A 62,632-nucleotide genomic window follows, 5' to 3' on the forward strand; every position below is an offset into this window, starting at 1 on the left:
CCCTGATGCACTGTACCATAAAATTTTTATTGAATGAATTTATTTTATATATATGTTTTATGAAATTATTTTATTAATGATTTTGACAGCATGAGCATAATTTTATTGAATAGAAAATTTATTGTGAAATTAATCAAGCGTCTGCCTTTTCCTATTCTGTTGTGTGCTATAATTATCATTCACTGAGCATCTAGCTCAAACCACGTTTTCTCTCATATCCTGCTTTGGATCGTGAGAATTCTGCAGCTGATTCAAATATTCAGTCCATTTTCTGAAGAGGGACAACTTTGAATTGTTCTTATGGTATGCCTGAATTCATGTTTTCTCGGGCTAATAATTAGTTTAGTTATTGAACAGTTTAAGTTTTTTTTTTTATTATTATTGAAATCTGTAGAGACTCCGCAGTTTACCTATGGGATATTTATGATGTTTATTCAGTATTTTATTTATTTATATTTTGTCTATTTTTGGGATTAGTAATTGACAATATATTCGTTCAAGATACTCTGATAAGGCTTGCATGATTTAAGAATACTTAAATTATGCGCCGGTCACGGTTCTAAATTTTGGGTCGTGACAATTAATTAATTTTTCATTAATTAAATTCATATTTAAACACTTTAAATATAAATTTAACTTATACTATACATCCAATAATCTAGATTTGGTTTCAAGTCATGCTAGAGACTTTGCAATCTAATTGCAAACCAAACATATTTCATTAATCAATTAAACTCTTTAATTAATTAATTAAATCATATTTAATTTGGTGATTACTTGTGTATGTGTGTGACTTACTAGGCTCATCACTAATTGGCAATGAGACATGATATCAACTCTTAATATCATCAGAATTCTTTCTTACCATAAATGATTTCTCTAAATCATTTTATGCACCTCATAGACCATGGTTAATACCTAGCATAGCATGCCATGACCACCCAATTAGTAATAAGGTTTACCTTAAATGAACCTATAATCATATGTTACCATGCACTAGAATCTCTCTATTATAAAATCCTAACTCAAGCTGGAGTCATGATTTATGTCAAATCCCATTTGCTATGAATATTATGTTCTCTTTTAATTCCAGTTCTTGATTAAAAAAATTTTCTCATCAGAAACTCTTTTCTGATTAAATCTATCTGTCCTGGCTAGGAACTTGAAACATCAAGAACAATTAAATGAACATAGGATTTTATCTCTATTTACTTAGAAGAACAGATTCCATCTTGATCAACACCTACCTCCATATATAACTAGTAGGAGCCAACATAAGCCCATATACCCATACATAGTACAAGTATGAAAGCAGTATCAAACTCAAACCACCTATATACAAGATAACTGTGCTATCTCAGGTCTAAAGATTATATGCACTAATATGGTTCATGACAATACACTGATAAGAGTAAACTCCATGTGCTTGTCATAAGTGTCACCAGTTCGACCTACTTATCATGTATAAGTGCCTATCATGTTTGTCATATGGCATGAGACTCACCATTCCATCTTATTTATATCTCATATAAATAACTTGGGAACAAACATGAATACAATCTTTCTGGATAAGTCATGTCCTTATTGTGAAGTATCCTCGATTGTGAACCTATTTATGATACTTTGTGCTAGAAATACTGTCACTCATATTCTTAACATCCTATTTATGATACTTTGTGCTAGAAATACTGTCATTTATATTCTTAACAACTTAAGAATAGAATTTCTAACAAAATATCAATGGACCTTTTCTATTACATATAAATATATTATGTAAACGGAAAAGTGAAAATGCCTTTTATTAATAAAAACATGTACAAGATACATACTAAATTATATGCTCTAGAGCATACTACTAACAATCTCCTACTAGCACTAGAGCCATTCATTACAATATCTTAGACCCATCTTCTCAGGATGTCAGTCTAGCTGAGTCTGTGACATAGGCTTAGTGAATGGATCAACTAGATTTTCAGCTGATGCTATTTTCTACATGGCTACATCGCCTCGTCCAACTATTTCTCTGATAATGTGGTAGAGCCTTTCTATGTGTTTGGATTTTTAGTGAGATCGGGGTTCCTTAGCCTGTATGACTGCTCCATTGTTGTCACAGTGTAGTGGAATTGCTGACTCAATGGAAGGAACTACTGCAAGTTCTGTCATGAACTTTTTTATCCAAATAGCTTCCTTTGCAGCATCTGATGCAGCAATATACTCAACCTCGGTAGAGGAATCTGCAGTCGTACTCTGTTTAGAACTCTTCCAATTGACTGCACCTCCATTACAAATGAACACATATCCTGAGGTAGACTTTCTATCATCGATATCTGATTGGAAATCAGAATCAGTATAACCATCTAATTGCAAGTCTCCACCTCCATAGATCAAGAAAAAATCCTTAGTTCTTCTCAAGTATTTAAGGATATTCTTGACAGCTATCCAGTGTTCCAAATCTGGATTGGATTGATACCTGCTAGTCAAACTAACAGCATATGCGATATCCGGCATAGTACACAACATTATATACATTAAACTTCCAATAGCCGAAGCATATGGAATCCTGGCCATTTTATCTCTTTCTTCAGGTGTCTTTGGAGACATTTCTTTAGAAAGATGGATACCATGTCCCACTGGTAACAATCCTCTCTTGGAATCAAGCATGTTAAACCTCTTTAACACCTTTTTCAAGTATAGACTTTGGGATAAACCAATTACTCTTTTTGCTCTATCTCTATAGATGTGAATCCCAAGAATATAGGTTGCCTCCCCTAAGTCTTTCATAAAAAAATGTATTTGACAACCATACCTTTACAGTTGTCAACATACCTATATCATTATCCATCAACAATATGTCATCCACATATAAGACAAGGAAAGTGATAGCACTATCACTAACCTTCTTATATACACATGATTCATCTTCATTTTTTATAAAACCAAATGATTTAATGGCATCATCAAAATGGATGTTCCAACTCCTCGAAGCTTGTTTCAAACCATAAATAGATCGCTTTAGCTTGCATACCTTGGAACCATCTTGGGACTCAAAACCCCTAGATTGTTTCATGAAAATGTTTTCTTCAATGTATCCATTGAGAAAAGTTGTTTTGACGTTCATCTGCCAAATCTCATAATCATAGTATGCAGCTATTGCTAATAGAATCCTAATTGATTTAAGCATGGCAACAACCGAGAAAGTCTCCTCATAGTCGATTCTTTACCTTTGGCGAAACTCTTTCGCTGCTAGCTTTGCCTTACAGGTCTCTACCTTTCCATTAGAACCAATTTTCTTCTTGAAAACCCATTTGTTCCCTATAGGTACAATACCTTCAGGTGGGTCAACAAGATCCTAAACTTGATTCTTATATATGGAATCAATCTCGGATTTCATAGCATCAATCCATTTTGAAGAGTCTATATCTGATATAGCTTCTTCATAGGTAAGTGGATCATCTCCATGATCTACTTCTTCATGAGTAGACAACTCTTGTTCTTCTTCATGAAGGAAACCATATCTCACTGGTGGGTGAGATACCCTGGTTGTTCTACGAGGAATAGTTGTAGATGTTTCATCAATGGGTGTAGGTTGATTAGATGGATCTATATCCATCTGATCTGTTGGTTGGTCAGAATTCTCCAATTCTAACTCTATTTGCCTTCCTTTGCCTCCTTCTAGAACAAACTGTTGTTCAAGAAATGTGGCATCTCTACTTACTACAACCTTTTGTGAAGTAGGCAAATAAAAATAATATCCAAAACTATCTTTTAGATATCCAACAAATCGACCCTTTTCTTATCTAATTTCCAATTTATCAGTGTTCAGCTTTTTGATATAAGCTGGACAACCCCAAATCTTAATATGCTTAAGACTTGGTTTTCTTCCATGGCATATCTCATAAGGTGTGGAAGAAACTGATTTTGATGTAATCTTATTCAGAATATACAAAGCTGATTCTAATGCAAATCTCCAAAAGGAGATTGACATATTAGTATAGCTCATCGTACTACGTACCATATCTAATAGGGTACGATTTCTCTTTTCAGATACACCATTCAACTGTGGTGTTCCTAGAGGAGTTAGCTAGGAAACAATGCCGTGCTCTCTCAAGTATTCATCAAATTCAGTACTCAAATATTCACCTCCACGATCTGATCAAAGAGCTTTAATACTCTTTCCTGTTTGATTTTCTACTTCAGATTTAAATTTTTTGAACTTTTCAAAGGATTCATGTTTGTATTTCATCAAATACAAATACCCAAACCTTGATTTATCATCAGTAAAGGTAATAAAATAATGAAAATCGCCTCTAGCCATTTCCTTAAATGGACCACATACATCACTATGTATTAGCTCCAAAATATTTTCAGCCCTTAGCCCTTACCCAACAAAGGGTGATCTAGTCATTTTGCCCTGAAGGCAAGATTCACAAGTTGGAGTAGGCTCAGAGCCCAATGAGGATAGAATTCCCATTTTCTCCAGTTTTGCAATCCTATCTTCTGCAACATGACATAACCTTAAGTGCCAAATATATTTTGGACTTGAGTTGGTTTTCAACATGGCATTGCATTCATTTAGATCACTTTCATTCATTTTGTATTTTTCATTATTATCTAAGTAATAAAGACCATCATTCATATAACCCGAACTAACATATTTATTTCCAAAATAAATATTGCAAACATCATCTGTGAACTGAAATTCATAACTATTTCTAGTCAAACTAGATATAGAAATGATATTCTTAAAAGCATCAGGTACGTATAAAATATTATCCAAACACAAAACATGTCCAAACATATAAAAAGATTTAGATCCCATAGCTAAAGCTTCAACAGTTGAGCCATTGCCAATTCGGACTCTAACATCTTAAGAACGCAAGCTACTACTATTTGCTAGTTACTGCATATCATGAGAAATGTGAGAACTAGTACCAGTATCTAAAACCCAAGCTGTAGATAAACTATGAGTATCATCAGAATCTAAATAACAAGATATGGACATACCTTCCGAAGGTCTATCCTTCTTATCCTTCAGAGAAGCAAGATACTCTGGGCAGTTCCTTTTCTAGTGCCCATCCTTCTGGCAGTGGAAACACTTTTCTTTGCCTCCATCAGCTTTAGTTTTCCCTTTTTGTTTAGTTATTTTCTTGGGAGGACCAAGAATCTGAGGTTTCTTTTTCTTATTGCCCTTCTTCTTGTTGGACTTTCCAGTAGAAAAAGATGCAATCAAAGCTACCTTTTTTTCTTTATTGCCTGGCATATTCTTTTGGGCAATAACCAGCATGTTGAGTAAACCAGCCAAGGTGCAATCCTGTTTAGTCATATGAAAATTTGTCACAAAATTCCCAAAAGACTCAAGAAGGGACTGAAGGATCAAATCCGTCTGTAGTTGGAAATCCATGTTGAAGTCAAGATGTTCCAACTGCTCAATTAGCCGAATCATCTTGCGGACATGATCCCCAACATTCTGTCCCTCAGACATCCTCATGCGGAATAGCTGTCTAGATATCTCATACCTAGCATTCCTACTGTGCTCACCATACAACTCTTGTAGGTGAAGGAGGATCTCACTCGCACTCTGCATGTTCTCATGCTGCTTCTGTAACTCATTACTCATGGAAGCAAGCATGTAACACTTAGCTCTCATATCATGCTCCTTCCACTTGTCCAAAGTTTCATGTTCCTCTTGGGTGGCCTCTGGAGGTAAGGGACCCAGAACATTTGGGTCTAGAACATATCCTATATGTTCAAGGTTCAGGACAAGTTTCAAATTTCTTAGCCAATCAAAGAGATTAGTTCCTGTCAACCTATTGTGATCAAGTATGCTTGCAAGGATATTGGATGGTGGTGGTTGTTCTGTGCTCATTATTATCAGAAAATTAACTGTAGAAAATAACTAGATTAATTAGTAAATATATTATGTAATTAACCAAAATAATTATGGTCTTTTAATCAAATTGGTCCTCCCACTAATTTAGCAAATCCTATACTTTCAAACTAGAAAACGAAAATCCTAGTTGGATGGATTTCTAGTGGGTGATTGAATTCTTATAATTCTATTGATCATCCTCAGGTACATCCATTATTGGAATTATAATAAACTATAAGTGAGCAACTCCTTACTCATCACATCTCATGTGAGGTTCAATTCTTTACCTAGCCCCTAATGCTCAAAATCTCAGATACATCCATTATTGATTTATCTTGCATTATTTAAGTTGATCCCATTGAGCCAGTAATTATGCAAATAATTTTAATTTCCTCAGGTACATCCAATATTGGCCACCAAACCATTTACATATTTACAACATCTTATGCTTAATAATTATTCTTAAGAAAATCTCTTAAAATAATTGCATCATATGCAACTATTTAAAATTTCTTAAAATAATTGCCCCAATGGAGGGCCCATGTTATAATTACTTTAATTATAGCATCTCCAACTTAATCATTTGTTTGGAAGATTTTATGGTCATCCTAATTACTATTAAGGTCTCACTTTGCACATTATCCATTTAGCATGCATATATCACATACTTGCATACATTCCCATACATCTTATGCATTCATGGATAAACAGTAAATATGGTATGATCATGGACTTTCTAAAAGATTCAATTCTGAGCCACCAAGAATTGAATCAGGACATTCCTAGGTACATTTCATTCATTCATTTTACAAGAGTTGCTGAAGGAATACATAATCAACACTTGATTTTGAATTCCTCTCACTGGTCTCACCAATACTCTTGACCTCCTTGATTTTCTTGCAATCCAATTACATAGTAATTCTTGGCATACCAAGACGAATTTACAAGAACTTAAATAAATGAAATTACAACCTAAAATTATTACAACCTTAATAATACATGCCCAAAATAAATTAAAATAAATTAATTAATTTACAATCCCAAAGAAACATAAAAGAAATAAATTCAATCACATTGGTCTTTTATAGTCTATGATCATTCATCATGCATATCACTATTTAACAATTAAATAAAATACACATACTTAAATTAAATTAAATGTCTCATATTCAACTTAAAAATCTAGATTTGAATATGATTCAAACAAATTTAAAAATTCAGATTTGAATCACATTTAAACAAATTTAAAAATTCAGATTTGAATCACATTCAAACAACCTTAAAAATTTAGATTTGAACCACATTCAAACAATTTTTAAAAATCAGATTTGAATCACATTCAAACAATTTTTAAAAATTCAGATTTGAATATTATTTAAACAACTTTAAAAATTCAGATTTGAATATGATTCAAATAACTTTAAAAAATCATATTTGAATCACATTCAAACAACTTTTAAAATTCAGATTGGAATCACATTCAAACAATTTTTAAAATTCTGATTTGAATCAAAATTTAATTGTGTGATTAAAACTCCTAATTAAACATTTTAATTAGTCATATGATGAATCTTTGATCATGCAACAATTGCAGAATTTAATAACAACCATGCGCACCATGATTTTCCCAAACCATGCGCACCATATTGGAGTTCATCAAGCACGCCGCCACACATCCATTGCAACTAGCAATGGATAAATCATCTCATGATCAAAACACACAATTAAATCATATAATAAATAATCTAAATGGCAAATATAGTGGCTCTGATACCAATTGAAGGAGCGGAAGCATGAAAAATACAAGTTTATAGCATTGAATTCAAAAATTTTCACCTAGGGTCACATGCATCATGTAAGATTTATTTTTATCTATTTATAACAACACTTATATAGCTAGGTCACCACTTAAAACCCTTGCCACATGTCACATTCTGATTGGCTCTAGGTTTAATTGACCCAATCACATTGTGCCAAGTGTCAAACCTATATTTAATCTTAATTTTAATCATCTTACATAATTAAAAGATATTTGGCAAGCTTATGTGTAATGCCATGTGTCACCATCTCATGGTGTCACATGTCACCCTGTGAAATGACCAAAATGCCCCTGTGTCTTAATTTTGAGTTCTCAACTCAAAATAATTATTTCTCTTCTTCTAATCAATTTATATCAAATATAAATCAATTAATTAATCTTTATTAATTAATTTCTCATTAATTAAATTCATATTTAAACACTTTAAATATAAATTTAGCTTATACTATACATCCAATAATCTAGATTTGGTTTCAAGTCATGCTAGAGACTTTGCAATCTAATCGCAAACCAAACCTATTTAATTAATCAATTAAGCTCTTTAATTAATTAATTAAATCATATTTAATTTGGTGATTACTTGTGTATGTGTATGACTTACTAGGCTCATCACTAATTGGCAATGAGACATGATATTAACTTTAATATCCTTAGAACTCTTTCTTACCATAAATGATTTCTCTAAATCATTTAATGCACCTCATAGACCATGGTTAACACCTAGCATAGCATGCCATGGCCACCCAATTAATAATAAGGTATACCTTAAATTAACCTATAATCATATGTTACCATGCACTAGAATCTCTCTGTTATAAAATCCCAACTCAAGCTGGAGTCATGGTTTATGTAAAACCCCATTTGCTATTAATATTATGTTCTCTTTTAATTCCAGTTCTTGATTAAAAAAATTTTCTCATCAGAAACTCTTTTCTGATTAAATCTTTCTGTCTTGGCCAGAAACTTGAAACATTAAGAACAATTAAATGAACATAGGATTTTATCTCTATTTACTTAGAGGAACAAATTTCATCTTGATCAACACCTACCTCCATATATAACTAGTAAGAGCCAACACATGCCCATATACCCATACATAGTACAAGTATGAAAGCGGTATCAAACTCAAACCACCTATATATAAGATAACTATGCTATCTCAGGTCTAAAGATTATATGCACTAATATGATTTATGATAATACATTGACAAGAGTAAACTCCATGTGCTTGTCATAAGTGTCACTGGTTCGACCTACTTATCATGTATAAGTGCCTATCATGTTTGTCATATGGCATGAGACTTACCATTCCATCTTATTTATATCTCATATAAATAACTTGGGAACAAATATGAATACAATCTTTCTAGATAAGTCATGTCCTTATTGTGAAGTATCCTTGATTGTGAACCTATTTATAATACTTTGTGCTAGAAATACTGTCACTCATATTCTTAACAACTTAAGAATAGAATTTCTAACAAAATATCAATGGATCTTTTCTATTACACATAAATATATTATGTAAATGGAAAAGTGGAAATGCCTTTTATTAATAAAAATATGTACAAGATACATACTAAATGATATGCTCTAGGGCATACTACTAATAGGGAAGACATGAACAAGAGTCAAAGATGGTTTGAGTGAGCTGAAAGAAAGCAAGATATCCAAATTTAAATGTGGAATGGGCTTCCAAGAGTTTGAAAAATTCAATTTGGCAAGTTTCGGAAAAAAAGCATGGCGTGGTTTCAAATCCAACAGGCCTTTGGGCAAAAGTCATCAAAGGGTTGTATTTTCTAAATTCCAATTTCTGGAAGGCTTCTAGGAGATGGCATAACTCTTAGATTTGGCAAAACATTTTTGCAGGGAGGGATGTGATTAAGGAGGGGTTCAGATTTAGCATAGGGGATGGAACCTCAACATTATTATGGGAAGAGCCATGGATTCCGTTAACGCATGATGGGAGAGTATCTAGGCCGAATGTTAATCGGGTGAGGTATCATATTGACCAGGAGAGGGGAGGCTAGAATAGACAGTTAATTAAGGATTTATTCCCTAATCAAGAAGCAGAAGCGATTCTTGCCATTCCAATAGGGCAGAGGGGATGCCAAGATAAACTTATATGGAAGTTTGAAAATTTAGGGGAATATACCATAAAAAATCAAGGTATAGGAGGTTGTCAAGGATGAGTGTTATGGATATGCACCAACAACCAATGCCAACTCAACAAATTCCTGATCATGTATGGAAACAGATATGGAGCTTGCTCATTTTACCAAAAATTAAAATGTTTTTATGGAAAGGCATCATCATTGTCCTCTCCATCAAAGAAAATCTGATGAGAAGAGGTATGAAAATTCATCCAAGATACCCAATATGTGATTGTCAATTAGAGACAGTGGAACATAAACTATTTTGGTGCAATCATGCAAGGGTATTGTGGTTTGCTAGCCCTAGAGCATATAAACCAAATGAGGCTGGTTTTCGCATCCTTTGCTAGATGGCGGATTTGTCTAATTCAAAAAGTTGCGCTACGAAACTTTCCTCCAGAGGTGTTAAAGGTGACTGTTGCCACTTGTTGGATGATCTGGAAAGCTCAGAATAAAACAGTCATCAAACACTGTGAGGAAAATCTCAATGATGAATGCTAAACAAGAGATGCTGCTGGAGTAAATGCATAATAACAGGGGAGTGAGTGCAGAATGTTATCCATCAGAGGGTTTCATGGAGCCCTCCAGTTCAGGGTATTCTAAAATAGAATGTAGATGTGGCATGAAAGGAAGGAAGGGCTAAAGTTGCTATAGTTACAATATGCAGAGACCATTCGAGCTAGGTTGAAAATGGGATAGCAAGCAAGATTGAATGCTCCTCTACCCTCTCAAGAGAAGCTTTGGCAATGTTGGTGACAATGTATTTGGCTAGGAAAAGGAGGGATGAGTTCATAATTCCAAAGACAACTCAACTCAACTAAGCCTTTATCTCAAAAATTTGGTGTCGGCTACTATTAAAGCCTCTCCAGTGATTAAATTCTAGGAAATTCAAGCAACAGTTAAAACTATACAGAAGCTAGTAACTATGTTCAGAACTGTTGAGACCCTTATAAGCAGGAAAGCAAATGGGGTGGTTCATCTTCTGGCAAAGCTTAGTTATATACATATGTTGCCTTGTAATTGGTTAACTATTGCCCCTTGGGTCATGTCATGCAATGTTGCAATTCCAAAAAAAAAAAAAAGTTACCACACTATAAGAATCAACACTTGCAAAAAAAAAAAAGTGAATCCAAATGCCAACATCAAATGCTACCCAGCCCAAAAGGGGTTTGTTCAACAATATTAGTGGTTAGCTATCTTAATAACTAACTATTTTACGAGTTGTATCAATTTCATATTAACTATTTGTGGATAACTGTATATATAGTTTATTAAAGGAAAAAATGTTTGATAAAAATAGTTATTTGATCAGCTATTAAATATAAAAATAATAATACCATCCTTTTTATTATAGTCAAAACAATCTCTCAACTTCGAAAAGTTAAGAAGATTAATATTTTATAAATCACTCTTTTAGAGTCTAAATACTAATATAAATATTATGCTACCGAACAATATAAATAAGAAAATTTTCTAATTACACACTACCTTAAAAACTATTAGCAGACAAGATCACAATATCTTACCTGTAAATAAGGAGCCTTTAAACTAGACAACTTCATATATATATATATATATATATATATATATATATATATATATATATATATATATATATATATATATATTAGAATCCACAAATTTGTTGTAATAGCTAGATGCACTGGTTTGAGCAACAGAATGTAATGCTTAACTTCAAGATGCGATAAAAAAATTTGACGAGAAAAAAAAAAAAAGGAAAATGGAAAAAAAATCTGAAAAATCAATTAGTTTCAAAATAAAATCTCATTTCTTGCTAATGCTACTAACGTCACTACCACAATAAGAGTGTTTTTCCACCTCTTACTGATAGACCCCCATAAGAGAAGATCGTAACAGTTCATGGAATTGACAAGATCCTGTGCTGTAAAATTTAAAGGGCAGAAAGGAGAAGATTCAATTTTGTCAAGTATCAAAATTTTGCTCTCAAGGAGCCAAGCTGCACCATAACCTCTAGACTTTTATCCCTGTTGTTATTCAATTGACAGCAACCTCGGCAGGCAGGTAACTTGGATGAAGACTGTCTTGACCAGATGCTTTAGTTTTAGAGATCTTCAGCACCTGCACAGCTTCCTCTATCTTAGAGGCCAGAGTGTCAGGCGACTCCAACAAGAGAAGCAGCTCTGAGTTGTCCATCTCCAGAAGCATGCCTGTAATCTTTGCGACAAGATCAGGCTGCAGGTAAAGATACACAGTGCATTTAATTTTGGGTTGGAATCAAAATCATGATAATTTGTATTCTGAGAACAAATTCAAAAAATAAACAAATGCATTGAGAAATAAGTTCCCTGTGTGTGTTCATTTAATATATTTCCTTTAAAACAAACCGCACATAATGGAGCTTAAAACCTCTCTTTTAATCATGAGGGTGATCCCACAGCTCCCTCCCTCAAAGGAAACCGATTCTCTCGTCCAATTAATTTTCTCAGAATTAGTGGACTACAAGAAAATCTTGGAAATTAAATCTATTGACCATTATACAATAAATATTTATCGCTCATTGTCGTAGAAGCATTACCTTGTGTTTCTTAACGAGTGGGTAAAGCCGCTCCCCTAGAATCTGTTTTTGCTCCTCGGGGGAAGCAGCAGCAAGCATGCTACTCAGCATCTCTGATCCTTGAGATGCAGGGCCGAGTGAAGTTGGAACAGCATATGAGACTCCAGATCCTTTGCCTGCTTCACGTGTACGAGCATTTGGTACATAATTAGCCTGCCCAGCCCGCTGCAGTCAAATGACTCAATACAGATTAGAATTCATAACACATACATTGCACATGCATATTACCTCTCCTTTCCTTTCATTCATATAAAAACCAGTATTTTACACATAGCAAGTTTGTGTGACATTTATTGTCAAATGGCTAAAACCATTGGCAGTTCTGTTTCATGTTTACTCAACCTAACAGAAAGCATGAAATGATCTTCATAGTAATAATTGAAAACCATAATTATTTGCTTCATCATCTTACCTTGTTGCCCAAGAAGCCCTTTCAAGCTTGAATTATTATTAGATAGGCATCTAATAATACATATAAAAAATTAAGTTTCTAGAGTTAAATAAAGCAGGGCACAAAGATACAGCATCCAGAGTACATAAAGCTAGCGTAAAACTCCAGCATATGAAAAGGAAAAAATGTGAAACCTGGTTGCTTGGATCTTTTGATGAAGTTAGTGATTGGGTGGGCTGTTGAATAAATGAGACAGAGTGGGTACCACCCTCCTGGAAAACATGGCCATTCATCCGGCCTCTGCTCTGCTTGTGTTGTCTTTGAGTATTAGATACCTGTAGGAAATATCGAGGAGCAACAAGTAAGCCCACTAGTGCTGACCACCAAATGCAATTTTACAGCACTGAAAAACTAAATTATGGTGCCATAGAAATAAGTAATGATGAAAAGGAAAATTAAAAGCAGCATGCAGCTTTTATAGTAGATAAAACAAGGCATTATTAAGAAGTAGAGGTTAGAAAAGCACAAGTACTTACTGCTGGAAGTTGTGACGGTTGAAAATTTGGCCTGGGTTGGGGTGCAAAGCCATTAGCACGCCATCCTGGCCTCATACCCAAAGGTTGGTACATCAGGCCAGCCCTTGGAGATACTTGTGAAACAACACCAGGAGGAGCTGCGTAGTAAAGGGAAGGATATCCACCTGGAATAACAGCTGTGGAAGATCCAGCTAATCCAGCCATCCGATGAGCATACTGCAGCTGCAATTGTGCCTGTCTGTCCTCCTTCCTCTGAGCTATAGCCACATATAATGGCTTGCGGTGAAACATATAACCTGTCAAGTACCCAAGCAAGAGATACATAAGGCAACTCCAAAAGGAGACTTCACTAATTTCAAAGCACACTAGATAACACTGAAAAATCACTAATGCGAGATTATGTATATATTTTGATCCATCATCATGGCAATAACTTTCCACTAATTTCCTACCTCAGCTCTATAAATTAAATAAAATAAACATTTGATTGCTTACTTAATTTGTCCAGTCACATTTCACCTTTGGAACTTCTGATGTGCTAGCTCAATTCTAAAAATGTGATTCACATGCATTATTGCCACACACATGAAAAGCATAGAAGTCATTTACTATTTCATGCATCAAGCTTATGTATTAGACAAAAGAATCCACCTGATCAGTGTCCAAGAACCTATAAAATACTTAAGTAGGTAAGATATCAAGCTGAATAGTTTAGTTGCATGGCCCCTCTGAGCTCACAACTTAGCTCTTATCATCAAAAAGATTTAATGAGTGCAGTACAATAAATAAATTAATCAAGTAAAGTGATTGGCACATGATATCCATCATTATCCCAACAACTGAGGATGTGTGTGTGATTTAATTAAACAATTAGGAGTGTAGTAATTCTTGCTTTCCATGGCCCCAATGGTAAAACTTAAATCAATAAAAAAATGTGTTAAATTAATTTATGATTCTCATATTCATGTATGTGCTAATGATTACACATCAACATGATTCTCCACATACCAATGTTGGAATTTGTTTCAAAGAAGACTAGCAAGCATAAACATAGATGTCACCGCAAGACATATCCAAGGCTTCTTTTTTCACCATTTATAAAAGCTTCTCAACTTACCATGAAAGGTATTCACAGCTTTAGTGGCCTCCTCAGGGCTGGAGAAGCATACAAATCCAAACCCCTTACTTCTTCCTTTATCGTCTCTCATAAGTTTTGCAGATGTAATCGTGCCACATTGGCTGAAATGTTCTTTTAGCCCTTCGTCAGTGACATCGTCATCAATGTTTTTCACATATACATTGGAGCCCTACAATTCAAGCATATTTAATGAATTCAAGGAAAATAAAAAGGAAAAATTGATGCTTTGTTATGAAGAGGTGGCCTTGTTCACCAATGACTTCTATAGTTTCAGTCTTACTATTATTCAAAAAGAGTGTTTAACTAGTTAGGAGAAATCTGGAACGCTCAGGTTTGGGAGTACGTTAGAGTATTGAATAAAGCTGATCTTGGTCACTAACAACATAAGATCACTTCCCAAGCCGATTAGTTATAGCTGCTGTAGTTGTGTCATACTAGGTATTCGATTCCCGCTTAGCCACATACACATCAGAAACTGGCATAGTTTGTAGAAGAAGTTTGAATCTGTAACTTGCCCTAGGTTACAAGCAAGTTACAGATTTCAAATAAATCTAGAAGGAATAGCTTTAGTCCTACCTTGTATTTCAAGATCTGCTCCTTACGCTTCTCTTCAAACTGAAGACGCAAAATTTGTTCACGCTCTGCTTTCTTTTGCGCCCTTCCAACATAAAGAACCTTTGAACCTGCTCAACGTGAAGACAGTGAAACGCAAGAGGGATTAAACACACACACACACACACACACACACACAGAGACAGAACCTTTGACCCAATTAAAAAAAATAAGAAGACAATTTAATATTAAATAATTGCTTTCCATTGTCAAAGAAGGTCACAAAGGGTACAACATACCAAGTTCAGTTCCATTCATTCTTTCCATGGCCAATCTGGCATCATCTGGGTTCTCAAAATTGACAAAGCCAAATCCTCTTGAGGCTCCATTTTCATCCTTTGCAATTACCAAGCAAACTATTTTCCCAAATTCAGTAAACTTCTCGAGCAGAACGTCCTCCGAGATGTCAAGATCCAAGTTTTTCACATATAAATTTGTATATTTAACGTCAGGGATGGGCAAAACTCGATCACTCTTTTTAACAAACTTTCCAACATATCTGAACCATGAATTCAAGTCACAATTAACTTAAGAGGAAAAAAAAAAAATCCTCGGACCTTGCAATTAGAAAAGATCAGCACTTACATCTGCTTATCACCAACAATGGAGCCATTTAGCTTCTCAATAGCAGAATTTGCAGAATCCTCTGAGTCAAACTGAACGAAGCCATGGCCTTTACTCTTCCCATCCTCAAACATGGCAACTTTGCAAGATATAATAGTCCCAAATTTCCCAAATAAATATTGCAGCCCCACATTATCAATTGACTCGCTCAAATTCTGTCATAAAAACAAAATATTTTTTCACTTTCAAAACTACACTAGAAAAAGGAGGAAACATTGAGTGGAAGCTCAATTCCAAGATACCTTAACATAAACATTTCCTATTCCACTTTTTCTCGCATCAGGATCACGGAGTGACCACATGATCCTCATCAATTTTCCATTCAAGGCAGTATGATTCTTCATCTCCATAGCCCGGATAGCTACTCAAATCAGAGAAATAAAATATTAATAAAAGAATACCGTGAATCATTTTAAAAATTCTCTTTTTAACCAAAAAAAAAAAAAGAGGTAAGGATGAAAACTCAACATTATATACGAAACTTTCTACTTTACACCATGCTCATCAGAAACTTCACTACGATGCCCATAGTGCATACCATATTCAAGCTTTGATTTCTTTTTTCCTCCACATTTGGTCACTAAGCAAGACGAGAAATAGCATGACTAAAATGATAGCCAATAGGATCCAATTTTATAATATAATTCTTCATGCTTTCTGGAGGTGGACCTTAGGAGAAATATTGCACTCAGCACATCAACCAACAAAAACAAAATTCAACTGAAGTAAACAACCAGCTTCATTTGTTATTTCTTATCCATACAAAATCTATTAATAGCAACGGAACTTTGCTTTACTGATTTTCATTTTGCATGAACCAGATCCACTCATAATATAAAGTCACGAAGCTCATAAAGTACAACAATGACTCGGTTTCTCTTCAAACATCTTCCGAACAGACATGTAACAGTAAACTTGCAAAATTTCAAAATTCAAACGATAAAAATAAATCAAATTCAAAAAATAACAAATCAAAAGGAGAAAAAGAACATCTAATACAACCGAAAACCTCTAATTGCGTTTCTTTCCATACGCTTCGGAATTTAGGGAAAAAAAAAGAATCTCAAAAAGCACGAAATTGCAGCTCAACTGACAGCATATATTCCAGTTCCTCCACTGTGAACAAAACAGAAAATTCAAAAATAGAGAGGAAAAAGAAATCCACGAAAACAATAACAATCAAAAAGCACAAATCAATCAGCATTACTTCTAAAAAAATAACAAGAGTTTATATATACATTAACACAGATAGAGATTAATATATTACCATCCTGTGGAGAGATAAAGTTGACGTAACCATAACAGAGAGACCTGCCAGTGGAAGAGTCTCTACAAACGCGAACGGATGCGAGGCTCTTGAACTCAGAGAATGCATTAAAGAGCTGACCGTCAGTAACGTCAGGGTGCAGGTCCCCAACGTACAGCGAAGCCGGAGCCATTGCGGATACAGTCGAAGGAACCGCCATTATTGTTTCCGATTCAACAAATGCAGTTACAGAAACAAAAAAAAAAGTAGAATCAAACAAAAACGACAATTAAAACCGAGTGAATGCAGAGAAACAGAGAGAGGAGAGAATGGCGTTTCTGTTTGGGTTATTGTTGTTTGTTTCTGCTTAGGAATATGAAAGGATGGGGTGGAATGAGAGGAAATTTGCTCTTTTCGGGAGATTACAGATTGAGGGGAATGTGATATTAGTGTCTGTGTGTGTGTGTGTGTGTGAGAGAGAGAGAGAGAGAGAGAGAGAGAGAGAGAGAGAGAGAGAGAGAGGAGTAGCGTGGTGTGCCTGAACCGTGTGGGGATTTTGCATGGACGCCGGATGTTGAGGCCGTTTTGCTACTAGGATGCATAAGGCTAGTGATTGTGCTACGCGCATTTGTAGCGCGTTGTAATACCTCCTATTTAAAAAATAAAATTAAAAAAAAAGTAACCTGTGCTCTTGGTTTCGCCTTGCTTTTTTCTTTTTTTTTTTTTTTTAATTTCAAAAGATGTTGTTCAAGACTTCGTGTTTAGGGGTAATAACAAGTCAAATTTCTAAACATATCAATCCAACCAAATCTTAATTTAAAAGGTTTGAGGTTTGAATAATAGCACTTGTGATGGGCTCAGATGAAATTTAAATTTTATATGTCAAAGTATCAGTACTGAAATTTATTTATATAAATGTTAATTTAAATATAAAAAAATATATTTTTTTAGAATAATATTTATAAATTTTATATTTTTTTATTTTAAATAAATAAAATTTAAATATTTTATAAAATTATTAAATTTTAAAATATAAATTATTAATAAAAAATAATATTTTATATAAATTATTAATTAAATAATATAAAATTAAATATATTCAAATATTTTTTAGATAATAACAATCAAATTTGAAACAAATTCGGGTAAATGATAATAAAACTCAATTGAGGTTAAGATGAGTGTAGATTTTATAAATATTAAAGTTTAGGTTTCGATAAGGTGATTTTTGTATATACCCACTTGTTATCATCCTATTTGTGTGATTATGCGCAAAAATTGAATGAGTATACTAAATTAAATATATATGGTTAAACATTAATAATTATTGCCTTATTTTATCACTCAACTAATTTCACATATCTTTTCTTTTACGAGTAAAGCTATTATAAATTTAATTTTATATAAAATGAATTTAATTATTTTTAAATTAAATATTTATATTAAAAATTATATATTCATTATTTTAATTATTTATGCACTTTAATTGAAAAAAATTAATGTAAATATTTAATTTAAAATTATTAAATTCGTTTTTGTCAATTTTATTTGATAAACAAATTATGTAAATTGTACGTATTAATAAATTTTAATTTAATGATATTAAATTAAAAAAAACTTAATGATATATTTTTTTTAAATATTATAAGATATCACATCTTGAATTTAAAATTTAATTAATAATTAAATAAATAAATAATATAAATTATATACTAATTTATAGCTCTAATTGATATTGAGGTTTTAAGGTTAAAAAGTATTTTTCAAAAAAAAAAATATATATATATATATATTGTTAAAGATAATTTTAAAAAATTATTTTATTATTTTAGAATTCATATAATTAAAATATATTAAAATAAATTTTAATATTTAATAATTAATATATTTATATTAAATTGTTAAGTGAATAAAGTAATGTATGAGTGAAATAGAGCCATTACCCAATTGGGGATATGATAATTTTGGCTATAATCTTGGCACCCCAATATTGAGTGGAGGCCCCCTTAAATTATGGTGATGCTATGCTACACTCAAAACGGCAAAAGCAAAAAAGCATCAAATTCATACCTCATAAGGTAATATCCCTTTCCTTTTCCCTTATAGAGAGAATAGGAGCCGTGTGTACGCATCTATCTTTTGATAAAAAAAAATGTTATTATATGTGTGTGAGTTGATATTTGCCTGTTTTTCACGTGTCGTATATGAGTCGAGCTACGTTGCTGCATGAAAGGCTAATTTTTTGAGATTGTGCATTAATTATAGAGGTATGTCAAAATATAAATTTTATTTTTTTTTATTGTTTGGTGCTTAATATTTATATTAATATTTAAAAATTAAATAAATAATTCATAAAAAGTTATTCACTTAGTTTTTAAAAGTTAATAGAACATTATAACTAGAGTCAAAGATATATTATTATTTTTATATTTAATAACTAATTTAATAGATATTTTTACAGAATATTTTTGCTCAAAATTATTATATAAATAGCTAACTATTAACGGATAATATCTAAAAGTTAATAAGTAGTAAAATAACTGATAGCTACTAAAATAGCTGATAGTTATTAGAATAATTAATATTGCCAAATATGCTTTCGACTTTATCAAATTAAATGATCTAATTTTTTTTTATTTCTTTGCAAAATTAAGAAATTAAACCAATTAATTCTATTTCAATTTAAAATTAATATTTAATAATTTTATTTTACTTAATTCTAATTCAATTTTAATTTTAAATTAAATCCTTCTAATTACCTTATAATTTTAATTCCAAATTGAGCCTTGACGGGATCTACATGCCAAATTTAGGGTTTCAAGATGGAAAGCACCATGTAATAATCTCAACCTTATAACATTGGGATATAATTAAATTTAAATTAGATTAAATTGGCATTTAAATCGTAGGGATATAATTAAATTTAAATAAGATTAAATTGGCATTTAAATAAGAGCATTTTATTATATATTTGATTATTCCACTATTAATTTAATAAGGTAAAAATAAATGCTCTTTTTATGAGAGCTTTAAAAGGAATATGAGATTAATAAGGATTGGAAAATTTTTAAAAATAAATTTATATTATATATTAATAAATTAAAATGAAAAATAATAAAATAAAAGAAAAGTCTCACGATAAAACCTGTCTCGTCTTGTCCCGCTCTGCTCACTCCGAAGAAGCCTCCGTCCTGACTCCAAACTCTTATGGGTGGAAAATGAATGCTACCAATGTATTTGAATATTCCTCTACTAATTTTTAATAATGTAAAAATAAATGCTCTTTATGAGAGCTTTAAAAGGAATATGAGATTAATTAGGAAAGAAAATTTTTAAAAACTTTACATTTTAATCCCTCACCCCTTAATTTGACAATTAAGATATATCCTAAAATGAATTTAGGTTTCTATTTATATTCTATTGAATTTAATGATATTAAAATTATTTTCAAGACCGTATAATCTCTGTGTTTAGGTATCAATCAAAGTCAAATCAATAAAAAAAAAATACCTTAGATTTGATCTATACAATATGCTCATTTCCACCAACAACATCCAATCATTCACTAATGACAGCAAACTATTGGATGTTTACTCATCTAAAAGCTAAAAAGCAGTGTAGTGGCTATCCTTTCCTTTCATGTATCAAAGGCTTTCATAATCAGAGGAGAAACATGGAATTACAATCCTTAGTGAAAACAAAAAGCTTACAGAAATTAACACTTGCAAAGTTGTCCAAACATTTCTATATCTCTGCCTATCCCAAAAGTTGTCGCAGCGGAAGATTTGTTTTCTTCCAGGACACATGAATGTTTTGTTCTACTTAACAACAATGTGATGAACTGATGATACAGCACCTGACCATGCATTGATAATTTACAATTCCAGCAGCACTCAGAGATGGAGCATCCTTTACAAAAAAAATTGCTGGATTTTCCATTTGAAGAATGGAAGATATTCCAACTACCAGCAATAAGAAATAATAACTATATAACAGCTACCACTGTAATCCACAGAAAGGACATGCCTTGCCAACCACTATAAATAAAAACCGACTAAGCCAATTCCAACAAGGTCAAAGAATTGAACTTCAAACCTGAGGTTTAAATTACAAAATTTGAAGACTCATCAATGCTAATATGTGCATTAGGAGAGCCATAATGCTCGGAGGTAGCAGCTTGAGGAGCATGTCTCTTGACGAGCTGCTCACACTCCACTGTCCTGCATTGATGAAATCCTTACTAGAAGTTACAGAGACAGTCACTGATAATGAGCCTGAAAGAAAAGAAAAGTAAAGAAAGTATCAGAGGAACATGTTGATGGGTACAAAGGCAAAAAATATGCACCAGAGAGAGGGAGAAGAAAAGATATATTGAACTCACAGTCATAGTTAGCCCATCCAATCCGCTGATGAGCCAGATCATATACGAAAATTTTATCCTTTAGAACAAGATCTGCAAGCCAAAGAAACAGACGAAGGTCATTAAACTCAAGAGATCGTTTGAGTAAAGTTATTTTGAAGTCTATATTCATTTTGCTTTCAGGCAAAAACTGCAAGTTGATGAGCCTCCTCCTGTAACTTTGCAGGGAACAGATATAATTCAATTATAGAAAAGATCAGAAGTTTGTAGCAAACCCAACTCATAAATTATCTCATGTGTTGGAAATGGTCAGCCCTCGTAATCCTATGGAAAAATTGAATTACAATAAATAAATAAATAAAAGCACTCCATGGAATGGCTAACAACCCAGGAGACAGGAGGAAGAAAAGGGAGAGAAATGGCACATATTACGCAATGCTGGTGTAATGACTGATAACATGTTTCAGTACACTTCTCTAATAGAAAGAAGGTCAGATCTAGTCTCTAACCTCCTAAAATTGATAAACCTGCTTGAGCCTTCTGAAAACCAATGCACCATAACGGAGCTCCATTCTGCTGCAACAAGGTTCAGATCTATTATCATTTGCAATGGCATTGCCATAACAATCCTTAAACATTTTAGGGGAAAATGAATAACTAAAAGACAACAGGTGGATCAACTTACAGAGGGACCAAGATTTATAAGGTACTCTTGTGGTTTTAACAGCATAGATGCACCACCAGCAAAGTTTAAACTAACTGGAGGAAATACCTCAGATACACTGCATAGGAAACAGAGATAACTTCAACTTGGTTCTCGAGGGAAAGGAGTTGGGAGAAGCCCAGGCTTTATGTCAAGCATACGTATGAATAATCGCTTGAAAAGTAAGATAGAAGAATGAACCTGTTGGAAACTAAATAACATTGGTTTCCTTTATATATTGTGGGAGTCACAGATGGTTGGACCGTAGCAGTTACCTGCACAAGCAATAAGCAAACCAACTTCACAATCACAAGCAATGCTAAAAATTTAAGCTAATTAAACTAATTCAATAACTTGACCACATATTATATAAATATTAAGCAGCTAGCAACCAGATTTTGAAGATTATCTCTGAAGAAGGCTTGTAATCTCTCTCTCAAAAAGAATACAAAAAAATAAAAATTGTCTTTCCCATGCAACATGAACTGTTGAAAGAATAAATGAAAATCAGATGAAAGCCTCACTAGCTATCCTCTCACCAGTTTAAAGCCAATAAGTTTCACAAAAATCAGAATAAAAGAGCAGATATAGTAAATTTCAATGAAGAATTTGGATGATTTAATCACATCAAATTGCAAAACACAGAGAGATAAAAATGAGAGAGAAGGAACCACTAAAGTGTAAGAATAAGACCTATTTAAAACCTAAACTTTCTCACTGTAAACTTAGCAAAGTATACATTTAGGATAGAACTAAAAAACATGCAATTAATCCATCAGATTCTAGTTGACAGAAAATTAGTCACACTTCCAGCTTTTTCAGTAAGATACAAAAATGATCCCCTTTCTCTAAAGTCATCAAGTTATACTGCTTCTTGAAACCTAAAACTTTGGTTCATAAGGGGAAATATAGATCCAGTTCCATTAGTTCTATAGCTTGTAAGCACAATAACAGGAAATTACTTACAGCACTAACAAAAGGATTATAAGCCTCTTCCACAAGGTATGCCAAAGTTGTTCCAGAGTCAACAATAGTTCCTCGGTCATTTGACGTTGCAAAAGCAGCTGGATCAATTGATAACAATTGTCCATTGACAGCAATGCTCTGAAGATTTAAATTATAATGAGACCTGAAAATTTTGAGGTGGCAATCAAAATTACTGGAAATCCAATATTCACATTTTCCAACAGAAACTGAAATATTAAATGACAATAAGAATACAAGTGGTAAACATAAGGCCACAGTTTTGGAGCAAAGAATGCTGCACAAAAGTAGGCTGTGAGGAAAAGTTTCAGAGAAAAAATGACATACTGTGATGGCACAAGGGGACTATAAACTATGCCTGGCTCCAAAATCTCACCAAGAACTAATATGCCACCACCACTGCCCTCTCCTTTCAAGCAATGAGAGAATACTCTGGGTGTTATCCCATGGGATGACAGTTGTGATACGACGGAGAGACCCCCTTGGCCAAATCCAAATATTCCATCAACTGCTTTTTCAGTCTTAGTCAAGTCCCCAGACTGGAAAGTGCTGCATCTGTTTCCAGCATCACCATATAGAACAAAATGTTTAAAGTAATGAAACAAAAATGAAGACAAATATTAGAGAAAATTTAGGTGAAAAGCAAAAGAAGCATGCAATTCATTTTGTCACAAGGGGCAACAGCAGCCAGCAGATGTGTCCTTTCTTTTATTGTCAAATAGCCCAACAACAATAATGTTGCTGGATAACATTAGTTATAGACTTATGGTCATCTGAGGGCATAGGTATATCATCATTAAAGCATTGGTGTAGTCACGGTAAAAGTTGTTTTAGTGCTGAAATTGGTAATGATATTGTTGGTTAGTACCATGATTAACTGATTATATTACAAAGTCCACTGCAGAAACTAATTATCAAGCTAATTCCATGTCAACTCCATATGATATAACTTATTGAAAGAATAAAGTGAAATATGTATATAATTGGCTTCATCTCTAATTCTTCCACCTATCTCTTTTTCTTTATTCTAATAACTTTAAAAGATTCCATTCACCTTTGCATCTTCCATTCTTATATGAGTTAGAAGAGCTTACCCAAAGACAATGACAGCTGAAGAGTTGGCAATTGAGGACTTGCCCAAAACAGCATCAAAATAAAATGTATCAGCTACATAATAACCAGTTGTCCCACTTCCATCTCCGTATTGGAATGAGTAAATGCACTGATTACTCTGAGGAGAGCATTGAGTTGCTGCGGTCTGAATTTCTGAAGTACAAATAGGGTGTGAACATGGGACTAGCCCAGCAGTTGATGAGCTGGTAGTATCAAAGTAATTGAGCTGAATCTGAAAAAAAAAAAAAAAAAAAAAAAAGAAGAACAGCATAAGCACGAAATTGAACTTCAGTCTCTCAGTCTACAAAAACTCATAAGGCACAAGGGCTAATATCAAGGTAATGAAACAGGATTTACTCCAAGGGCACTGGATTGTGGGCAATTTCTGCAGGAACTGCAGGTAACCCACAAGACATCGCTTCCTGTATCAATCTGCACAGTGAATTCTCTGGGAGGAGAGCCCAGCTTCACTTTTGTAAAATAGAGTCTAAACAAAACAAAGAAACCAAGAATTGAAATATGCGGTTAATGCCTATAATTAAATATAAAACATACACAATTAAACAATCTCATCCTAAAAGGAATGAAACAGCACAAAAACTGAAGAGAACCAAGACAGATATATTACAAGGGCGTTGAAGATCCATCGACCCTGATTGTAAAGGGCACCCAAAGAAAGAAGAGCAAAAACAGAATTAGTCCAAGACAATATAACCGTTCAATATAAATCACAGTATAACCAATAAATTTCAGATGATAAAGATCAAATAATAAATTTGATTATACGAAACTCGATCAATTCTGAAAGACTCACTTTTTGTTACAAAGACACTGTAAAGAAAAGCAGAGAATCCATCTTGGCTTCCACAAACCAACATCAACAAAAATCTCATTTCCTTTTCCTTTCCTTTTCTTATACGTTTGACTACAAATGTGCAAAGAGCCCAGCAAAGGACGAGAAAAACTTCGAACCAAATTTACCAAGTCTAAATGAACCCATCAACGCAAATTCATGAAAAAGCATTAAACGATACATGTCGATAAAGATTAACCACATAGGAAAAAAAAAAGGTTCGACTAACTTTTCCTTCTTTAACAAACCCATCAATGCAAACCTCTAAAGAAAGCTTACAAAGATGAAAAGAACAAGAACAAATTATCAAAGAAGAAGAGGAAATTACCCGACGAGATAGGGATCGGGAGAGCCTTGGACTGAGAAGTCGACGACGCCGCCAACAAAGCTCTGCAAGAGGCGGGCATGCCTGACACTGTCCCGAGCCCTGAGTTGGTCGAGTCCGAGTGTGTGGTTCAAAGGAAAAGCCCTGTGGAGAGGGAGAAAAGTAGCACAATAAACCACCGACATAGGCAGTAGACTAGCTGCCAGGATCAAGAACGGCCAGAGCGGCCGCATTTTGAGTTCTTGAAGTTTAAGAGGTGGTTTCTTTAATGAAAGAGCTCAGGGTAGTGGTGGCTACCGTGGTTCTTTCTTTTATGCATTGAGAGAGAACAGTAAGGGAGGGAGAAGAGATGGAGTGGACCGTGACCAGAAACAACGGGACAGAAAGGACATGAGTGAGAGAGAGAGAGAGAGAGAGAGCAGAGGTGGTGATTAAGTTAAGAGAAGTTTCGAAATTGAATTAAGCTCCTCTTATACAGAGATGAATAATTAGTGGCAAGGCTCTGAGTATTTTCAGTATTCGATATAATTAAACTTTATTAGAATAATATCCGATTAAATATAATTAGATTTAGGATGATTATATGTTTAAAAAATAATATTCATATTAAATTTCAGTTAATCTAAACTTTCTATATTAAATATTTTTTTATTAAACTCATTTATATAAATAATTAATTAAATATAATATATTTTTTATAATAAATATTGTATTGAATTATTAAATTTTTAAGATATAAATTATTAATAAAAATATTTTTTTATATAAATTAGTAATTAAAATATATAAAATTAATATATTTGAGTATTATTTGAATAATAATAATAAAATTAGAGACAAATTTAAAAATGTTAAATGATAAAAATTCAAAACCCTTATATTAATTATTATTTTTAACTAAAATGTTTTCTTTTATCAATTTAATCTCAAATCTTTCATATTATTTTACATTTAGTTATAAATAGTTGAGCTCATAAATTAATAACAATAATTCAAAATTTTCACCCATTATTAATTTTATCTATTTTTTTTAATTTTGTTAATTAGTTTAATAATTTTAATCTTTTCACTAAATTTAGAAAATTATATATTAATAAAAAAATATATATTAATTAAATAATATATTTAACATTGTTATTTTAATTTTTTTCTCTCTTTTTATTTATATTTTTAATTCATACCTTTCTCATTATTTTATTTCAAATTTAATAACTAAAAATTAATTTATTTTAAATATTTTAAAAATATATAAATAATATAAAAGAGAAAAATTTAATTATAACTTTCAAAATGATACATATTTGCAAAATAAATATATATATGTGGAAAGAGAAGTTAATTATAATAACATTTTATTTGATTTTATAAAAAAATATTTTTATCAATTAAAGAATAATTATTAAAATAAAAAAATGGCTTGTAGGTAAATATTTATATTATTTTTCTATATTAAATTATTTAATTAATTTAATTATTAAAATTTAATTTCATATAAAAGTTTAGTAATTAAATTGAAATTTTTAATTTTTAATTAAAATTGAAAAAGTTTATGAAATTTAAATTTTTTTAATAATTTAGGTTTTAAAAATACGAGAGTGAAAGGATTAAGGATGCCCCCAGTATAGCTGCAGGAGCCACGTGGCAGACTCCGGCGTGACATTTTGGTGAAGGTTTCATTTCATTTTCATATCTGAAGACGCGTACCGTGCGTACAAGCACGCCTTTGTTGACTCGCCACGGCTTTGAATTGGAAGTTGCAATGCAAATGCATGGAAGAAGGAGCGGGATTAGCATCAATATCCGTTAGATATTGATATTAAAAAATATTTTTCAAAATATATTAATTTATAAATATATATTTTAATTATTAAAAATTAAAAATAATAAATTTTATCAATATTTATTTAATAACAAAAATATTTTTTAACTCTTATTCTTGATCACATATAAAATATGAACAATTAAACCATTAAAATAGAAATTAAACCAATAAATAGAAAAAAAAAATTCTCGAGAATCGATTCAATACAGCATCCTTGAGAATGCTCACTGCAGGGCTAGAACGTTGGCGATTGTGAAGCACGAGCAAGTTGCCCTCGTGTGATACTAATGTGAAAGGAGATGGGGTCCATGTTGACGTAGCGCCAAATAGTCAAAATCGAGAACGTGTCTATAATAATCAGGGGCCAAATGCTGGTCCACATTTCGCCTTGCATTCATCAACCAATTTCATTAAAATGCACAACTAATATTTTCTCGGGCCGGTTCCTGCTGACTTGAATCGGCGTTTAACGTCTCACATCGCTTATGGAGTTCATTTATATCAAATTTATATAAAAATAAAAATTTTAATAAAAATATCATAATTTTAATAATAATTTATTTTTATTATTAAAATTAATATATATTTTTTACTTATCTGATAAAAAAAAAAACTCAGATATCTAAATTTAAGTTTTTACTATTCAAAGATTATCCATAATTTTGAATCCCATTATTTTTTAAATTTATTTATTTTTTTAAATTTAAATAAAAAAAATTTATTTATTTTTTTTAATCGAATCCCAATTTAGCCGACCCCAACTTTTTGGGATAAAGGCTTAGTTGAGTTGAGTTGAGTTGAATCCCAATTTAATTAAATTTTTATTTATTTATTAATTATTTAAGTTTATATTTTAATTTTGAGGAATCTCCAACCTAACATAACAACATTTCAAAGCAAATTCCATTTTGGTTAGAAAAAGAAGAGGCCAAATTATGTAATTAATAATGATGAATTTATTTTCATCCATTTGTTGGAAGTTGAAAAGTAATGGCTAATGTTAATTTTCTGGTGGCTCATGATTGGGGTGGATGGTTTGGATAATGGCACAATGGAAGGGAGGAAATTAATATCATTTTCAAGAAATTATTATTATTTTTTTAAAAGGTATTATTAAGTGGTAAGAGCATATATTTCTTTTCTCATAATAAAATAGGGTTCACATTCCATAATTTACAAAATAATTAAATTTTTATAAATATATAGTTCATGAAAATTATTTTATAATTTAAAAAATGTAATAAATTTATTAAAATAAAAAAAAATTAATAACATAGACTCATTACCAATCACCATTCATTATCCTTGACATTGACCAATAATTAGTCAATGACGGTTATCGCTAGGGGTGTGCAAACGATTGGTTTGATTTTGAATAAAACTGAACCGATGAAACTGAAAATCGAAAATCAAAAATTTTAAAAATTGAATCAAACTGAATCAAATTGATAAATATCAGTTCAGTTCGATTTTAAACCGATCAAATCAAAATTTATAAAATTTCATATTTTTAATATTAAATCTAAATAATAAAACATAAAAACAAAAAAAAAATAGAAATCAAAACTCAAAAATCTTAAGGTTCGGTTTGGTTCAGTTTTCTTCTATTTCGGTTCGGTTTGATTCAGTTCGATTTAATTTAGTTCAATTTTCTTTGATTTCCTATATATATTAATAATTTTGGTTCGATTCGATTTTTTTTATGAAAATAACCGAACCAAACCGATTAACAGAAATTATCAAAATTATAAATCAAACCGAACCGATTGAATTTAAAATCGAATTGATTGAACCGAATTGAATCTGTTCGGTTTGATTTTTCGATTTAAATCGAAAACTGCTCTCCTCCGGTAACCGCAATTTATTTTATATATATATATTTTTTATGTATTTAATAACAAAATATTTAAAAAAAAATTAATATTTTTTTATACTTTAAACAGTGGGATTTTTTTAGTAAAAAAAAATAATTTAACAAATAAATTATTTTTTCATGAAATAAACAAATCATTTATTTTTCAAAAATAATGTGATTAGATTAATTTTAAAGGTGGGTAAAAAACAATGAGTGACATATATTTGGCTATGAACAGTAATCACAGTATTTTTTTTTTTTTTTACATATATGATGAATGTAACACTGCCTATCACGTGTTAATGATTTCCATTGTTTTTTTAATATATTATTATTTTATTTTATTAAAAAAATTAAATGTGATTAACAAAATTAGATATATTTATATATGAAAAATAAAATAACAGTGCCAGAAATAAGTTACTTTATTTTTATTTTTTTATTTTAATTAATTATATAATATAAATTTATTTATTAAAAAATAAATTATAAATTAGTAATATAAGTTTCAAATATAATTTTAATAATATATTATATTTTTTAAAATTATAATATTTAAATATATAAAAAATAAAAATAAATTAGTTTTCAGAAACCACCAATTCCAAATTTTTTTAAACTGTTTCTATGCAGTCTGTGGTTGGCAGTAGTATCCTGGTTTATTGCTTTGCGGCTTGTAACATTGCGGATTTTAAGCTTAATTTGATTCAATGAAGAATGCAACACTCCTACGAAATCTTTATTTTACAATATCAATCATTTAAAACCTTATATATATCATATTAAAACGTGATCCATCATTTTTATTTTTAAAATTATATCATTCATCGGTTCAATATTTTAATTTTAAATTAAAAAATGCTTTTTATAAATTTCATATTTATTAAAATAATATTTTTGACAAACATATGAATTTATTTAAAAAATAATTAAGATAAGATATTGTACTAAATATAAGACTTAGACAATTCAAAAAGAGATGCAAATAAGATCTGGTTTTGATTATTGAGTCGGGCAATTGGAATCAAATCAAGGGTGTAACACCTCTACATTTTAAATTTATAATTTTATGGGTAATTATTTATATTTTATTTTATTTAAATTTTGAAAAATTATTTGAAATTTTTCAAATTTTAGAAATTATGTTCGATTTTTTGAAAATATAAAACTTTAATAATTTTTAAAAATTTATTTAAAGACTACGTGACAAAACTAAAAATATATTTGGACTCTACGAATTTTTATGAATTTTCTAAAATTTTTTTGAAATTTTTTTGCCTCATTTTCAGTTCCAAAATAGAGTAAAAATTTAAATTTTTATGTCTTGAATCGAACCGGATCGGACCGATAAAATCGGACCGGCCCTCTTCCTCTTTTCTTTCCTCTTCCCGCGTCCCCGATGTCTCCTCTCTCTCTATCTCCCGTTTTCTCTCTCCTCCCTCCGCCTCTCGCCACCCCACCGCCTCCCCCGCTCGCCGGTGTACCACCTTAGCCTTTCTCCTTCGCCAACCTCTACATGAAACACCAGAAAAATGCGCCGCGCCATTTCGCCTTCAGGGCCAAAATCCGAGCGATCCAGCTACCGATTGGACCGAGTCTTATGCCAAAACCCATCTACATCTTGAGAGCTTTCCATAGACACCAAGAATACCAAAATCCATTAAGCAGTTTGTCCAATTTTTGCTCGGAAAGTTTTAGCCAATTTAGATTTTTGAGCTAAATTTCTCGCAAACCGTGAACCCCAGGAGAAAACTGAGAGTACCAAAGTGTTCCACTTATCGAGAGCTTTGCGGCAATACCAATTTCAAAATTTTCTGACACCATTTTTTGGTGAGTCCCTTGAAACTTTATAGTGTTTTTTCGAGCACTAAATGAGCTTAAAAAATTCAGTAAAAATTATGTACTAACCCCAGTGTTGTGGGCTTCGTGGAGGTACCTTCAATTTGCAGAAATTCAACGGTTGTCCGGGTCTGTAAATTTCGGGCCAGCAGACAGGCTACAGAAAAAGTCTCGAAATTGGGTCAAGATTTTAGCTACCCCATTGTTGTCAGATGTCCCGAACGTGTTTCCGGGGTTGGAATCGGCATAGGTAAACCCAAACCTTACATTTTCTTAATTATCTAGTGCTTGAATTCGATTAAAAATCTATAAAATGTTTGTGGTAACTTAGAAAATTATAATTACTCTTGCATTAGCTTAGAAATATTGCTAAGAACCGTGGGGCAAAGTTTTAGAATTTTTAGAGCTCATATGAGTAGTTTTTGCAAAAATGGTTAATTATAAGGATTAAACTGTAATTTTTCACATTATGATTGTTGATTGTTTGAATGGGCTTAGGAGGGGCCATGTGATGTGATTGAGTTGTGGATGTATGATTTGTGGATATAGAAGTGTATTTTGAACCTTTTTGCAGATTGGGTAAGTCCTAGGGTGTCTTTGGTCTTTTCCAAGCTTGTATCGAGTTAAATATATTAAATAATTGCTATTAAATTGTCAGGTAAGTCAGGATAGCCTTCCTCCTCCGCCCAGCCGCTGTAGTCACTTCGGTTAAGTCTGTGAGTAAAATATTAATTTTAATTATAATTTCGATATTATTATATGTTTAAGCATGTATATGCATCACTTATAAATATATATCTATGTAGTTAAATACTATATATGATTTATATTGCATTTTAAATTGATGAAGTGTTATGGATGTTATTTGTGGTAATTTGGAGCAGTGTGTGCGTTAGCGTGCGTGTGGTATGGTATTGGATATGGACAGAACGGGTAGACATGGCTTGAGAGATACTTGCTGGGATCCCGCATTTGGTTTATTAAGCAAAAGTCCGGCTTGAGAGACACTCTCTGACAGAGGTTGGATTAAGATGGCTGTATAGGGGATAAGCTCCCATATATGTATTGCTCGACAGTGTTGGGTGTGTGAGTGCTTCAAATTTGCCTTTTTACTGTTATGATATGAATTGTATGAAAATTATGATGATGTTGCATTTCACTCCACAGACAGGGTGTATTAGCTTTAGATAGCTATAGAGATTATGGTTAAAATTGATATTTTACTCTCTGAGTCGAACACTCACTCCTGTTCATCTATTTTTTCTAGGTTACAGGAGGATTATTTATTGTGACTAACCTGCTCTTCTTCTTCGCAGCTCAATTAGTAGCATTTAGTGTATTTTATATAATTTAATCAAATTTTAGACTCCGCATGTGTTAGGAGTATTTTAATTAAATTGGGTCTGTAATATAATATGGTGTTGAATTTATAAGATTATTAATTGCATGTATAATCGGATTTGATGAGGGAGCTGAGCTCCCATTGGATCTTTGATATTATGAGCATGTGGAAGGTGAGCTGAGCTTCCCAATTTATTTTATATTGTGTTTATAGGTCGGGCGAGTCAAAAACTCTCCGTTGAATAATCCATTTTATGGCTAGACTCTGTCCGGTTAAATTCTTGAAATTGGGCTCAAATGGGCCTTAGAATTGGGTTGAGTACTAATGAAGCTTACTACGGGCCTCAGGGGCTTTAGGCTGGCCTAAGTTCTAGTGCGGTTTGGCCCATAAGTTGGGTCGTGATAAAGGGTTTATCTGATTTGATTTTGGTTCAATTCAGTTTTAATTAATTTTAATATTAAGATTATTATTTTTAAATAGTTTTAAGTTAAAATTAGACTCGTTAATTCTAATCCTATTATGGGTCAATTATTTTAAATTTAAATATTCTATTTTAATTATTTGTTTGGGAGGGAGAGAAAATTGGAGGGAGAGATAGTTTGGAAGGAAAGTGGACCATGAGATTGATATATAATTTTATTTGTGTGGGCTTGTAGGCCCATTTTTTCTTCAAAATCCCTATCCCTCCGTTTTCTTTCCTCTCCCAAACAGATCCGCTACATTTGGGCTGGGCTTAGGAATATTCGGCCTCTTATTTTATTAAAATAGTCAAATGCTGGACTCACGTTTTAGCTACTTGCGGATTATCTTTAGAGGCTTAAAGCTCAATTTTAATACATTTTAAATATTTTTTTTATTTAAATTAGACTCTATTCGACTTCTAGCAATAATTAACCGTTTCAATAGCTACTTCACTAATGTTAGCTGTTATATATTAGTTTGTTCAAATAGTTATTAGATTAGTTGTTAAAACAATGATATCATGGCTTAGGTTTAGCCTAGTAGCCAAGATAACGCTTACCTTGGGCAATGCCCCTGTTCGAGCCCTCCCCTCCCCTAAACAAAATGTACATCCGATAAAAAAAAAAAAATAATGATGTGATCTTGTAGATTTTGATGCTCTATCAATCTCGCGCTTTTTCAACTTCTGAAAATTAAGAAGGGTAACTTTTCATAAATCACTCTTTCGATTTCTAAACACTTTCATAAACACTACGTCACCGAATGATATAAATAAGAGATATAGTATTTTGATCATAATTAAAATATTAGATATTATTTTAAAAGCTATTGCTGAACAGAGTTAACATGATAACTTATTAAAATATATATTGTTATTAAAAAAATATAATAATCGAGAAAAACAACAAAACAAGAAGGTTGTGACAAAATTGTTAATGTCTAAAGAACAAAACCAAAATGCTTATCACTAAAGAAAGCAAATCCCAACGTATAAAGACACATGATTTCAAATATTATTAATTTATCTATATTTTCGATTCTTAATTTATGCCTTAAAAAATTCATTCTGTCATTCTTATTTAAGCAAATGCATATATATGATTCCAAACACTGTCTTAAGAATCCACGTCTGAATTGCGTGAGTAGACACAACTCTTCTTGGCTGAAACTCTTGTCCCTTTAGTAAAGTTTTAGTAAAATCAGAATGATTAATAATGTTATAGCATATACACAAATTTAAGACATATATATAATCACATAATTTATAAAAAAAAAAAGAAAAATAATATAAATGTAATTTGATCGTAAGGTTTACGTCCACAGATGAAATAGAGAAAAAAAATTTCTCTCAAAATACAATTACTCAAAGTTCTCAAACTCTAATTTCAGTGTATTTCTTGAATATTTTATAACTCTAGTAGAATATTACAATATTTAATACTATCAGGTCGCAGCACAAAACTTTCGGATCGGATCACAATTCAAATTCATTAAATTATATCTAAAATTTAAGCGACATAAAAATAATAAAAAGTTTATTAAATAATTACATATTAATGTATTGTATTGATAAATATTTTATAATAAAATTGTGAATATTAAAAAAAATAATTATTACCATCAATAATTATTGTTGCAAAAAATTTTGGTCGATAACAATAATGACTAACTTCTCAATGTTGCAAATTTGTCCTTCTCATTACTGATGGAATCAGAATGTTCATGTTCTGACGAGTTGGAATTGAATTGGTAGGCGTTTGAAAATGACTAGTTGATTGGCACCTGCTTGTCGCTAATATGATAATTAATAAGATTTTTATTTCTTTAAAAGAAAAAAGAATCTCTTTTTGAAATCGAATCGGCTCCCTTTATTAAAAATATATATGTATGTATATATATATATATATATATATATATATATATATATATATATATATATATATAATTCAATCTTAAAACTAAGGTGTTGAGCTTAGAGTATCTCAGAGATTATTAACCATGGCTTTCCAAAAACATCAGCTTCATTTCCTTCTTCTTCCTATCATGTCTCATAGCCATCTTATCCCCTTCACAGAGATGGCCAAGCTACTTGCTCATCGTGGCCTAACTGTTACCATTATCATCACACCCCTTAATGCAGTGAGATACAGTAAAATCATCCAATATGCCAAAAATTTTAACCTCAAAATCCAATTTGTTTCTTTCCCATTTCCTAGCCAAGAAGCTGGTCTCCCTGAAGGATGTGAAAATAGAGATTCAGTCCCTTCTCCAGATTTGATACCAAATTTTGTTAAAGCAAGTAATATGCTACAAGAGCCATTAGAAAAATGGCTCCAAGGGCTAGAATCTCAGCCTAGTTGCATCATTTCAGATATATGTTTCCCATGGACTAGTGATGTTTCCCTTAGGTTCAACATTCCAAGAATTGTCTTCCATGGAATTTCTTGCTTCACTCTCTTTTGTTCTCACATCCTTTCTCACTACAAGGTCCTTGACAGTGTCACCTCTGATTCAGAGCCTTTTTCAGTTCCTGACATCCCTGATAGGATTGAATTCACTAAAGCACAGTTACCAGAAGCAAGAAAAGATTTGAAAGCTGCGATCGAACGGTATAAGGAGGCTGAGCTCTCAGCAGAAGGGGTGGTGGTGAACAGTTTTGAAGAGTTAGAGCCAGCTTATGTGGAAGGATACAGAAAAGTAGTGAAGAAGATATGGTGTATTGGTCCTCTTTCTCTGTATAACACCAATGAGATCTCAAGTTGTGAGCATGAGTCCCTCAAATGGCTTGATTCTAAGAAGCAAAGTTCTGTTTTATACGTTTGCTTTGGCAGCCTCTGTCACTTTTTACCTCAACAGCTGATAGAGCTTGGTATGGGCCTGAAAGCGTCAAACCATCCGTTCGTTTGGGTTGTAAAGGAAGGAGATTATTCAACAGAGTTTGAAAAATGGCTAGTGGAGGATCAATTTGAAGAAAAGCTTGAAGGAAGAGGTCTTGTGGTTCGCGGATGGGCACCACAGGTCCTGATATTATCTCATCCAGCAATTGGTGGGTTCATGACTCATTGTGGCTGGAACTCAACATTAGAAGGGATTTCTGCAGGTGTACCAATGATAACTTGGCCTATGTTTGCTGAGCAATTCCATAATGAGAAGGAAATAGCGCAAGTGTTGAAGATTGGTGTAAGAGTTGGAGCTGAGGTAATTATGAAATGGGGAGAGGAAAAGAAGCTTGGTGTGTTGGTGAAGAGAGAGAACATAAAGAAGGCTATAAAGCAGTTGATGGATGAAGGAGAGGAAGGTGAAGATAGGAGAGAAAGAGCTACACAAATTGGAAAGATGGCCAAGAGTGCGTTTGAAGAGGGGGGTTCTTCTCACTTGAATATGACACTATTGATCCAACATGTGATGCAACTAGTGAGTAGGGATGATGGAGAAAATTAAGTTACTTCAAAATTGGAATTTTCTAATCAACCAACAAAAACATAGAAATAACATGTGAGATTAGAAAGTTTAATTATGGAATGAGTGAAATCTGCCATCAATAAATGTACCCTTACGAAATATTATCAAACATATGTATATTTATGTTAATTCATCTAAAATTTGCATAAGAGTTGAACTAATTTGTTTTTTGGTATAAATATAAATAAAATAATTTTTTTAATTTAAATAAAATAAAGGAGATAAAACAAAACAAAAGAAAAGATTAAAAAAATTATATTGTATCCCTAGCATGAGAGGCAGAATAAAAAAATTGAAAAATTTCATCTAATTTGAGATCATGTGATAGGAAATTATTAAATTAGCTTGAATTTTATTTTTAAATAACAACTATCAATCAAACTTAATTTGTAAATTTAAAAGTTTAATAATTAATTTTTAATTGAACTTTTATATTTATTTAATGATAACAAATAATTTCACTGTATCACTTTAAATCGTAATACAAAGAAATTTTGAAGGATTGGGGGCCATGGTGTCACAGAGGTGACTCAATCCCACATCGGCCAAGTATGGGGGAGTTCCTAGGCTTATATGAAGGGGGTGGCCTTACTTGATTAGACGCGTTTTGGGTTGGGCAGAGGCTCGGCCCAGGAACAAAACCGAAAGCGGACAATATCTAGCCACGTGAGGCACCCGTGACATTTGGTATCAGAGCCGACCCATCTTGGTCGACTCACGCCAAGCGCACAGAGGTGTAGGCAGGGTGGCCGGACTACAACGAGGTCGTTGCAGGATCGGGTGGGAGAGATGTCACAGGGAGTTCCTAGGCTTATATGAAGGGAGTGACCTTGCTTGGTTAGACGCGTTTTGGGTTGTGCAGAGGCTCAGCCCAGGAACAAAACCGTGAGGGCTGAGGCCCAAAGCGGACAATATCTAGCTACGTGAGGCACCTGTGACACATGGCACTCCTGCCCCATCATTTCACCCTTGATAATAATAGCTTTAGTCACAACCTAATCCCATTAATTGGCAACAATTTCTTCCTCACCATGATGAAAGTCGGTTTTGAGGATCTTGAGTCCATTTTTTATTATTATTTTCTTTGAATTTAATATAGTATTAAAAGTTAATTTATATTGTGAGTTGTAATTTTTCATATTAATATATAAATTGAATATATGTTAAATTAATATTAATTAATTATTAAGTGATAATTATATGATTGTGCTTGAGAGACGAAAGTGTGGAGAATCTATATTCCAATGCAAATCCAGCCGCATATGGTTTGATTTGATTACATCAGTGGGGCAGTAAGTGTTACTGATACCTCCCTGACAGTATGTCCTCTTACATCAGTGGGGCAGTAAGTGTTACCGATACCTACCTGACAGTATGTCCTCTTCTATGTTGTGAACCACAAGCCTTATTTTCCCATCACTGACTAGAAACTCATTTATCATTACTACACAAGTAGCAGCAAGATTTCAAAATTAACCATGGCTTTCCAAAATCATCCGCTTCATTTCCTTCTTCTTCCTATGATGTCCATAGCCATCTTATCCCCTTCACAGAGATGGCCAAGCTACTTGCTCATCGTGGCCTAAGAGTTACCATTATCATCACTCCCGTTAATGCAGCGAGATACAGTAAAATCATCCAATATGCCAAAAATTTTAACCTCAAAATCCAATTTGTTTCTTTCCCATTTCCTTGCCAGGAAGCTGGTCTCCCTGAAGTATGTGAAAATATGGACTTGATCCCTTCTCCAGATTTGATACCAAATTTTTTTAGAGCAAGTAATATGCTACAAGAACCTTTAGAAAAATGGCTCCAAGGGTTAGAATCTCAGCCTAGTTGCATCATTTCAGATATATGTTTCCCATGGACTAGTGATGTTTCTCTTAGGTTCAACATTCCAAGAATTGTCTTCCATGGAATTTCTTGCTTCACTCTCTTTTGTTCTCACATCCTTTCTCACCACCATGTTCTTAAGAATGTCAACTCTGATTCAGAGCCTTTTTCAGTTCCTGACATCCCTGATAGGATTGAATTCACTAAAGCACAGTTACCAGAAGCAAGAAAAGATTTGAAAGCTGTGATGGAACGGTTTAAGGAGGCTGAGCTCTCAGCAGAAGGGGTGGCGGTGAATAGTTTTGAAGAGTTAGAACCAGCTTATGTGGAAGGATACAGAAAAGTAGTGAAGAAGATATGGTGTATTGGTCCTCTTTCTCTGTATAACACAAATGAGATCTCAAGTTATGAGCATAAGTCCCTCAAATGGCTTGATTCTAAGAAGCATAGTTCTGTTTTATACGTTTGCTTTGGCAGCCTCTGTCACTTTTTACCTCAACAGCTGATAGAGCTTGGTATGGGCCTGCAAGCAGCAAACCATCCGTTCATTTGGGTTGTAAAGGAAGGAGATTATTCAAAAGAGTTAGAAAAATGGCTACTGGAGGAGAAATTTGAAGAAAAGCTTGAAGGAAGAGGTCTTGTAGTTCGCGGATGGGCACCACAGGTCCTGATATTATCTCATCCAGCAATTGGTGGGTTCTTGACTCATTGTGGCTGGAACTCAACACTGGAAGGGATTTCTGCAGGTGTGCCAATGATAACTTGGCCTATGTTTGCTGAGCAATTCCATAATGAGAAGTTAATAGTGCAAGTGTTGAAGATAGGTGCAAGAGTTGGAGCTAAGGTAATTGTGAACTGGGGAGGAAGAGAAGCTGGGTGTGTTGGTGAAGAGAGAGAACATAAAGAAGGCAATAAATCAGTTGATGGATGAAGGAGAGGAAGGTGAAGACAGAAGAGAAAGAGCAACACAAATTGGAGAGATGGCCAAGAGTGCAGTTGAAGAGGCGGGCTCTTCTCACTTGAACATGACACTATTGATCCAACATGTGATGCAACTAGCGAGTAGGGATGACGGAGAAAATTAAGTCACTTGAAGATATGCAATGATTTTCTAATAAGTTCAACCTACAAAAGTATAGAAATAAAAAGTGAGATTACAAAATTTAATTATGAAAATCTCCTTTTTTTTTAATAATAAAAAATAATAATATAAAGGCCATATGCTATCATTTTATAATAAGTTCTACTGCTGGATTGAGCATCTTTCCCTCATTGAGATCCATTGCTTTTTTTTTTTTCATGTATTCTCTCTTTTGCTTGAAATCTTAGTCATTTCGTACGGCTGGTCCTATTGGTGTTCTTTTAGATTCTTGCTTTGTTAGCTGTTTTCTATGCTACATCTTGTTTGTTCTATTCTATTGGTGTTCTTGTTGGTCCATATGGTAGCTGTTTTGCAGTGTACTTTCTTACCACCAGCTTTGATGTGGCCCAAACGCAAATGCACGGGTCGTACAAAGTAGTATAGAAAAGATATCGTTCCTTGAAGAATTGTGTTAATGATTGAATTTTTTATATAAAAATTGACTAATTTAAGTTAATTTTGTAAATTGAGTGAATGATTGATAAAATTAAGGGTGTAAAATCTATTTATGCAAAATCAACAATCTAATTATCAATATAAATGATTCAACTCAAGCAACAACAAATAAAATGAGCAAATTGAAATATGGCAAGTAATTAAATTCAATTAACAATATTAAAAAGGGCGATTCTTGAGTTTGGGGATTCATATTCAAGTTATTTTGGGATTTTTAAATTGGTTATCAAATCTTATAGAATTTATGAATTTTAAGGAGATTAATTCTTAAATCCTTTGAATACCCTTTCGAGTGAGACAAAGAGTGCTTTAATTAACTTAATCATACTTTCGTGAAGTTAAAATTAATCAGGACCCATTAAGTTCTTTAATTAATCTGTAAATCCTCTTAATTCTTAGTCTATTTCCAGATCTAAGTTAATTAAATCTAATTTCTTGATTATCTATCACAGCATCTTCTCCTTTCGGTGCTTCACCCATAAATTAAGAATAATAATTAATGAGATCATATACTAAGCATATAATTAGGCACACAAGAAATGAATAAAACCTCATAAAAACCATAAAATATAGATTACCCAATCAAAATTCACAAAATATCTTAAATATTACATCCCAACTCCAGAATATATGAAAAACTACTCACTATTCATAATTATTACAAGAGATTCTGAGTAAATATAGAACTAGAACTTAAAAATATACTAAGAATTAAGAAACCCAATACAAGAAAGGTAGAAAATGATGAAGAAAAGAAAAAGAATCCAAATCTGATAAAAAAATGAGAAGTGATGCCCCCATGCACTGTTTTCTAACATTTTTTTCTGCCTCTCTCCTCTTTTCTTCTTCTTTTTCTTGTCAAAATGAGATAAGGATATTATTTATATTTTTCTGATAAATAACCCTAAAATGGTGTGTTTGAGGAAGGGATTCACATGTAAAATTCTTCTGCCAGCTCGTTATGAAGAATTGCACAAGTTGTGCAAACTTCTTATGCAAATTCTGAGCAAATTTAATGGCTCCAGGTGCTTCCTGTGATTTTGCACAAGTTATGCAAGCTGGTTATGCAGATTTTTCATGCTTTGAAGTCCTTCGTGAAAATGCATAAGCAGACTGCAAAAGCTATGTAGCTAGTTGTGCAAGTTTCGGCAGGTTTGAGTGGTCCTTCCATGATGTTGCATAAGTGAGACGTGATACTGTATAAGTTATGTAGTAAATTATGCAGGTTTCGGCCACTTTGACTGCTGCCTTCCGTGAAGCTGCATAAACAAGACATGAGACTGCATAAGTGATGCAGCAAGTCATGCAGGTCTCCGTGAAACTAAACAAGCGAGGAGTGAATCTGCACGAGTTATACAGTAAGTCATGCAGGTTTCAGCAAGTTTAAAAATTGCTTATTCTTCTTGTGCATAAATTGTATAATTTGTGCAGCATGTTATGCAAATTTTGGCAATTTTGTATTCTTCAACCTTCAGCTTTATTTTGGCATTTTTGGCTATGGGAATCACTCCCACTAGCACAATTACTTTTTAGTCCCTCAAAAACACAATTTTACCTATAAAGCAAAAGCAAAATTACAATTTAATCTAAAAATTGATAATTATGAAAAATCAGCTAAATAACTCATAAAATTAGCTAAAAGTGATTAACAAAATGAAATGTCATGAAATCTAACCTAAATGATTATACAAAATGCATGTATCAAGCTTTCTCCATGGATTATATTTTCTTAATAAAATTTATTTTGCCTATTCCAAAAGAAAAAAAAAAATCAACCTTCATATGTTTTTCATAAATGTTGGTCATGATATTATTCCTCAATTCTCAACCTGTTATAAACTGAATTATATATCATCCAAACTCATCTTAATGGATTTTGGTTAAATTAAATACCCTCAAATATCCAACTCACTTTCATCCATATAAATATATCCTTTTTCTCTAAAATTTATCGAATTACAACTTTTTATGGTTTTTTTTTTTTTTTAAATAAATGAGTTTAGATCTTCAATACCTTCTCTAGCTTACCAAATAATTTCTTCTTTTTTTAAAAAAAAAAAATTAATTTCATTACATAAGAATTGTAGGTAAGCTATATAGTGACAGATGATTGCTATCTTCTTTTTAACACAAATGTAATAAATTTTAAAATAGATAAATAGAGAAATTCGGGCGTAAGTCCTATTCCACTCTTTACATGTTTAAGATTAATTAAATTACTCTTAATTGGCTTATTGTTAAGTGTTGTTATTTTTTATAATTATCATTTTAAATAATAAATTAGTGACACAAAAATGAAAAAAAAATGAATAACATAAATAAAAATAGTATTATTAATTGATAATTAATAATTCTTGTGTGCAAATGTAAGGAAGTTGGTCAAATGACTAGTTTAGTATGGTAATAATCTAAGATGATTAGATTAAAGTATTTTAAAACTTTTAATATAATTTAATTTATATAGTGATTATGTTATTTTTGTGCCTTAGTGTTAATTTATTAATTTTTTGATAATAAAAAAAAAATTTATTAAATAATTAGCATTTATTAACTAATATCTCCTTTTAAAAATAACAATATGGAATATCACCAATGTAATGATTGTAATCTATGTTTTAATGTAAAAAAGAAAATTATTATTTAATATTTTATTTTAAAAAATATATTATTTAATGTTTATATTTTTATTTCATTTTTTATAAAAAATTAAACTAAAAAATATAAAATTTAAAAAATAATAAAATTATATAATTATAATTTTTAAATTATAGGAATCGGGTTGTAACACCCATAATTTTTAAATTTATTATTTTTGGGTAAATATTGATATTTTATTTTATTTGAATTTTAAGAAATTATTTGAAATTTTTCGGATTTTAGAAATCGGGTTCGATTTTCCGAAAATAAAAACTTTGATATTTTTAAAAATTAATTTAAAGACCACGTGGCAAAACTAAAAATATATTTGGAGTCTACGAATTTTTCTGAGTTTTCTAGAATTTTTTTCGGAATTTTTGGGCCTCATTTTCGGTTCCAAGGCAGAGTAAAAATTTAAATTTTTGTATCTTGAATCGGATCGGGCGAATCGAAAGGGACTGGACCGGTCGAATCGAACCGGCCTTCTTCTTCTTTTCTTCCCTTCCCCCGCGCGTCCTGTCCCTCCTCCTCTCTCTCCCATTTTCTCTCTCCTCCCTCCTCCCCTCGCCGGCCAGCCGCCACCCAGCCTTCCCCACCTCGCCGGCGTGCCACCCCAGCCTCCCCCCATCGCCAGCCGCCGCCTGAAACGCTGGGAAACCGCGAGCGAAGCCGCGCATTGCACAGCGTCGTTTCGGCTTCCCGGCAGAAATCCGGCCGATTCGGCCACCAATTGGGCCGGGTCTTGTGTCAAACACCATCTACACCTCGAGAGCTTTCCATAAACACCAAGAACACCAAAATCCATCGAGCGGTTTGTCCAATTTTTGTCCGAAAAATTTTAGCCCATTTTGACTTTTAGGCTAGATTTCTCGCAAACCGTGAACCCCACGAGAAAACTGAGAGTACCAGAGCGCTCCACTCGTCGAGAGCTTCGCGACAATATAAATTTCAAAATTTTTTGACACCGTTTTTCGGTGGGTCCCACGAAACTTCGTAGTATTTTTTCAAGCATTAAATGAGCTTAGAAAATTCTGTAAAATTTATGTACTAACTCTTGTATTGTGGGCTTCGTGTAGGTATCTTTAATTCGCGGAAATTCGACAGTTGTCCGGGTCTGTGAATTTCCGGCCAGACAGACCGACTACCGAAAAGGTCTCTGAATTGGATCAAGATTCTGGCTACCCCACCATTGTCAAACGTCCCGAGTGCGTCCCCAGAGTCGGAATCGGCATAGGTAAACCCGAACTTTACTTTTTCATAATTTTCTAGTGCTTAAATGAGATTAAAAATCCATACAATATTCGTGGTAGCTCAGAAAATTATGATTTTTTTTGCATTAGCCTAGTAATATTGCTAAGGCCCGCGGGGCAAAGTTTTAGAATTTTTAGAGTTTATTTGGGTGGTTTTTACAAAAAGGGTCAATTATAAGGACTAAACTGTAATTTTACATATTATAATTGATGACTATTTGGATGGGCCCAGGAGGGGCTGTGTGATATGATTGAGTTGTAGGTGTATGGTTGGTGGATTTAGAAGTGCATTTTAAACCCATTTGCAGGTTGGGTAGGTCGTAGGTATAGGAGAGACTCTGCCGGATTTTCGGTACGACTTAGGACGTATTTGGTCTTTTCTTGATTTGCATTGAGTCAATTGTATTAAACAATTGTAATAAAATTATCAGGTGAGCCGGGACAGTCTTCTTCCTCCGCCCAGCCGCCACAGCGACTGTTGTCAAATCTGTGAGTAAAATATTAATTTTAATTGTAATTTCGATATTATTATATGTTTAATGCATGCCCATGCATCACTTATATGTATATATCTATGTAGTTAAACCCTAGGCACGTTTTATGTTACATTCACAACTATTAAAGTGCCATGGATGTTGTTGTGGTAATTTGAAGCAGTGTGCGTGCGTTGGCGTGCGTGTGATGTGGTGTTGGCTATGGACAGAACGAGTAGACACGGCTTGAGATCTTCGCTAGGACCCAGTCCTTCGGGGTAGACACGGCTTGAGTTCTTCGCTGAGACCCCGATTTGGTTTATTAAGCGAAATTCCGGCTTGAGTTCTTCACGCACAAAGTTGGATTAAAGAGAGTCAGATAGGGGATCAACTCCCATATATTTATGATTTGACATTACTGGGTGTGTGAGTGCTCCAAATTATCTTTTTGCTGTTATGATGTGAAAATATTACTGATGTTACATTTCACTCTACAGGGTGCATTAGCTTTAGATAGTTATAGAGATTATGGTTAAAATTGATATTTTACTCTCTGAGTCGAACGCTCACTCCTGTTCATTATTTTTCAGGCTACAGGAGGATTTTGTTGTAGTTAACCTGCTTTTCTCCTTCGCAGGTTGTTTATTAATGTTTGTGTAATTTTATTAACTCCTAGAATTTTCGCATGTGTTAGAAGTATTTATTTGATTTGGGTCTGTAATATAATTATCATGTTGGACCTGTAAATGTATTATTATATGCATGTTTGATGGACTGGATGAGGGAGCTGAGCTCCCATTTATTTTTATGACATTGAGTATGTGGAGGGTGAGCTGAGCTCTCTAATTGATTATATATTGTATTTACAGGTCAGGTGAGTCAAAAACTCCCCGTTGAAAGGTCCATTTTATGGCCGGACTATGTCCGATTGAATTCTTGAAATTGGGCCCAAATAGGCTTTAGAGTTGGGTTAAGAAATAGTTAGGCTTACTACGGGCCTCGGAGGCTTTAGGCTGGCCCAGGTCCTAGTATCGGTCCGGCCCATAGGTTGGGTCGTGACACAGGTAAAATTTAAATTAACGTATAAAATAATTGAAAGATTATAAAGTTAATGGAACAAAAATATGAAGAATAAATATTACATTTTTTTGAAATAAAATAACTTAATAATTAATTCATTAAAATAGAGATTATTAATTAATATTTTTTAAAAAATTTAAAATAATTATTTTTATTTAAAATAAAGGGTGACAAATGAACCGATTTAAATAATATTTTTATATTTTAAAAAAAAATATTTTTAATATGACGTAAAGAATAGAAAAACGACTAAAATTAATCAAATTGGACAGTTTCAATCATATGAATTAATGATAGATATCTAGATGGCGAATAATTCAATGACCATAAGAAATGGGCATGCAGTGCCTCAAATTGAAGGAAAATCTAGATATAAGCATCAACCCAAAATCTCACGAATTAGACCATTCTCACTAGCTTGATGAGGATTACCTTCCTTGAATAGTATCATTAACATTAATTTACTCAGTCCTCAGAGAAAGCCTCCCATCCATGAAGAACAAGATACCCACTAGAACACAGGACCCCTTCAAAACTTTCCTTTCCATCTCTATTTTCATGCATACCAAACAATAATTAATAATTATATAGGAAAAGTCACCCTCCAATCAAAGAAAAACATTTGCATTTTTAAATTTTTCCAACAAATTTTTTTTAAAAATTAAATATTTAGTAAGCAAGCAATAAGTAGATAAAGATAAGATTTTATTCTATCATGAATATTAATAAAAAAAATTAATTAAATTGAATTCTTATAAAATTTTTATTTCTAAAGGAGATAAAATGTGAATTTTTTATTTTTATAAAATTAATTTTATTAAATTTTGTTTATATATTTTTATGATAATATAGTTTGTGTTGTTATATTCATGAGTAATTAATAGATTAGGACTTCTATTTGTAATTTAGAATAATGAAAATTTAATTAAATATTTAAAATGAAACATGAAAAAAATAAAAATACGTTAGGAAAATGGAATGAAGAATCATTTGAATGGTTCCTTCTAGAAAACATATTACATATATAGTTTGAGATAGAGTTAACTTGTACGACGAAGTAAATGGAACGTTCTTTGCCCTGGTGGTCAATCCTCAATGCTCCAAATTCTTAATTTCTACAAATTATTTAAAAAAATTTAAATAAATTCAGCATACCACATCATTAAACTAAACCAATCAAATCATTTTATGATGATATAATTATGTATTCTTTTATAATTTAATTTTTTTACTTGCTAAAAGTTAATATTTACCTTTCACCTTAACACACTATATAATAGGGTTAATTGTCAAAATAATTCTGAAATTTGCTAATTTTATAATTAAATCATGAAATTTGTATAATTACCAATTAAACACTAATACTTGATTGATATCTAAAATTGATCTGACCGTCAATTTATCGTTACTATACTCAATGGGTATTTCATGTCAGCTCCTATATCATCATTTGAGAACTCACATCAGAAACTCCAAATTAACCTTAATTTCTCTACTATAAGAAATACCTAAGTAAACCTTTCTTCAAAAGTGGTTCTCACTCTCTCCATGCACCGATTCAATCCTAACATGCATGCAAGTTGCTTATTTTTCTCAAAACTTCTTCTAATCCATTGATGCAATCCTTCATCCATTGATTACCATGTCTGAAAGTGAAGGTTTAATCTCACGAATCTAAGATCTTTCTCCTCCTCTGTTCCCCTATTCTTCCTTCTTTTCTTTGTGCTTCCTTCCCTCTTCCATGTGCAATTGAGCTCTGCATCCACACTTGTTGCTGCAACCGTAAAAAAAAGGAGGTAAACAATGAGGAATAGCTAAAACGATGTGAAGAGGGATTCTATGATTGCAATCGATTGGTAGATGATGAAAAGGAAGTCGGACTTTTGCAGAGGTATTTAGAAGATCAGTTAAGGCTTATTGGATTTGTGTATGAGTGTGGTGATGAATTAGATGGTTAAGAAGAAGAAGAAGATATTGCTTTAAATTAAGATTTCAGGACTCCTCTTTTGGGTTAATTGCTAATGATTTTTAATTTCTTTAACTTTTAACCTTTTTTTTTAATTCCCTTTTGGTTTTTGAATATGTGCAAATGTTAAAAAAACTTATGATTGAGGATTTTTGATGATCTAGGATTTAAATTGAAATTTCAATTTTTGGATTTTCTTTTTCTATATAACTAGAATTTGAATGGAATTCAAATTTTTGGAGTTGATGGTCTTAATGTCACAATGTTTGATCTGGAAATATGTTTTATTATTCTTTTGATTTTGTTTATATGGGGAGATTCTAATTTCCAAATTTGCAATCCTAGCAATTTTGTTTGCAGAATTAAAATTTGTGATGACCTTTTATAGTGAAGAATGTGACTTTAATTTGAGGTTTATGATGTGACATTTCTAGTGATAATTTGAGTAAACTAACAGTTTATTGACAGTAAAGTCAAATTGAAACATAAATCAAATATGAGATTTTAATTATTAATTATGTAAACTTTAGAATTTGATTGTAAAAATCAACAAATTTCAGGAATTTTTTTGACAATTAACCTATATAATATGGGTAGATAATTAAAAATAAATTCAAAGTGTTGAATATAATTAAAAGCATTAACATAAAATTAAAAGAAAAATTTAACAATTCAAATATTTTAACAATTCAAATATATAAAAAAATAGATAAAAAAAAATTGTAATCCATGAAGTTTTTTTAAGAAAAAAGGAAAATGGCACGTTGTTATATATTATTCAATATCAACTATTCTTCGTCAACAAAAGAATCATTTCTAAAATTTACAGACTTCGTTTAGAATTGAATTTTCATATAATTATGCTTAATTTATATATTTTAAAAATAATTTTTTAAATTAAAATCATTTTAAATATGAAAATTGATAAAAAAAATTAATTAAATTAAATTCTTATAAAATCATAGATTCTAAATAGGGAAATAATGTCGAAAATTCATCACTTACAAAATTAATAATTCTGAAATTATGACATTATTTTGATTATATAATAATTATTTTCTTAAATTAATAATTTTTTTTAAATTATTTTCTTTTTTAATAAAAATCTCCATATTATAATGGATACTATAATACAATAATGAATGAAAATCATATGAAATATATTATAGATCAAATTTTTAAAATAACTAGTCAAAAAGTAACATCTCCAACTTTTTTGATTTTTTTTAATATAATTCCAACTAAGATTTGAATTATTATTAAGTTAAAAATAATAAATTTTAATTTATAAATTAATTTGAAAATAATTTTGAATGTACTTTTAAAAAAGGCATTCCATTAGATGCAGGAAGAATACATAATTAATTAAAAAGCTTAAACCTCTTCAATCATTTTTAATAATGCTAAAATAATTTTAGTATTATAAAATCTTAAATTTGATTACTGACCTGAGCCAAGGCTATGTGCCCATTGGCCGAAGTGGGAGTGGCAGTCATTCACTGGTGCCCAATTCGTCAATGCCCAAATCCTACGATTCTTTGTTCTCTATTTTATAAATCAAACGTCATCCACACGCATTATACTGATTATTTTTAAGACTAGATTATAATTTGATTTTTAAAATTTAATAAAATTTATAATTTAATTTTATATTTTTAAAATTAAATAATTTAATCTTTAAAATTTAATAAAACCTATAACTTAATTTTTATTATTAGAATTTCATTAAGTTATTATTAAATTTAATAAAAATATCAAAATATCTTTACTTTATTTTAATCTAAAAATAATTTTTAATCTAAAAATAATTTAAATCTTTAAAATTTTATTTTCTTAATAATTTAATTCATAAAATTTTATTTTATTAATAATTTAATCTATTTATTTTTATAATATGAGTGTCATTAAATTAAAAAAATTTTAAATTTAAATTATTAAATTATAAATTAATTACTTTAAAATTTTTAAAATTTTTTATTAATTCTAAAATTATCTATATATTTTACAAATTAATCCTTATATTTTATAACTATTTATAAATTAATCCTTATAATTGTGTAAAATTCTATTTATGTTATTATTATTTTAATAATATATAAATAATTATATATATATATATTTATAATATTTTCATATTTTATATTATATTGTTATATATAATAAAAGAAAAACATATATGAATGTGGACACAAATTATTATTAAAAAAATTTTAATGACTAAATTGTTTTTAGATTGAAAATAAAATTAAAAATATTTTATTATTTTTATTAAATTTAATAGAAGATTAACCTTGATTACCTATAAATGTGTTTACTTATAAATAATATAAAACAATTTTTTAATTAAAAAATGAAAAATTATTCATATATTTCATAATTAAGAAAAATAAATAATTAAAAAATATATTTAAAAACTTATTTATTTTCAATTTTTTTATGTTTGATATTCATTTATTCTATAACAATAATAATATGATTAATTTTTTATATTTTTAATAAATATTTTTTAAAATAATTCTTCAATTTAGATATAAAAAAGTTGTAGCATAGCTTTTCAAGTTATCACTATAAAAATAATTTTTTTTATAATGGAAAATAATTTAAAATTATTTTTAAAATTTTAGTTAGATTTTGAAAAGTTAAACATTAATTTTTCAATTTTTCATTTAGAAAACTGGTGCATATAAACACAAAACTAATTTTTTTAGTTTTCTAACACAAAACTAATTTTTTTAGTTTTCTTTAAAAAAAATTTTTAAAAAATTATTTCATTTATATTCCCTTTTAATTAATTTTTAACATAATTCATATATATATATATATAATGTATTATTTAAAATAAAAATATTAGTTTAATTAATTATGAAAATAAAAATAGTTATTAAATCATGAATTATTATATATCTTTAATAAAATTATATTGTTATAAAAAAGTCATATGTTATAATTCATCTGATTATTAAAATATAATATTAATTTAATTATTAATTTAAATATAATAAAGAAAAAAAAACGATTTGATAATAAATCTTCCAAATATATGCGTGAATCAAAATATTATTTAAAATAATTTAATAGAGAATTGAGGGAGTGGAGGAGTGCCAATTTGAATTTTGATAAATGAGTGATATATTTTTAACTATTAATCAAGTTAAGAATATTAACATAAAATTTTTTAATAATAATAATAATAATAATAATAATTTTTATTTAACTACCTATAAGATTCTAATTCAAAGATGAGTCGTTGGAATGTAAGGATGACAATAGGTTAGATATTATAGATATCTGATTCAATTGAACATTAATAAGACAAGTTTTAGTAATATATGATCAAATTTGAGATGAGTTTGGATTTAAAAAATTATGATTATAATGAGTTTGAGTCGAATTCAGTCTTGATGTTAGATATCAATTATCCGAACCTATTTATATAAATAATTAATTAAATATAAAGTATTTAATTTTTATAATAATGTTTATATATATATATATTATGTATTTTGAATAAATAGAATTTAAATATTTTATAGAGAAATTTTTAAAATATAAACTGTTAATTAAAATATTTTTTATGTAAATTATTGATTAAAATATATAAAATGAAACAAGATTAGGTATCATTCAGGTAATAATAAAAGGGTTTGAGACGAATTCGGATAGTTAATAATAAATTTTAATCGAATTTGAAACTTTTTGATAGTGATACTAACCGTTCAAAATCGAGTCAAATAGTCAACACTCGGTCGAAGAATCTAAAATGACAGTCAAAGTGTCTATGCTATGTCAAAATGTCAGAGCAAGGAAGAAGAGTCATCGCCAGGAGCTAGACTGACCATCATGTGCTCGGGTTAACTGCACCGAGTAGGTAAGGTACCTACTCGGTGCAGTTAACCCAAACTAAGCAAAAGAAGGTTTGGACAAGGTACCTACTCGGTGCAGTTAACCCAAACTAAGTAAAAGAAGGTTTGGACAACTCAGACAGAGCAAAAAGAAGGTTTTGATGACTTAAACAAAGCAAAATAATCTTGGACTAGTGAGACCGAACGAATACAAGCAAGATGACAAGAAAGGTATGCACGCTTGCCTGACAGACTAAGCATCAGCCAATACTAATCAATGATAAGGCCATATCATTAGAAAAAAATCTTGAAATATTACTCGAATATTTTGAAAATTTTACAGATAATTATAACAGTTATCTGCGCTTTATTTTAAAAATATAAAAGTCAATCATTAATCAGATATGTTTACCATTCTAAATTTTTTATTAAAAAATATTTACTACTCAATTTTTTTATTCTAATCTTATCTCTAATTTGAGCGTTGAAATAATTAATTAATAATTTTTATAAATATTCTATTCTGTCTAAAAATATGAGATTCACATTTTGAGAATAAAAGTATGAGAATTTTTAAATGCTTTTTAAAAAACAATATTAGGTCATATTGACTCGGTTTGCAACGTAAGCAAAGTGATTTTTTTTTTTCAGCCTACACCAACGCCATGGGCATGGTGAGAAAGCAAAGGAAGCCGACATTCAATGTGTCGGCTCAATGGGCAAAGGCCAAGTCACCAGGTGCTTTATATATATATATATATATATATATATATATGTGCCGACATTCAAATGGTCGGCTTCTATCTTGGCAATTTTACTGTCGGTTAGCTTCAAAATTTCCCTCAAACCTTGATTTGTGAAATTTTTAATTTTTTTGACAATAAATTGGGAAAAAGCTCAAATAAATAAAATAAGCTCGAAACGCGTTTCGCTCGGAAAACATTGAAAATCAATTAAAATTTAGTAAAAAATTTTGAACAAATGGTAACTTATATATTTATAAACTTGCCTTACTCTTTGAATTAGTAAAAATTAACCCAAAGTCAACTTGGCGTTAGTTGATTGACTTTTTGGATTTTAAGTTACACAAGCTACGCCTTTTAACTGCCACTGCTGAAATCTTTCAGGGAAAGAAATTTCAATAGTTGAAGCTTTCAAAAATTAAATATGATTGGCCGATTTAATTCAGTTGTTGAAACGTATCATGATGAGTTTCCCATTTTCTCAATCCTCCAATAAAAAAAAATTAAATATTAATTAATTTGTAAAAAAAATAATTAATTAAGAATATAGATATTTGTTTAATTATTAATTTATGAGTAATCTATATAATAGATTCAGAACATAAAATATATAGTGAAATTCATATGTTAATTATATAGGTTTCACATATTTATATTTTAAATATATAATAAATCAAATTTAGATAATAATTTTTCTCACAAATTTATTTGTTTTTTTTTGTTTTTAATGTTATTAAAAAAATATAAAAAGAATAATGTAATGGATAATATTCATCAGTAATTACTGAAAATATATAATATAGTCAATAAATTTTATTTTAATGATATTAAATTAGATTAACACTATTTTGATTTTAAGACTAATTCATATAGAAGTATGGTATTCGCATTTTTATTATTTTTTAAAAATAGTGTTTGAATGATTTATTCTTCATAATAGATCCACAACTATCTTTTTATGATAAAGTTCTTTATTAATACCAACTTATTATAATGTAAAATCACTAATTTATTATGAGAGAAATTTAATAACTGTATAAAGTTTTAAAAAATATTCTTATATATTTAGAATAATTCTCCCTTTATTCATAATATATATATATATATATATATATATATATATATATATATATATATATATATATATATTTATTTATTTATTTATTTATTTATTTATTTATTTTAGTTGGATCAATACAAAATACTCAGATTTAACACGTGGCTAGATCAAAGTTTAACTAATTATTCTCTTCATATTAAAATTAATTGACTTTGAAGAAGTCAAGCTCACAATATGGGAATAGGACTTATCCCTGGAGATGATATAAAGCCATTTACTCTATAGCCAATAGCATATAGTGTAACTACTCAATAATCACCAATTCTAACAATAGATATAGAGCATTACCAGTTTCCATTTGCAATGGTTTCAATGGTCAGCCAACCTCACTTTGTTCTAATCCCGCTCATGGCACAGGGTCACATGATCCCTGTAATAGACATGGCTAGACTCATTGCAGAGCGCGGGGTGATTGTGAGCTTGGTCACTACCCCTCACAATGCATCAAGATTTGAGGAGGTCATTTATAGAGCAAGAGAATCTGCAGGCCTCTCAATTAATCTTGTACAAATCCCATTTCCTAGCCAAGGAGTTGGGCTCCCTATCGGCTACGAGAATCTTGACACTCTTCCTTCAAGAGACCTTCTGAAGAAATTCTATCATGCGCTTGCCAAGCTACAACAACCTTTAGAAACCATTCTTGAAAATACGATGCCTCCTCCAAGCTGCATAATATCAGACAAGTGCCTTTATTGGACCTCCAAAACTGCTTCAAGGTTCAACATTCCGAGGATTGTTTTCCATGGAATGTCCTGCTTCTCTCTGTTGAGTGCTCATAACGTAAGACTTCACAATGCTCATCTTTCAGTCTCCTCGGATTCGGAACCTTTCGTGGTTCCTGGAATGCCTCAGGAGTTTCAGGTAACAAGAGCACAGCTACCAGGATCATTTGTTAGCCTGCCAGATTTGGATGATGTCCGTAGCAAGATGCATGAAGCTGAATCAACAGCTTTTGGGGTGGTCGTAAATAGCTTCAACGAGCTCGAACATGGCTGTCCCGAGGCGTACGAGAGGGCGATAAAGAAGAAAGTATGGTGCATTGGACCAGTTTCGTCATGCAACAAAGAGAATTTGGACAAGTTTGAGAGAGGAAACAAATCTTCAATCAATGAGAAACAATGCTTGGAATGGCTAGACTTGCAGAAACCAAGGTCGGTGATTTATGCTTGTCTTGGTAGCTTGTGTCGGCTAGAGCCATCTCAGTTAATAGAACTAGGTTTGGGCTTGGAAGCATCTAAGCAACCATTTATCTGGGTAGCAAAAACTGGGGAAAAATCTTCGGAGTTAGAAGATTGGTTCCAGAAGGAAAAATTTGAAGAAAGGATCAAAGGAAGAGGGATGTTAATCAAAGGTTGGGCTCCTCAAGTGCTCATCTTATCTCATCCAGCAATTGGAGGATTCTTAACCCATTGTGGTTGGAACTCAACAATAGAAGGGGTCTGCTCTGGAGTGCCAATGCTAACTTGGCCTTTATTCTCTGAGCAATTCTTTAATGAGAAGCTAATTGTGGAGATTTTAAGGATTGGTGTCAGAGTTGGCGTTGAGGTTCCTGTAAGATGGGGTGAGGAAGAGAAAGTTGGAGTTTTAGTGAAGAAAGAGGAAGTAGAAATGGCTGTGAGCATGTTGATGGATGAAGGAGAAGAAGGCCAAAAGAGAAGGAAGATAGCAAGTGAGCTTGCAGAAATGGCAAGAAATACTATGGAATTTGGTGGATGTTCTCACTCCAATTTGTCACTCTTAATCCAAGATGTTTTGAAGCATCAAACCGAAGACAGGGTTAGATGAACGTAGTTCATTACTTGGTTATATACATATATTATTCATTATGAAGGATAAAGAGAAAACTCCAACTTGAATCTTATTGAAGCTGAGGGTGCTTTATGAATGAATATGTCCTTGTTTGTATGTCGTAATTGGTCCATAATAAAAATAAAACTATTGTATGCAATCATCAATATGATTTTGCAAATAAGTAATATTCTCTTGATATTTGAAAACTCTATATATGGAATTTTTTTTTATAAAATAGGATTTTTCTTGCCTAGATCAACTTGGTCTATTATATATTTAAAATATAATATATATGATAAGATTTACTTATTAAATAAATAATTATTATCAATGTAACATCTCTAATTTTTAAATTTATTATTTTATGGGTAATTATTTATATTTTGTTTTATTTAAATTTTAGGAAATTATTTAAAATTTTTCGGATTTTAGAAATCGGGTTTGATTTTCCGAAAACATAAAACTTTGATGACTTTTAAAAATTAATTTAAAGACCACATGGCAAAACTAAAAATATATTTGGACTCTACGAATTTTTCTGAGTTTTCTAGAATTTTTTCAGAATTTTTGGGCCTCATTTTCGATCCCAAAGCAGAGTAAAAATTTAAATTTTTGTATCTTGAATCGAACCAGCAGATCGAACCGAATAGGGTCGGACTGATCGATTCAAATCGACCGATCGAATCAAATCGGCCCTTCCCTTTTTCTTTTCTCCTCCTGCGTCGCGCGACCTTCTCCCCTTCTCTCTTCGTTTTCTCTCTCCTCCCTCCTCCCCTCGCCGGCCAGCATCCACCCAGCCCTCCCCTACACTCCAGCGCACCTCTCCTGCTGCCGATAAGCCCCTAGGCCGCCGGAAAAGTTGCGCGAAACCCACCCAGCGCGGGGACGCCGTTTCGCCTTCCCTGCCAAAATTTTGCCGATCCGGCCACCGATTGGACTGGGTCTTGTGCCAAAACTCATCTACACCTCAAGAGCTTTTCATAGACACTAAGAACATCAAAATTCATAGAGCGATTTGTCTAATTTTTACCCGAGAAGTTTTAGCCCATTTCGAAATTTTGGCTAAATTTCTAGCAAACCGTGAACCCCACGAGAAAATCAAGAGTACCGGAGTGCTCCACTCGTCGAGAGCTTCACGGCAATACCAATTTCAAAATTTTCCGATACTATTTTTCGGTGGATCCTGCGAAAATTTGTAGTATATTTTCGAGTACTAAATAAGCTTAGAAAATTCCATAAAAATTATGTACTAACCCTCGTGTTGTGGGCTTCATGTAGGTACCTTCAATTCAAGGAAATTCAACGGTTGTCCGGGTTTGTAAATTTTGGGCCAGGCAGACAGGCTATCGAAAAAGTCTCGAAATTGGGTCGAGATTTTGGCTACCCCATCATTGTCAGATGTCTCGAACGCGTTCCTGGGGTCGGAATCGGCATAGGTAAACTCGAACCTTACTTTTTCTTAATTATCTAGTGCTTGAATTAAAAATCTATAAAATATTTTTGGTAGCTTAGAAAATTATAATTCCTCTTGCATTAGTTTAGTAATATTGCTAAGGACCGCGGGGCAAAGTTTTAGAATTTTTAGAGCTCATATGGATAGTTTTTGCAAAAGGGGTTAATTATAAGGAATAAACTATAATTTTTCACATTGTGATTGTTGATTGTTTGGATGGGCCTAGGAGGGGCCATGTGATGTAATTGAGTTGTGGATGTATAATTTGTGGATATAGAAGTGTATTTTGAATTTTTTTGCAGGTTGGGTAGGTCATAGGTATAGAGAAGAATCTGCCAGATTTTTGGCACGACCTAGGGTGTTTTTAGTCTTTTCCAAGCTTGTGTCGAGTCAAATATATTAAATAATTGCTATGAAATTATCAGGTGAGCTGGGACAGCCTTTCTCCTCCGTCCAGCCGCCACAGTGACTTCGGTTAAGTCTGTGAGTAAAATATTAATTTTAATTATAATTTCGATATTATTATATGTTCAAGCATGCCCATGCATCACTTATAAATATGTATCTAGGTAGTTAAATACTAGGCACATTTTATATTGCATTTATAATTGTTGAAGTGCTATGGATGTTGTTTGTGGTAATTTGGAGCAGTGTGTGTGCGTGGCGTGCGTGTGGTATGGTATTGGATGTGGACAGGACGGGTAGACACGGCTTGAGAGACACTCGCTGGGACCTCGCATTTAGTTTATTAAGCGAAAGTCTGGCTTGACAGACACTCGCTGGCATAGGTTGGATTAAGAGGGCTGTATAAGGGATCAGCTCCCATATATATATTGCTTGACAGTGTTGGGTGTGTGAGTGCTCCAAATTGCCTTTTTGCTGTTATGATATGAATTATATGAAAATTATGAGGATGTTGCATATCACTCCACAGGGTACATTAGTTTTAGATAGCTATAGAGATTATGATTAAAATTGGTATTTTACTATCTGAGTCGAACGCTCACTCCTGTTCATCTATTTTTCCAGGCTACAGGAGGATTATTTGTTGTGGCTAACCTGCTCTTCTTCTTCGCAGGTCCATTAATAGTATTTAATGTATTTTATATAATTGAGTTAAATTTTAGACTCTACATGTGTTAGAAGGACTTATTTTTATTTTGGGCCTGTATTATAAAAGTTATGTTGGACCTGTAAAATTATTAACTGTATGCATGATGGGATTAGATGAGGGAGTTGAGCTCCCATTTATATAACACCCTTATTTGTATAGCCTGGTATACTTCACTGTTCTAGTGACCAGTGTCGGTCCGGATAATTAAGGGGATTAGAACCACATCTAAGACAACTAGATAAGTCCTGAAAATAAATAATTAGTAATTGTCAAATGGTTAAGTATAAATAAAAAAAACAAAACACAAGAAGTTAATGAGCCGAGAGTCACAGCGATGGGTGATCTTCTCGAGAAGGACTACGAGGTCGATTTAAACTCAAATTTAGAACCGTAAAATGTGACGCCACGGTCCTTAGGACTATTGCAAACACAGTGGAAAAGAGAAAATCATGAAAAAGAATTGTTAAGCAGGTCAAATAATTAGGTCAGGGATCCGAAAGAAACATTAAATTATTTGCAAATCCGATCAAAACGGCGAGGGGTAATTTGGTCAATTTACCCCTAGAGCTGACTCCTGACCTAGCTGTCCAATAAAATCAGAGAAAAAAAATTTCGGGATCGAGAATTAAATTAAAGAACTAAAGAAAAATAAATAAAAAAAAGTTGATAAAGTTTATTACATCATGCATGACATCATGCATGATGCAATAAACCTAATAATTAAACAAATTAAAAATTATAAGATAATTGAGTATTAATTAATAATTAAAAACACATAAAATAACAAAATAAAAGAAACTAAATTTTGGTCTTCTTCTCCATATTTGCCGTCTCTCCCTTTCTCTCTCATCTCTCTCATTTCTTTCATCTTTCTCCATTGAAGCTCATTTAAAAGCTTCTTAAACCCCAAAATTTAGCCATAAAATTTATAGATTTCTTAACTAAAACTTGTAATTGAGTCTTGTTAAGAACATTGAAAAGAGAAATTTTGAAGAAAACTTGAAGAATCAAGAAGTTAGAAAGCTCCATTTGAGGTAAGCTCTCTTCCTTAACTTTAATTGAATTATAAGTATAAAATTAAGATTAAAGTAGTTAGAATTACATGAAAACATGAAAAATCATGCCTATCTAGAACCCTATAAAATTCGGCTAGCAGTAGGTTAGGGTTTGAGAATGAATGATTTTGATGCAAATGAAGAAGTAGTTAAGTGCAAATGAGTGTGTAGGTATTAATTATGCATTTAGATTTTATCAAATAAGCTAAGTATGAAAATTAGGGTTTAACACCTAGGATTTTGGGAGGAAAAATGTGAAAATTAGCTAAATGATGTATTTGACCTTACCTAAGTTGAAAAATGGTCATGTATGACCAATTGTGATGTGTAGGAAGTGTTAGAACCAAATTGAAATTCGGATTGGATATGGTCATTCTGCAGGCAGCATGATCAAGGTCCCTTTCAGGGATCAAAACTGAAAATTTACAAATCCAATTGGTGTGAGGCCAATTAAGAATAAAACTAGACACAAAATGACACATTTTTCATTTAGGAATCATGCCCAGAAAGTGACCATAACTTAGTGAACAAATTGACCAAATCCGGATTAGGCAAACTGATCTGTACAAAAATGACCAAATTCATTTGGCCATAACTTGGGCTATGCAGGTCCAAATGACTTGAAATTTTACTAGTAGAAATTGAGACATAGCCCTACAACTTTCATGAAGAACACAAACTCAAATTATGCCCTTAACCAAGTCATTTAGCCACCCAAAGTTAGTGACCTAAAACTGCCAGAACCAAATTAGTGCCCATAAAATCTGGGTTAGACTAATCCGGCCAGCCATGTTCAAATGGCTATAACTTGAGCTACAAAACTCCAAATGGAGTGATTCAAAAAGGAAAATAAATTTAAGACAATAAGAAACAACTTCTATGAAGAAAACTTACCCAAATTTTAATAGAAATATGACCAATGGAATAGTATAAAATAGGACACCAAAACTGAAAATTTGAAATTTGTGCCTAAAAGACTTAAGATTTGAGAAAACAACCAAAACTAACAAATTAGATAACCAAAATGTGGTATGTGGTTGAAATTAGAATTCTCATACCTATTAAGCATTAGAAAGTCAACAAATTGACTTGAATAGTATCGTGAATAGTAACCCCGAAATACAAATTTTAAAGAACGTCAAGTTTAGCATATTTAAGCTTGGTATAAGTTGATTTGAATTTATTTTTGGATTTATGATAAATTATGATACTGAAACACTATGAAATTGTGTGTTTCAATTGAAAAGAATACCGGGAAAGAACCCGAGACATCGAGTCAAGGCCAACAGGCGACTCGCTTAAGGTTTGTGCACAATAGAATTTTTGTAAATTTTCTTCTATAAATTGTTTTGAATGAATTGTGATATTAAATTATGACTTAATTGTATTGAAATGTTTATTATGCTTTTGACTTAAATTGTTGAAAGTTTACTTGTATGTATTTGAAATGGCAATAAATGTTTGATAAATTATTAAGATAGTTTTGAAAACATAGTATCATGATCATATATTTGAATACCTCACTAGCATGACTAGTGGGGGATATTAGTTTCGAATTTTGATTCCTTCTCTGGCTGAAGTGTTGAGGTGTGTGCCAGTAGAAGAAGAAATTGAATGGATATCCATATATTTGAGCTAGCTAGCCTTGTGATGTGACTTCTCATAAGCCTCTGGCTATTGAGATGATTGTTGTTTCGAATGGCATGATATAACTGTGTGTTTTTATGAAATTTGTTTTGAGACTTTCGAAATGAAATTGTTTGGATTAAAAGCTTATAAATCATGTTTTGTATTTATTTCTCATATTCAGTTCAGTTTTTGAATGAGTATGATTTAAATTCTGCATAAATGTTATTTTAGTATGTTGTGCACCACTGAGTCATAGTACTCAGCGATAGCTGTTATTGCTGTCGCAGATATAGAGACTAGAGGAGTAACAGAGTGAGCTGCTGAGGATCTTGGAGCCACATCCCTAAAGTTCTATCGGGTATATTTTATACCCTAATTGTAATAATTATTTTAATGTATGTAAATGTATGTGCATGTAGAACTGGTCATGAGCAGTTATATAAAGTTTGTAATTATATTAGTTTGGATTTTTCTAATGTAAATTCTGGTTGGATGAATGTAATTTATTTTAACTTTAATGAAAAATGAATGAAAGTATTTTGTTTTAATTTGAATGAAATTACTTAGTATTATTTTGGATAATATTTGAATTGAAAATTTTTTATTTGAATTTTGGAATTTGAGAAATAATGTTGAAATTTATTGTGGTGGATGTTGAAGTTGTTGAGTTGATGAGATAAATTATTGGAAGTGTTTTTTTCAGGTATTTGAAGAACTGTTTTATCACAATACAGATGGTACTCTGACGAAATTTTTCTAAAATTTGCGGAAAAATAAAAAGGGACAAAAATTTTAACTAGTTTACAAACTCTAATTAAATGTTTTAATACCTATTAGAAAATGCTCACCACTTCAAAAAAGTAAGAAAATGATTTTAAAATCCCTTGTAGGGTACTTAATGAGTTATCGGTAGGTGAAGTTTGGTAGTTCATTAGGTATTCTACAGGATCATGTTATACCTTACAGAGGGGTAAGGTGTGACATGTTTTAGTGGTATTAGAGCCAGGTTTTTAAAGTATTTTTTAACTTGTGAATTTGTGTCTTTTCTTTGCTAAGTATAACTGCTCAATATCCTTATTTGTTACATACAGTGCATTACATCATAAATATGAACTAACGGAGGGAAATCTCCTTGTGTTATTTGTTCACGAGATATCCTAAGTCCATATTGAAATGGAAGAAGGGGATCACTCTATTGAGCAATCTGTTAAAGTTGAGGCACAAGGTGTAGCCCCAGCTCTACAAAATGTCAGTGGGTCAGTGACACCAGCCCCACAAATGCCACAGTTTCCTACACAGTTCGCACAGCAAATGGCAACAATATTTCAACAAATGGCTGAGGGTATGCCTGCTCAAGCTCCACCCCAGACTCCTGTGGTGCAAACTCAAGCTCCAATCAGACAATATGATAAGTTATTGAAGTATGGGGCCACATAATTTAAGGGTACAGTAGACCCACTAGAGGTAGAGCAATGGCTAGAAAGAATGGACAGAGTATTCAAGAAATTGCACTGCCAAGATGAGCTGAAATTTTAATATTCGGTATCTTTGCTACAAGGGGATGCTTATGATTAGTGGAAGACCATCCCCCACAGCTTGGCTGAACCACCAGTACTGACCTGGGTTGACTTCATCAGAGAGTTTAGACAGAAATATGTCCCAGATGCATATGTGGATCAGAAACTACAATAATTTCTGAGTTTGAAGCAAGGCAACAGAACAATGGCAGAATATGAGAGGGAGTTCTCCCGCTTAAGCCACTATGCTGAGAGTCTCCTATCCACCAGCAAAGAAAGGTCCAAGAGATTTGAGACTGGTTTGAAGCCCAGTTTGAGGATGCAAGTAGTGGGATTCAGACACAGTAACTTCTCTGAGCTCATCTCTCAGGCACTTGAGTTGGAAAGAATTGAATTAGAAGAGACCCCAGTAAAAGAAAAATCAGAGAAGACTGAGAAATCAGGGAAAGATAAAGGGGAACAGTCAGTAGAGCAAAGTCCTAGTGGTACCTCTGAAAAGAAGAAGAAATTTGGGGGACCTAGCAGAAGTCGAGGTGGAAAGTTTGGAAGGGGCAGATTCTCTGGTCAGAGACCCCCTAGATCTGGTCAACAGTCGACCAGGGGTTCATATCCTGCCCGCCCTACTAGACATGTGGCAAGATTCATGGAGGAGAATGCTATTGGGCAACAGGAACTTGCTTTAACTGTGGAGGCAAGGGCCATCTTGCTAAGGACTGCACCAGTGCCCCTAGATTTGGGCCAGCTCCTACTACTGCTGAGAGATCTATTCAGAGTCCTGCTATTAGAGGTTCACAACTTGTTAGCAAAGAAAGAGGCAGAGGTAGAGGCAATGCTTCTGACAGTCAGGGTACTGTTAACCAGTCAGCACAAGGGAGTGCTCCAGTCAGAGTCTACACTATGAGACAGCGGGAAGAAGCTGAAACTTCTGACATTGTGGCCGGTACATTCTCTATCTCTGATCAAAAAGTATTTGTGTTATTTGATCCGGGTTCAACCCACTCGTATGTTAGTGCTAGCATAGTCAGTTCACTTGCTGTTCCGTGTGTCAAAATGGGTTTTGAAGTGCTAGTAACTAGTCCGTTAGGACAAGAGGTTTGGGTCAACAGAATCTATAGAGACTATCCTTTGGTGATCCAAGGACATGTTTTTTTTGTCAGATTTGATTGAAATTCCCTTCAAAGATTATGATATTATCTTGGGCATGGATTGGTTAGCCAGGCATCATGCTATGATTGACTGTAGACTGAAGACAGTCACTTTTGGTCTCCCTCTGTACGGTGATGTGGTGATACATGGGGAGAGGCAGTTACTGCCATCAAATATCATTTCAGCTGCACTAGCCAGAAGAATGATCAGAAAGGGGTGTGAAGCATACTTGGCGCATGTGATAGACTCCCAAGTGGGGAGTCCAACACTAAGGGAGATTCC

The 62,632-nt window shown here is 32.0% G+C and overlaps 4 protein-coding genes and 1 pseudogene across 7 annotated transcripts; 3 read left to right on the forward strand and 2 right to left on the reverse strand.

Annotated features, from left to right (window-relative positions):
* Nucleotides 1-11,607: 11,607 nt before the first annotated feature.
* LOC110662678 (polyadenylate-binding protein 7) lies at nucleotides 11,608-17,486 on the reverse strand. Its single transcript, XM_021821745.2, has 10 exons — nucleotides 17,006-17,486; nucleotides 15,981-16,099; nucleotides 15,700-15,893; nucleotides 15,354-15,613; nucleotides 15,079-15,185; nucleotides 14,482-14,671; nucleotides 13,365-13,660; nucleotides 13,023-13,163; nucleotides 12,399-12,602; nucleotides 11,608-12,055 (listed from the first exon to the last, which is right to left on the reverse strand). The coding sequence occupies exons 1-10, from the start codon at nucleotides 17,202-17,204 to the stop codon at nucleotides 11,858-11,860; spliced, it is 1,908 nt and encodes a 635-aa protein (XP_021677437.2). The 5' UTR covers nucleotides 17,205-17,486; the 3' UTR covers nucleotides 11,608-11,857.
* A 3,067-nt stretch (nucleotides 17,487-20,553) lies between these two features.
* On the reverse strand, nucleotides 20,554-25,760 carry LOC110662679 (aspartic proteinase 36). Of its 4 annotated transcripts, none has more exons than XM_058147454.1 (11): nucleotides 25,326-25,756; nucleotides 24,773-24,796; nucleotides 24,502-24,631; nucleotides 24,126-24,376; nucleotides 23,359-23,586; nucleotides 23,014-23,176; nucleotides 22,249-22,322; nucleotides 22,030-22,126; nucleotides 21,854-21,917; nucleotides 21,366-21,437; nucleotides 20,554-21,258 (listed from the first exon to the last, which is right to left on the reverse strand). In XM_058147454.1, the coding sequence occupies exons 1-11, from the start codon at nucleotides 25,553-25,555 to the stop codon at nucleotides 21,092-21,094; spliced, it is 1,500 nt and encodes a 499-aa protein (XP_058003437.1). In that variant the 5' UTR covers nucleotides 25,556-25,756; the 3' UTR covers nucleotides 20,554-21,091. The 4 variants fall into 4 exon arrangements, with proteins under 4 accessions (XP_058003437.1, XP_058003436.1, XP_058003438.1 ...); XM_058147453.1 differs by having other exon boundaries at nucleotides 21,854-21,920; XM_058147455.1 differs by lacking the exon at nucleotides 24,773-24,796 and having other exon boundaries at nucleotides 21,854-21,920; nucleotides 25,326-25,760.
* An 8,813-nt stretch (nucleotides 25,761-34,573) lies between these two features.
* LOC110662648 (UDP-glycosyltransferase 73C3-like) lies at nucleotides 34,574-36,413 on the forward strand. Its single transcript, XM_021821689.2, has one exon. The coding sequence runs from the start codon at nucleotides 34,641-34,643 to the stop codon at nucleotides 36,081-36,083; it is 1,443 nt and encodes a 480-aa protein (XP_021677381.2). The 5' UTR covers nucleotides 34,574-34,640; the 3' UTR covers nucleotides 36,084-36,413.
* A 1,158-nt stretch (nucleotides 36,414-37,571) lies between these two features.
* On the forward strand, nucleotides 37,572-39,104 carry LOC110662646 (UDP-glycosyltransferase 73C3-like; annotated as a pseudogene).
* A 13,787-nt stretch (nucleotides 39,105-52,891) lies between these two features.
* On the forward strand, nucleotides 52,892-54,634 carry LOC110662677 (UDP-glycosyltransferase 73D1-like). The gene has a single exon (XM_021821744.2). It carries the CDS (start codon nucleotides 52,949-52,951, stop codon nucleotides 54,428-54,430), a length of 1,482 nt encoding a protein of 493 aa, XP_021677436.2. The 5' UTR covers nucleotides 52,892-52,948; the 3' UTR covers nucleotides 54,431-54,634.
* Nucleotides 54,635-62,632: the final 7,998 nt, after the last annotated feature.

The sequence above is a fragment of the Hevea brasiliensis genome, chromosome 5, assembly GCF_030052815.1.
Source record: "Hevea brasiliensis isolate MT/VB/25A 57/8 chromosome 5, ASM3005281v1, whole genome shotgun sequence".
Taxonomy (NCBI): domain Eukaryota; kingdom Viridiplantae; phylum Streptophyta; class Magnoliopsida; order Malpighiales; family Euphorbiaceae; genus Hevea; species Hevea brasiliensis.

Bases quoted from the DNA above. Each gene is read 5' to 3' on its own strand.
- LOC110662648 (XM_021821689.2), top strand. From the start codon at position 34,641: ATGGCTTTCCAAAAACATCAGCTTCATTTCCTTCTTCTTCCTATCATG.
- LOC110662677 (XM_021821744.2), top strand. From the start codon at position 52,949: ATGGTTTCAATGGTCAGCCAACCTCACTTTGTTCTAATCCCGCTCATG.
- LOC110662679 (XM_058147453.1), bottom strand. From the start codon at position 25,555: ATGCGGCCGCTCTGGCCGTTCTTGATCCTGGCAGCTAGTCTACTGCCT. The intron at 24,377-24,501 runs GTAAATCCTGTT...TTTTTTTTTCAG, and splicing joins CACAATCCAGTGCCCTTGGA to ATTCAGCTCAATTACTTTGA. The intron at 23,177-23,358 runs GTATGTCATTTT...CAAAATTTTCAG, and splicing joins AGTCCCCTTGTGCCATCACA to GTCTCATTATAATTTAAATC.
- LOC110662678 (XM_021821745.2), bottom strand. From the start codon at position 17,204: ATGGCGGTTCCTTCGACTGTATCCGCAATGGCTCCGGCTTCGCTGTAC. The intron at 13,661-14,481 runs GTAAGTTGAGAA...GGTACTTGACAG, and splicing joins AGCTGTGAATACCTTTCATG to GTTATATGTTTCACCGCAAG. The intron at 12,603-13,022 runs GTTTCACATTTT...ATTTGACTGCAG, and splicing joins CAAAAGATCCAAGCAACCAG to CGGGCTGGGCAGGCTAATTA.